The sequence below is a fragment of the Gopherus flavomarginatus genome, chromosome 4 (assembly GCF_025201925.1).
Source record: "Gopherus flavomarginatus isolate rGopFla2 chromosome 4, rGopFla2.mat.asm, whole genome shotgun sequence".
Lineage (NCBI taxonomy): Eukaryota > Metazoa > Chordata > Testudines > Testudinidae > Gopherus > Gopherus flavomarginatus.
The window spans coordinates 208,891,273-208,963,361 of record NC_066620.1 but is presented as its reverse complement, the minus strand read 5'-3'; the positions used below and the strand labels follow the sequence as shown (position 1 = coordinate 208,963,361).

Genomic DNA, 72,089 nt, shown 5'->3' with positions numbered 1-72,089 from the left:
ATTGTTGTATGATTATCAGGCCATATTGCATCACAGTGAGTTATCCAACCAGTTGAGGGGGAAATGGTACTATGAACAAAGTTGTTCTAATACTGGGTTTCTAAACTCATGGGTCGTGACCCACAAATGGGTTCCCAGCCTGTGTGAAAGGGTCACGGTGGAGTCGGACTCCCATGTCAGGTGCACACGCATACACTGGACACAAGGCAGCATTCCCACACCAGGTGGCAGCACCTGCATGCATGGGGGTTGGACTTGCTGCAGCAAACACCAGGTTGCATCTAGCATTTTGCACTCTGGCCTGGCGTTGCTGTCATGAACCCACCTCTGCCCATGCGCGCCACCCCCTGGCTTTGCTGCGACGTGCACATGCAATGAGTCATGGCCACCCCATGTATGCCAGACAGGCCCAGACTCAGGTCAGCTCCGCAGACTCACAACTTTCTGCCGCTCACTCTTGGAGTTAAGGGGCTGTGGTGCAGGGAGCTCTCCTCCTCCCCAAAGTGGACCCAAGCAGTAGGTGAAGAGGATGAACTGATGGATGGGCACAGATGCCATCAGTGCCGGTCCGCGGTGGAGATAGGTCAGGTCAGTGCTTGGAAGAGAGATCTGGAGAAAGGGCAGGAGGGTGGCAGCAGAAGGGAGATGCCCTTTGTCCTTAATAATTAGCGAGGTGTCCGATGGCACTGTGACTCCAATCCAGAGGCTGGGGTGCCAATGAGAGATGAGGCAGCTGGCCACAGGTAGCGCTTGGCGTGGGTCAGAGGGTGAGTGGGGGCATCTACATGGTCACTGCAGCCCCCGGGATGGAGAAGGGACCGGATCCTATTTGGAGTAGAGGGATCCCTGTCCCATAATCTGGAAAGGGGGGGCCCCCTCCAGGAAAGGACTGTGCCATGGTTGGGGAGCTGGAGCAGGTCGCTCTGGAGCAGGGAGCTGCCATCCCCTCAAGATCTGGTCCACGCTAAGGCAGTAACCCTTTCCTGGCCACAGCCCATGCTGATCATCGTCCCTGCCTGGATCGGGCCTTTCTCTGGGAAATGCCAGACCCAGGGGAGGGAAGTGTGAGGGAATGGCATTGTGCCTACATCTTCCCAGACCAACAGAACTAATTCGAGGTTAGCCATCAGTGCCATTGCAGATTAGGCTGCTGTTTGGAATATCAAAAGGGGTCCTTTCCACCCCAGCAGAACCCCTGCTTCTCTCTTTGATTTCAGAATCAGAACATCAGGATTCTGTGCTGCGACCCCGCGCTGGCCAAACCTGTGGTTCTTGTGGCAGACGCTCTGTAATAAAGTCATTTGAACAGCAACATGCCAACATGTCACTGTCATTTTACAGTAGAGAGGATGGCGGGTACATTAGTCAGAGAAGTAAGCCTTGAAGTCAGTGACATGGAGACATTTTTAAACTGTCGTGTTGCAAGTGGCAGTGGTGGTGGGGATCCTGCACAAGGTGAGAAAGAAAGTGATCGCAGTACGACCCTGCTTACTGGTTTTCATGTCTTGAGGACTGAAAGGGCAAACTCAGTGAGTTCACTGCAGTGAATTGTTAGCTAACAATGGAGGATTATTAGAAGTACAGATAGCTGGGTTTGCCATGACTGAAAGAACCGCATGGTGAATTGCCTGCTGGGTGTCAAGATTGTGGATCTCTCAAGACATCTGGACAGATTAATGTACAGTGCTGGGGCAGAGCCGGTGGCTGTGGTACATGTAGGTACCAATGACATAGGGAAGGATAGGAGAGAGGTTCTAGAGGCCAAATATAGACTGCTGGGTAAGAGATTGAAGACCTCCATGGGAGCATTCTCTGCAATGCTTTTAGATCCACACGTAGTACCATTTAGACAGGCAGAACAGCAGAGTTTCAATGCGTGGATGGGATGATGGTGCAGGGAGGAGGGTTTTAGGTTTATTAGGAATGGAGGAATTAATGTCTTGGGAAAGGAGGAGCCTACACAGGAAGGCTGGATTCCACTTAAACCAAAATGGAACCAGATTGCTGGTTCATAAAATTAAAAAGGTCATAGAAGAGCTTTTAAACTAAGAGCTGGGAGAAAGCCAATAGGTGCAGAGGAGCACATGGTTTGCACAGAGACATCCCTTAGGAAAGGAGGTACTAATGGGGATTCCCTATATCCTAGAAAAGTGGAAAGGCTAGAAGTTGATAATGTACAGGTATGAGCTGAAGAGAAACAGCCAAATGAAAAAGAGTCCCATTCAATTACATCATATTTAGACAACTAAATATTGACAAATGTTATAAATGCATTAGCAGTAAATACTAAGATGAGTGGACTTGAGTGTCTGGCATTAAATGAGGATATTGATATAAAAGCCATGATGGAATGACAATAATCAGTGGGACATGGTAATAGCAGGATACAAAATATATAGAAATTAGAGAGTAGGTCGTGCTGGTGGGGAAGTGGAACCGTACTTGAAAGAAAGCAGAGTCAAATATACTAGAACTCTTAAATGAATCAAACTGTACCACAGAATCTTTATAGATAGAAATTCCATGCTTGAATAATAAGAGGATAGCAGTAGGAATATACTACCGACCACCTTACAAGATGGCGACAGCGATTGTGAAATGCTCAGGGAGATTAGAGAGGCTACAAAAATAGAAAATTCAGTAATAATGGGGGCTTTCAATTATCCCCATATTAACTGGTTCATGTCACATAAGACTGGGATGCAAAGGTAAAATTTCTAGACACCGTTAATGACTGCTTCTTGGAGCAGCTAATCCTGGAACCCACAAGGGGAGAGGCAAGTCCTGAGTTAGTCCAAAGTGGCACACAGGGTCTGAAAGAAGAGTTGAATATAACTGAATTGCTTGGTAATTGCAACCATAACGTAATTAAATTTAAACATCCTTGTTGGAGAGAAAATGCCAAAGAAGTCCACCACAGTAGCATTCAACTTCAGAAAGGGGAACAATAAAAAATGAGGAAACTAGTTAAATGGAAATTAAAAGGAATTCACAAAAGAAATGCCTGCAAGATGCTTGGAAACTTTTTAAAAACACCATAATATAGGCTCATATTAAATGTATACCCTAAATAAAAAAAATGTAGTAAGAGGATCAGAAAAATGCCACCATAATTAAACAACAAAGTAAGAGGTGGTTAGAGGCAAAAAGGCATCCTTTTAAAAATTGAAAGTCAAATCCTACCGAGGAAAAGTGAAAGGAGAATAAACTCTAGCCAGCCAAGTGTAAAAGAATAATTAGGTAGTTCAAACAAGAATTGGAACAGCAACTAGTGAAAGACAAAACTGAAAAACTAAACACCAATTTTTTTTAAGTACATCAGAAGCAGGAAGCCTGCCAACAAACCAGTAGGGCTACTGGGTGATGGCAGTGCTAAAGGAACATCAAGGTAGACAAGGAAGTTGCAGAGAAGCTAAATGAATTCTTTGCATTAGTCTCACTGCAGAGAATATGAGGGAGATTCCCACACCTGAGCCGTTCTTTTAGGTGACAAATCTGAGGAACTGTCCCAGACTGAGGTGTTGATAGAGGAGGTTTTGGAACAAATTGATAAATTAAAAAATAAAAAGGCACCAGGAACAGATGGTATTCACCCAAGAGGTCTCACGAAACTCAAATCTGAAATTGCACAACTACTAATTGTGGTATGTAACCTCTCACTTCAATCAGCCTCTGTACCTGATGACTGGAGGAGAGCTCATGTAACACTGATTTTTTAAAAAGGCTCCAGAGGTGATGCTGGCCTACAGGCTTGTAAGCCTAATTTCAGTACCAGGCAAATTGTATGAAAGAATAGAATTATCAGACACGTAGATTAACACGATATGTTGGGGAAGAGTCAACATGGTTTTTGTAAAGGGAAATCATGCCTCACCAATCTACTAGAATTCTTTGAGGAGGGGTCAACAAGCATGTGGACAAGGGTGATCCAGTGGATATAGTGTACCTGGATTTTCAGAAAGCCTTTAACAAGGTCCCTCACCAAAGGCTGTTAAGGAAAGTAAGCATTAATAGGATAAGATGAACAATCTTCTCATGGATCAGTAACTGGTTAAATGATAGGAAACAAACAGTAGCGTCGGTTTTCAGAATGGAGAGAAGTAAATAGCGGTGTCCCCCAGGGGTCGGTACCAGTACAAGTGCTGTTCAATGTATTCATAAATGATCTGGAAAAAGGGGTAAACAGTGAGGTGGCAAAATTTGCTTATGATACAAAATTACTCAAGATAGTTAAGTCCAAAGCAGAGTGCAAAGAGTTACAAAGTGACCTCATAAAACTGGGTGACTGGGCAACAAAATAGCAGATGAAATTCAATGTTGACAAGTGCAAAGTAATGTACATGCAAAACACAATCCCAGCTATCCATATAAAATGATGGGTTCTAAATTAGTTCTTACCTCTCAAGAAAGAGATCTTGGGGTCATTGTGGATAGTTCTCTGAAAACATTCACTCAATGTGCATTGGCAGTCAAAAAAGAAAACAGAATGTTAGGAACCATTAGGAATGGGATAGATAATAAGACAGAAAATATCATAATGCCACTATATAAACTGATGATACACACACACCTTGAATACTGCCTGCAGTTCTGGTCACCCCATCTCAAAGAACTGGAAAAGTTACAGAGAAGGGCAACAAAAATCATTAGGGGTATGGAACAACTTCCATATGAGAGGAGATCAAAACGAACGCAACTGTTCAGTTTGGAATAGATGAGTAAGGGGGGTTATGATAGAGATCTATAAAATGGTGTGGGAAAAGTGAGTAAGGAAGTTTTATTTATCCCATCATGTAACAAGAACCAGGGGTCACACAATTAAATTAACAGGCAGCAGGTTTAAAATAAACACAAGGAAGTACTTTTTCACACTACGCACAGTCAGCTGGTGGAACTTGTTGCCAAGGGATGTTGTGAAGGCAAAAACTATAATTGGTTTTTTAAAAATAATTAGATAAATTAGTGGAGGATAGGTTCATCAAAGTCTATTAGCCAAGATGGTCAGGAATGCAACCCCATGCTCTGGGTGTCCATAGCCTCTGTTTGCCCGAAGCCGGGAGTGAATGATGGGATAGATCACTCTTTGATTGCCTGTTCTGTTCATTCCTTCTGTGGCACCCAGCACTGGCCATTGTAGGAAGAGAGGATACTGGACTTGGTTGACCATTGGTCTGACTCAGTGTGACTGTTCTTATGGTCAACTTTGGGGGGAAATGATGATGCCAGAGGAATGGGTACACTAGAAGGATTGAGCTTCACCATTTTGGTGACCACTCCCATCATCCTGTGGGACCACAGGAGCTACTGAGATACCATGGGTCTTTCATTGTTCTAATCCCTGACAGGACTGGGCCTGAGAGACAGACCCCAAGGACTTTGCTACCTGTAGCAGCTTTGGTTAGCTTCTGAGCAACCTCTGCAATGTGAGGCATGGGTTCCTGCTGTCCTCCCTTCCCTGAGGGGTGTGTCTGTCTTGTTTTGTCTGAAAGGATGCAGGATTTAGGTTTAACAACAACAGTGGCAGCTCTAGTCCATCTCAGCTGTTTCTCTTTTCCTCAAAAAACACATGTAACCCTTCTGCCAATAGCATCAGCAGCAGCAAGGCCCGGGTCCTTTCTTTTAGGGGATTGTCTGCAGTTTGCTTACTTTTGGCTCAATTTCTCCCTGTCCCCCTCCCCCCAACTCTAGGGGGCAAATCAGTATCCAGTCGCAAACACATTGAAAGGGGGTTTAAATCAAAGAAGGTGGGGAAAGCCAGGGGAAGGGACAAGGTGAACTTAAGCAAACTTTGCAATTGAACTTTGTAGAACCTACCCTGAGGGTGCTTGAGTCACAGTCCCAAATAACTGCACGCTGATTGGTTGATGCAGTTTTGCTGTCTCTCAGCCACGCCTACTCACAGTTTGTGGGTTCCCAACTTCCCCATTCAGTATGTAGCTCCAGATGCCCCATGGAACAGGGTCCTTCTTTCTTAGGCAGCTATGGGGCTCTCCCACGTGTCCTTCTCTAATGTTTTCAGCAGCTAGAACAGGGAGGCCTCACAGAGTCTTTAAGCTGATATAGACAGATGTCGTGGACTCATCTGCTTCCACCATAGCTCATTCCACTGCTCTCGGCCTGCTGCTTCATTCGGCCTGCTACTCTCTTGCAGGGTAGTGGATCCAACTGCTCCTTTGCTCTGCCTCCTGGTCCTATGACAGAAGGTGCTGCTGGACTCTGGCTTCTGCTTGCTCCTGGCTAAATAACAAGAATTGCTGCTGAAATCTGTCCACACAAAGCAGCTACAGGTCTCAACTCAGCTCTTTCAGGAACATGGAGATCCATGGTCTAAGAGACCTACCAGAGTCCTTTCCACCCAGAGAAGTATTCCTGGTCACAAAACAAGAAGATGCAATCTCATTCCTTTTGGGGGGAAGGGTCTTGTCAGAGTCTCTTACCCAACCTTGGCACATATCAATAGCCATCAGGGTGACCCTGTCCTCAGTCATTGTCTAGGTGGTGCCCAACAGAGTAATCTTCAAAATATTGGCCCCTACACAAAACTTAGCCAAATTATACCCCAATGTCCCCAAACTATCCACAGATAATATGTACATGAGGTACTGTGTTTCTCAGTGGAATCCCTTTACTCTCTGGCAGAGAGCTCACTCGGTTACCTCCCTTTTCGCATAGACTTCAGCCCCAGGGGCTTACAGATGGCAGCTTCCATCCTTGATACCATCTAAGGATGGGGGCGTTTCTTATAAAAACACACTACAGCTAAAAGGGAAGGGAATAAGGGATATTGTTCAAATGAAAACTTGACTGTACACTTTACATCTTACCTACTTTAATTGTTTTGCTTTCTTTTTTGTATCTTTAATACAAAATTAGAAGATTTTCCATGGTGTATTTGACAGAGGACTAAGGCGGCCAAAGTTTCTGATTTCCAAACCATATTTTACTGTTTAGTGTTGTACAGGGACAGTCATGTTAACACCCTGGACTCTGTCTCTTAGTGCCTTAATGCGGAGAAAATACTGGGGACAAAAAACGCTATTTAACCTAATGGAGGTTTTTTTTAAGGGCTGGTTCATTTTTGAACATTTGAGGATGATGGTCTGCTCTGATAAAACAGGTCAGCTTTTAGACTATGAACTGGGATGGACACACAGAAGAAAAGTGGATTAAAAATGAGTGAGGGCTGGAGAAAATGCTGTATAGGAAGAGACTTAAGGAGGTCAATCTGTTCCACATAGCAAAAGGAGGATTGAAAGCTGAGTTGATGACAGTACTGTGACAAAGTACTGTTCTTAACTCCATGGGTTCTGCATTTTCTGGCAGATTTTCCTAGCCTCAGAAGCTCACTGTGACCCTCCAAGTAGCCCTTCTCTCTCTACAGGCAAGGGTCACAGCCTACTGAGACATTTTCATCATAAGCCAGCAAGGGAGGTGAGAAGAAGCAACCCTCCCTTGCATAGTCTCTGTTAAGTATCAGAGGGGTAGCCGCATTAGTCTGGATCTGCAAAAGCAGCAAAGAGTCCTGTGGCACCTTATAGACTAACAGATGTATTGGAGCATGAGCTTTCGTGGGTGAATACCCACTTCGTCGGATGCATGTAGTGGAAATTTCCAGAGTCAAATATAAAAAAAAAAAAGGAGATATACCTTTCTCCTAGAACTGGAAGGGACCTCAAAAGGTCATTGAGTCCAGCCCCCTGCCTTCACTAGCAGGACCAGATACTGATTTTTGCTGCAGATCCTTGAGTGGCCCCCTCAAGGATTGAACTCACAACCCTGGGTTTAGCAGGCTAACGTTCAACCCACTGAGCTCTCTCTCACCCCTTGCTTGTACATAAATATGCAAGCAAGAATCAGGCTAGTGATAACGAGGTTAGTTCAATCAGGGAGGATGATGCCCTCTTCTAGCAGCTGAGGTGTGAACACCAAGGGAAGAGAAACTGCTTTTGTAGTTGGCTAGCCATTCACAGTCTTTATTTAATCCTGAGCTGATGGGGTCAAATTTTGAAATGAACTGAAGCTCAGCAGCTTCTCTTTGAAGTCTGGTCCTGAAGTATTTTTGCTTCAGGATGGCCACCTTTAAATCTGCTGTTGTGTGTCCAGTTCCCTATGTAAAAGGATAAATGGACACAAATCAGATATTAGGAATGGCAATATACAAAAACCTGAAGGAGAACACATCAACCTCCCTAGACACACAATAGCAGATTTAAAGGTAGCCATCCTTCAGCAAAAAAACTTCAGGACCAGACTTCAAAGAGAAACTGCTGAGCTTCAGTTCATTTCAAAATTTAACACCCACACCTCACTGACTAACTGGGAGGCTTTTAACTAGTTCCAGCCATCCCTTGACTGCCTTCAGGTGTCTCAATCAATCTAGCTATCTCCACTGCCTTCTAGAAGGATCTTAATTGGCCCCAGGTATCTTGATTAACCCAGAGCAACTGCCATTTGGTTACCATGGTACCAGAAATTTGTTTAGCCTGGGGTTAGCATACCTGTTCCTCTCTACTTTACTGTAGACCTCTGGCCTTGCCCCATCACAGTACCTAAGTGCCTTTATGGGGAGAAAATACAAGGTAAAAAAGGGCTCTTCAATCTAGAAGAGAAAAACATAACAAGAATAAGTGGTGGAAAACTAAAGACAGAAGAATACAAGTTAAAAATAGGACAATTTTTAACTCAGAGTGAATAACCCCTGGCATAAGCTACCAAGGAACGTGGTAGATTCCCCATCTTGGGATGTTTTCAGATCAAGACCAGATGCCTTTCCGGAAAACAACTCAGTCGTATATTCCTCAGCAGATCTGGTTCTTCTTCATGTGATCTTATTTCATAACCTTTGTGTTCATAAATCATAGCTTTTTAAGGCCAGAACAGACTTTTATTTGATCTAGTCTGCCTTTTTATATAACACAGCCAAAGAATCTCACCCAATTTCCTCTGTCCTCAGACTGTTCCTCAGTCTAACAAGTTCCATTGGGCGAAAGCAGCTCTTCCAGGGAGGTATCCAGTCTTGATTTGAAGACATCACCAGATAGAGAATCTGCTTCCCTTGGTCATTTGTTCCAATGGCTAAACTAAACCCCTGTGAAATCACAATGGAGTGAATCACATTTTGGTTACAGCATTAGGAATGATATTGTGAGGTGAGTCTGTGCAGCTGATGGGGTTGGAGGATGTGACTCAATATCTCTACCCTGGTTCAGGCAGGCAGGGAAGAATTCCATCTTTCTAGAGGTTGCTCTGGGTACTTTGGCTTCCCCGCCCAGGTAGCAACGAGATGTGTTGTGGGAGAGAACACGGTCTCGTGCCATCAGAAACACCTCAAGGAAGAGTGAACTGGGTAAGTGGAGGAGATGTCATCTGAGTAGCTAAGACTCTGATTGAGGGGAAACCAAGCTACAAAACCTAGGGCAGGATGTACATCCCATTGGGATAATCCACATTCTGGGTGCTATACTGCGCACATCGCTGGTGTCAGTGATCCTTACCGGTGTCAGTCGTCCCACTGACTTCAATAGGGCTACTTGTGGAAATAATCATGATGCCTATGATTCTGCTGGGGAGGATCAGACCCTTCTGTAGCACTCCAGCACGCAGGGAGGGGTGTGCATGCTGCACCCTCCTAGCACAGCTTGTTCCTCGTCACCTACTAACTTGCTACCCTGGTTGTTTGCTCTGGGCTCCTGTTTCTCTCACCCTTAAATATGGAGATCTTAAGCTCTGTGGGGAAGCGGGCTGCGTTTCACTGTGTGTTTGTGCAGCAGTGAGAACAATGCATCCATATCTCAGTCGGGGCCTCTCAGTGCTGTGGTAATACCGCTGCAAGAAAAGAGTGAGAGAAACACACAGAACACATGGAGGCAACAAGACATCTTCTTGCTTAATAGGAAAGGAAAGTTCACACACCATGACAGATCCTTCTGGTGACCCCACAGGTCCTGTACTGGCATGTTGGGTGTGTAGAAATCCATAGATTCATAGATTCATAGACTCCAGGACTGGAAGGGACCTCAAGAGGTCATCGAGTCCAGTCCCCTGCCCTCATGGCAGGACCAAATACTGTCTAGACCATCCCTGATAGACATTTAGCTAACCTACTCTTAAATATCGCCAGAGATGGAGATTCCACAACCTCCCTAGGCAATTTATTCCAGTGTTTAACTACCCTGACAGTTAGGAACTTTTTCCTGATGTCCAACTTAAATCTCCCTTGCTGCAGTTTAAGCCTATTGCTTCTTCTTCTATCATTAGAGGCTAAGGTGAACAAGTTTTCTCCCTCCTTCTGATGACACCCTTTTAGATACCTGAAAACTGCTATCATGTCCCCTCTCAGTCTTCTCTTTTTCAAACTAAACAAACCCAATTCTTTCAGCCTTCCTTCATAGGTCATGTTCTCAAGACCTTCAGTCATTCTTGTTGCTCTTCTCTGGACCCTCTCCAATTTCTCCACATCTTTCTTGAAATGCGGTGCGCAGAACTGGACACAATACTCCAGTTGAGGCCTAACCAGCTCAGAGTAGAGCGGAAGAATGACTTCTCGTGTCTTGTTTACAACATATCTGTTAATGCATCCCAGGATCACGTTTGCTTTTTTTGCAACAGTATCACACTGTTGACTCATATTTAGCTTGTGGTCCACTATGACCCCTAGATCTCTTTCTGCCATACTCCTTCCTAGGCAGTCTCTTCCCATTCTGTATGTGTGAAACTGATTGTTCCTTCCTAAGTGGAGCACTTTGCATTTGTCTTTATTGAACTTCATCTGGTTTACCTCAGACCATTTCTCCAATTTGTCCAGATCATTTTGAATTTTGACCCTGTCCTCCAAAGCAGTTGCAATCCCTCCAGTTTGGTATCATCTGCAAACTTAATAAGCGTACTTTCTATGCCAACATCTAAGTCATTGATGAAGATATTGAACAGAGCCGGTCCCAAAACAGACACGTGCGGAACCCCACTTGTTATACCTTTCCATGCACAGGGACAGGATGCCTAAGCTGGCCCTTCAAGGGGTGGAAGGAAAGAATGAAACAACTAAACTGTGATTCACTCCATTGTGATTTCACAGGGCTTTGGTTAACTATTGGAACAAAAGACTGAGGGAAGCAGATTCTCTATCTGGTGATATCTTCAAATCAAGACTGGATACCTCCCTGGAAGAGCTGCTTTCACTCAATGGAACTTGTTAGACTGAATACAAAAGAAATTGGGTGAGATTCTTTGGCCGTGTTAAATAGAAAGACAGACTAGATGAAATAATGGTTTGTTCTGGCCTTTTAAAAACTATGAATTTACGAGCACAACAGGCATGAAACAGGAAGACATGAAGAAGAACCAGATCTGCTGAGGAATATACGATTGAGTTGTGTCTTCCAGAAAGGCATCCAGTCTTGATCTGAAAACATCCCAAGATGGAGAATCCACCACTTCCCTTGGTAGCTTGTTCCAGGGGTTATTTACTCTCTGTATTCAAAATTATCTTATTTTGAACTTGAATTCTTCTGTCTTTAGCTTCCCATCACTCGTCCTTGTTATTCTTTTCTCCCCTAGATTAAAAAGCCCAGTAGAACCTGGTGTTTTCCTCCCATAAAGGCATTTAGACACTTTCCTCGGGTCTCAATCTGCTTTTGGATAAGATAAACAGATTGAGCTCCTTAAGTTTCTCCCTGTAGGGCATTTTCTCCAGCCTTCACTCATTTTTAACTCACTTTTCTTCTGTGAGTCCATCCCAGTCTGATCAGTTTCAGTTTTATCAAACAAGAATGCCACCATCCCCAAATATTCAAAAATCGTGAGTTAGACCTTAAAAACCCTGAGACTGGCTTAAAACATAACAAAATGCTAGAAATAATGCATTTTGGGGCTCTTGCTCTTCTGTGTGGTGAGTTTTAGGGATCACGTTTTTGAAATTCTCGCCACACCCAGGAAGGCTAGAAACTTACCTTTATTATTGTTTTAAATGAAGGCTGAGAGTCTCACATATTCCAGTTGTTACTTCCATTGGGCCTGAGCCATTGGCCAGTACTTGGAGCCCTGATGAGTTGTTTCTGTTAGGAGGAGAAATTGATGGTAGGAGTCAGGTCTAGTCTTTGTTGCAATCCTGTTTATTTATAAAGAATGTGCTCAAAGCCCTGTTCCATTGAACACAGTAGAAACACCGGTGGTGTTTTTGCTCACAATTTCTAAGTCTGCCTCTCCAGCCAGTCCTGTGCCCAAGGAGCTCTGTGCCAATGCTCCCTCTCAGGGCCACTCACAGGTGCTTCTCTCACTGTCTGGGTGGCTTCTTGCCTCTCTCACACACCTGCCACCAGTCAATCTCCTAACCTTTGGCTTTGCAACCAGTCCTAGATAATCCCCTGAGACCACCATGTGACATAACTCTGCTCAGCTTTTGTCGTGTCTCCCAGTGCCTTGGGCAGTAGCCTTCTAGTCTTTCCATCTATGTATATAAAGGGGCATAATTGCTCCTTCCATTAGGCTGAAAATGGAACACACCTGGAGACTTTTTAACCAGGTCTGTGATTGATGGCAGCCATGAACACCTTCTAGCATAATGATATCAATCCAGGGGCTTTAACAAAATCACCAAATATCGTGAGAGCTGTAATCAATAGCAAGGGTTGGCAGCTGTGAGACGAGCATTCTGAATCATTAGAACTAATTACATCTGAGAACTGTCTTCAGTTCAATTTCAGTCATTCTCTTCAGTCTGGCAGAAGCCTTGAAGAATTCTTGTTCGTCTTATGTTACCATCTAGGAACCCTAATCAGGGTCCAATATGCTAAGACATATGAGTAAAGCACAAATTAGAAAAGCAGTTACAGCCCTTGCCCCAGAGAAATCACTATCTCTACAATTATGATGCAATGAAAGAGGAGGATAAACAGACGGGCACGTTGATGTCAATTAGCATATCTAGAGCATCTATGGATGGATTCATTATGGCTGGAATTCTTCTGTCTGACACATCGTCCATGCACCAAAAGTAGAGGTTCAGATTTATAACAGAGAGACAATTATGGTATCTCCACACCTGGTTGGGAAATAGATTTCTTGTTGAGAAAAAGTTTTTTCTTCACAATATTTTTCAAAAGTTTTTACACTTTTCTCAATAATGAGAACAGAACTTCTTTGGGTTTTGGAAACTTTGACCAAGAACAAGAGCCTTGTTTTGCCAAAGCTGCTCAGTTTTCTCCAAATTCTCATAATTTGAGGGTTGAAAGCAGCATAATTTTTTTCTCTTCTCATTTTTTTTACCAAGTTAAACCTAAAAAAATTAAGTGAAAATGGATATTTCTCAAAGACATTTTTATTTCCACAAAGCAGCCATTTTCCATCAGAACAACTAGCCCTAGATGTCTCCTGTGTGGGCAGGAGAAGAGGACAAAAGTAAAGTCTGCAGAAGGCTGCTATTCCCCGTTCCCACATGATCATATTCTGTTTGGGCTCATCCATTTCCCTGTAGCCCAACTCCAAAGAGTTGACCATTACCATCCTTGTCCTTACAGCCACAATTTAAGTGGTTGTTCTGTTAATAGAAACAAGCTTGCAATTTCTCAAATTCCCTCCAACCACAGGTAACTGGATGTGAAGGTGGATGAATCCTGCCTGCAAATCTGGCTTCCAGGGTAAATGTCACATGGGAAGAACCAATGGACAATCAGTATTGAATAGGTGGAATGTGTGTGTTGTGAGCTGAAACAATGGGTCAACTTGACATTAATGGGTGATAAGTTGCAAACAATGTGAAACTGAAGATCAATTAATTTATGTTCCTCCCTGCACCCTGCTCTGTACTAGGAAACTTTCTATAAATACAAGGACTGCTCTGCTTCATCATTTAAAGACCCTCTTTGTTCCCCTTCTCTCTAGGCTTGCTGAGATCCCAGAAGACTCAAGCTATGAAGATCCTCTCTACCTTGTGTTTGTTGTTCTCTTAGTGGTCTCCATGGCTACTAAAGGTAAGAGAAAAGCGTAACAGATGGCAAACATGGATCCTGATGGGAATGAGGACAAAATAATGATGTATTCCACATTCTATAATATCAGTGGTGATACCCACAGGAGAGTCTGCTCCCTCAGTATTAAACTTGACTAAGCATTGGTACACCTCGCTGAATATAGCACGGTCATTTTACTTTGATCTGGAAATGAAAGGCCCGTTTGTCCAATCACACCGGCTTTATGCAGTTTTAGCTCCATTGAATTCAATGCAATTAGTCTTGGTTTAAGGAAAAGGAAACTCTGGCCCCAAATATCTGCCTACCTTTAGTTCTCGCCCCAGGGACCATCTCAATGACAAATCAGAAAAAGGAGCCAAGAGACATAAACAGTTTCAGATTCTGCTTTCTGGACAAATCCTGACCATAATCAGGATCTGGGAGAAGCGCAAAAGAGGGACCTTATCTCCTGTCTATGAATGGGACTGAATTAAGACTGCTGGGCTCCTTTGAAAACCTTCCCAAGAAGAACACCAAGAAAGGAAGGGAACTCCAGATATGACAGGCTTTGTGGGGAGCTGCTAGGATGAATCTCCCTGCAGTAGAAGGGAAGCTGTTATAAACATCTCTGAGTAACTGCCCTCTCCCCTATCTGGATACACCGATCCCAGGCAAGATAATGGAGAGGCTGATACAGGACTCAAAAAATAAAGAATTAAGGGAGGGTAATGTAATTAGTGCCAATCACTATAGGTTTATGGAAAATAGATCCCATGAAACTAACCTGATTTTTTTCTTTTTATTTAGATTTTAAATTTGGTTTATAAAGGTAATAGCATTGATGTAATATACTCTGACATCTGTAAGGCATTTGATTTGGTATAGCATGGCATTTTAGTTAAAAAAAACTTGAACGATATAAAATTAAAATGGCATGCATTAAATGGATTAAAAGCTGGCTAACTGATAGATCTCAAAAGGTAATTGTAAATGAAGACTCATCATTGAATGGGTGTATTTCTAGTGGGCTTTTGCAATGATTGGTTCTTGACCCAACACTATTTAACATTGTTATTAATGACCTGAAAGAAAACATAAAATCATAAGAACATAACATAAGAACATAAGAACGGCCGTACCGGGTCAGACCAAAGGTCCATCTAGCCCTCTGTCTACCAACAGTGGCCAATGCCAGGTGCCCCAGAGGGAGTGAACCTAACAGGCAATGATCAAGTGATCTCTCTCCTGCCATCCATCTCCATCCTCTGGTGAACAGAGGCTAGGGACACCATTCTTTACTCTTCCTGGCTAATAGCCATTTATGGACTTAGCCACCATGAATTCATCCAGTTCCCTTTTAAACATTGTTATAGTCCAAGCCTTCACAACCTCCTCAGGTAAGGAGTTCCACAAGTTGACTGTGCATTGTGTGAAGAAGAACTTCCTTTTATTTGTTTTAAACCTGCTACTTATTAATTTCATTTGGTGACCCCTAGTTCTTGTATTATGGGAATAAGTAAATAACTTTTCCTTATCCACTTTCTCCACATCACTCATGATTTTATATACCTCTATCATATCCCCCCTTAGTCTCCTCTTTTCCAAACTGAAGAGGCCTAGCCTCTTTAATCTTTCCTCATATGGAACCTTCTCCAAACCTCTAATCATTTTAGTTGCCCTTTTCTGAACCTTTTCTAGTGCTAGAATATCTTTTTTGAGGTGAGGAGACCACATCTGTACACAGTATTCGAGATATAGGCGTACCATGGATTTATATAAGGGCAATAATGTATTCTCAGTCTTATTCACTGATAAAATTTACAGATGACACAAATTGTGGGAGTGGTAAATAACTAAGAATACAGATAACTAATACAGAGCTATCTGGAACGCTTGGTAAGATGGGCACAAGCAGGGCCGGTGCAACCATTTAGATGACCTAGGTGGTCGCCTAGGGCGCTGGCATTTGGGGGGCGCCATTTTCTTCGGCAGCGACTGTGGCGGCTGTATCTTCGGCTGCCCTGGTCGTCGCCAACATTTAGCGGAGGGAGCTGGGGCAGGGTAGTGCAGGGAGGGCCTCCTGCAGCAAGTAAGTGGGGGGCCACACGCATGGGAACTCCCCACCCCAGCTCACCCCTGCCCCACCTCCTCCCCAAGCACGCTGTGGCCCCTTCACTTCTCTCACCCCCCAGGCTTGCGGCGCCTAAGCTGATTGGCACCGCAAGTCTGGGAGGCGGGAGAAGTGAAGCAGCTACGGCGTTCTCAGAGTGCTCATGGGTGGAGCAGTGGTGAGCTGGGGCAGGGCGGGGGGTGCCTCAGGGCAGAGGGTGGGGAGCTGCCGCAAGGGGGGGCACCTCAGGACGGAGGGGGGGAGCTGCCATGGGCATGGGCCGCCTTAGAGCAGAGGGGGCTGCGTTGGCTGGTGGGGTGCCTCAGTGCTCGGGGGGAGGGCGCAAGGTGGAAGTTTCGCCTAGAGCGTGAAACATACTTGCACCAGCCCTGGGCACAAGCAAATAATGTGTGTTTTAATATGTCTGAATATAAACGTATACATCCAGGAACAAAGTATGTACTTACATGACGGGGGATTCTGTCCTGGGAAGCAGTGACTCTGGAAAAGATTTGGGGGTCATGATGGATAATCAGGTGAACATGAACTCCCAGTTTGACACGGTGGCCAAAACCGCTAATACAATTCCTGGATCCATAAACAGGGGAATCTCCTGCCAGAGAGGAGGGGTTATTTTACCTCTTTATTTGGCAATGGTGCAACTGCTGCTGGAATACTGTGTCTAGTTCTGGTGTTCACAATTCAAGAAGGATGTTAATAAAGGATTAGAAACATATTTTATAGTAATAAACTCAAAGAATTCAATCTATTTAGCTTAATAAAGAGAAGGTTAAGGGAACAAATACATAGTAGTGGATTCTCCAGTGAAGCAGAGAAAGGTATAACATGCTCCAAAGGCAGCAGGTTGAAGCTAGATAAATTCAGAATGGAACTAAGGCAAAGATTTTTGTCAGTGAGGGTCATTAACCATTGGAGCAACTTACCAAGGGTCACAGTGGATTCTCTATCACCAACAATCATCAAATCATGATGGGATATTTTTTTCTAAATGCTCTGCTTTAGGAATTATTGTGGAGAAGTTATCTGGCCTGGGTTATACAGGAGATCAGACTAGATATCACAATGGTACCTTCTGGCGTTGGAGTCTAGAAATCAAGAGATTTTCGTTCCTCACTACTAAACAGGACTGAGTATTGATGCTCCTCACTGAAAATAGCCATGTTAATTGACTCTTATTTGGGAACTTAAGGCCTGATTGTCCAATCACACCAGCTTTATATGGGTATATTTCCATATAGAACAATGCAGTTACAGCTGATTTAAGTGAGGAGACATGGGCCTCAAATTATCTACCTCCCTTTACTTCTCGCCCAGAGATAACCTGAACAACAAATCAGAAAGATTTGCCAAGAAACAAACATGTTCAGATTCTGCTCTTCAGTCTGATCCTGCCCATTTTCTGGGGCTGAAAGGAGAGCAAGGGTGGGTCCTTATCTCCTGTATCTGAATGATCTGAGTTGAGGCAACTGGCCTCCTTTGAGAACCATCCCAAGAGGAGTGCCAGGGAGGAAGGGGAATTCCAGAGATAAGAGGATTTATTGAGAGCTGCAAGGAGGAAACCTTCTTCAGCCTTTATGACCACCTCTGAATTACTGTCCTCCCCCGTCTGGACGCTTTATAGTTACATTGGCTTCTTCTGCTTACTGGGGCACAGATAGGGATCTAGCTCACAGCGTATTAAATGAGCTAGTCCAGCCACAACCTCAGCTGGTTCATTGGATCCTGCACTTATAGAGGTGGGGAGAGACAAGTGGCAATGGCCATGTGGAGTAGCACCTCCTTTCCAAGGTCAGAAGCTTCCCTGTGCGAGGAGACCTGGGACAGAATGACATCTACCCCGAAATTACCTCCCATGAACATTCAGCAAGGAAAACCAAATTTAAGCCACCTGCTGCTCAGCTGTGACCTTCGAACCAATGGCCTGCACTGAGGGTGGTGTAGGGCTGCATTGGCCCAAGGGGAACACTAGGGGGTGCTGTGCCTCAGGTAGTGAGATCGAACGCCCAGGCACTCAAGGTTTAGTTTGCCCATGGCTACACACCTTCCGTAGCTGACAAATTCTGATGGTCGAAATGAGGTGAGAGCCTGAGGCTACTCCACCCCCCCGTCTCCCAGCCTATTCAATCCAACAAGTTTTGTGGTCTGCATGTGTGCAATGCTCTGCTTATCCACAGGGCCTTACTACATAACTACACTTTCTTTCCCTCATGCAGGGTCTGGGGCAGCTCGGGACACACCGTACTGTGTGAAAAATGGTGGAGAGTGCAAATTGTCGTGTACCTTTCCCAAAAACAGAATTGGATGCTGCCATGACGGGGCTTGGGTATGCTGTAAACAGTAGAAACCAGCAAAAGTCCTGAAAAACCCAAGAGGAGATGAGTAGAATCAACAGAACAAGCTGTTCTACTCCTGGGTCTTCAGTCCACTTATTACACAAGTGGACGAGGCATGGCCTTTGCTGTGTCCTGTGTGCTGCTTTGATTCTTGTCGAGTAGTAGATTTCTCCTGCTCTGGAGTCAGTCCTTCCTCCATTACTCACCCAGCTCTTCTCCACTTGGGCCTAATCCTAAATTGGGTCTCACTCACCCTCCAGGTGTAACTGGGTCACTAATTGCTCTCTAGCTCCAGTTAACTCTTTCTCTGCCAGTGTGGGTGGATGGGGCAACACTCCCGTTGTTGCCAACTCTTGTGATTTTTTTTTCCTAATTAAGAGCCTTTCAGCAGGGACTGAGTCCAGTCTGATGATGATGCCAGATGCTCCAGCCCTCACATGAATTTAAGCCCAGCTTGTGAGGAAAACCCCTCTCTCATTGGCTGCCTGCCCCACTGCCCTGCCTCCTGGAGCAGAATAACCAGTCAGAGCTGCTATAAGAAGAGATCTTTCTGCCCCTCTTCTCAGTAGTGTGACCTCGATCTCACAGGATGAGAAAGGGGGAGGAGGGAGCTATCGAGCAGGGGGGGCAAAACTGATGGGGGTTGGGGCCTTAGAGGGTGCTAAACTGAGGCGGAGGCTGTGCAGACAGGATTGATTTGGATGTCTGGGAGCAGAATTAATTACTGGGCGGGGGACAGGTAGATGTGGGGTGAGAGCTTCTGCAGCAGGGGCCAGAATAGCCTAACCCAGTAAATTTGGGAGAATGGGCAGCTCTGTCACACACCCACACTCAAGATGGGCCCGGGGAGTTCAAAAATCAAAAGGCAGAGGCAGCCCAAAACACCTTTCTAAACACATCTGGTTATTTGGGGGGAGTCAAACTCTTGATTATCGAGGATCTTACTCAGGATTTTTGATCTCTTGATGTTAGCCATTCTGCATCCCCTCTCATGCAGGTATCGTTAAACCAACAAACTCTCAAGTGCAGACAAACCCATCATTATTTTACACGTTGTTCATTATACCTACACCTGACAGTGTTTTGTTGAACTGGGAACTAACTTGCTACTTGTCACATTCCCTCTGAGCCGGATCTGAGGGAGGGAGAATTTCACCCCATCTTGTCCAGCTGCTGGGGCGGAGCAGATTGTGCATATTTCATGGGAGAAACATAATGGCAATGTGGAAGGGCCAAAAAAAAAAAAAAAAAAAAGGAGAGAGAGACATGAATGCTGAATAATCAGGGCGTGCATATTACTGAGAGTGGATCCAGTGGGTCAGAGTGACCTGAAAGGGGATTGAGAAGCCAGCAACCTGTATTTGGGGGGTGACTAATTCATGCTCCTCCCCTTGTGCTCTGCTCTCTGGTAGGGGACTTTCTATAAATACAGGGACTTCTCACATATGCCATTCAAACAATTGCACACTCAATCTATCTCGGTGCCTCTGACGGGCCAGCCACACCTTTGGCCATGGAGATCCTTTACATTCTGTTTGCGGTTCTCTTCTTGGTCTCCCTGGTGACCGCAGGTAAGACTGAAACACGTAGGGGACTGTGTTATGCTTATTAGAAGCACACAGGATCTTTTTCAGGGGGAAAGGCAATACACCGCATTTACTGAAGATACAACCATTAGCATATGCATTCACACACACACACTCACACTGTCCCACCAGTCAATGTTATAGTTACCAGTCCAGAGTCCGGATCAATCTAGTGGCAGCTAGGTTGATCACAGGTAGGTAGGAGCCGGGTTCCGTTGGGCACGACACGATGCTCCAGGGAAGTCTTGGCAGGTTGAACCCAAAGTTTCATGGCAAGGCACCCTGTTTGTATAGTCATTTTCCTTCATTGAGTTTTGCACCATCATGCTGTAATTAATTGTTGTTTGATGAGTGCTTGGTTTTTTATTATTTTTTTTAATGTTGTTCTTTTATTAAGTCTCTCAGGGAGTTACCCCATTCTGGTTTTGATCACAACTATCTCGTTCCCTTTGATAGGTCCCTGTCTCATTTTTAGTGTCGTCAATCTGCCCACCTCTGACATTTCAAGAGGGGCATGTTGCAGCTTCCTGGCGCCCTTGCATCTGGTTCTGGTTTCTCCCTAGACCATCTGGTTCAGTGATGGCCCTTCCACTTCTCTCTTAACACACATTCCTCATTCCCACACAAAACAGAATTGATTTACACAGAACATTTTGAACAGGAACATCAAATTGCAATGCAAAAGCAAAACAATCATGGTGTTCTTCTACTTGTTTTAAAATGCTAAGCCTACAACACACTGGTGACCCACAAAGGTCTGTTACTGCCTTGAAATCAGTCCAGACACAAAGAAATTCTGGCTGATGCATCTCTACCAATGGCACGTTAGGCCATCCTTTCTGCTACTACAAAAGGGTGGCTGGCAGGATATGGTCAGATCGTACACCAATACATTTAATACATGCTACATTATTAGTTTGTTATTCTTTATTTTTTATTTTAAATTATACAAAATACAAACATAAAATCTACCAGTACATGTCCCCCTTTTAATTCCTCAAGAACAATTCCTGAATGGGTCATATTTTATACAATTGTTTTATAGCAATATACTGAGAGACAATTTGAGCTTGTGGTTATAATTTAACAAACATTCTTTTCGTTCGGTAGTACATACAACACATTTCTAGCAAGCAAACATAGGACAATATTAGCACAACTAATAATGGGGGAAACATAATAGACAATATGCCTTTAGGGGTCAGGGACCAGCTTGTAAAAATATCGTTCCAATGATAGGCGGTCAGGTTTTTTTCAGATTTAGTAATTTTAGCATGTTTTTATTTGCATGTAATATTCGAATGACATGCTTCCCTGTGTTCCTTTGTATTTGCTGTAAAAACTGAGTCACCTTTGTTTCTGACAACAAGTGATCAGTTAGATTGTGCCAATCCAGGCTCAGGGAAACAGACAAATTAACCAGGGTGGTGGTTATAGTGCTTTGTGCTTTTTTTAATTTTTGATAAATAGTACATGTGATTGCTAGCAGATAATACCTGGGCATTACATCTCCATTCATTCACTGGGGGTTGACTGATACTTGCATTTTTTTAAAATACTGTTTCCCAGGATATAACATATACACATTGTTTGTTGTACAAAACACGTATCACATTTTTCAGTTCGTCCCATACATGTTCCCAATGATGTGTCCTTGCTGCATGGTTCTGTGGTTACAGGTAAGCACACCCATTTCTGAGGGTTCCACTTCATACACCCTCGAGTGTCCAATAATTTCTCCTTTTTCCCAGCCCACTGACCCATAACCTGGGGAAGACAAAAGGATCCCATGCTCAATTTTGGGAGCGGGCTCACTTTTCAGATTTCTGTCTCCACAGACTGTTGGTGAGCAATTTTAACAATAATTTTACCTAATAACAAATCAGGCTTAACCATGCTGGAAACATGCTGCATTTATTTATATTTGTAGGTAAAGAACAAGGACCTCTTCCGTTATTTTAAAAGATGCGTTGATACCCAAACATTCCCAGATATTACCCCAAACATTTCACGTTCAAGTGCTGCTAAACTAAGAATTTGCATGTTAGGGAATAAAGCTGCCTATGGCTAAGGCAGTTTTATTCCCTAATTCTATTTGTTGTTATATAGCAGCCAGGAGATAGTGTTTAGCCACCTCCACATATTCCATGTTGCTTTTAGGTTTCCCAGATCTATTTGTACCAAGTTCACAGTTGTATTTGCCTGGTTGTGAATGAGATTATCTTGCAGTTGTGACAAGGAACTTAACTTATTTTTAAATACCTTCAGGTCTATGATATTTATAATTCCTGCTTTAAAACCAATCCCTCCTAATATGGTGTTTGCTACCTGAGGATGTTTCCCTGTTAACAGACTGGAGTTCCTTGACCTCTGCCCTTTTGCAATATTGGTTTTTGTAAATACAGTTCCAATGCTTATTATTATTTTGTTTTGCTTAATGCAGTATTTTTAACACAATACACAACAATGCTAGCAACAAAACAAACAACACAAGACAAAACATAAAACACAAAACACAATTTTTGTAGATTCATGGCATTTTGGGTTGCTTTTCAGCTGGTACCAGCATTTCCTGATTATTTGAAAGACAAAAAGGACATGTTTCTACCTCTTTTGGGGTGGCAGATTATTGCTTACAATATCCCTTTTTTTTACAAATACCCCTGCTGATTGCAGGCAAAACAGAGGAATTACCCCCATACTTTCCTGTGTTTTTGTTTTATAGGCAGGCCAGGTTTCAATGGCTTCTACTTTTTAAGGGTTTAGGGTGAATTATTCCACTGTTCAGTTATTAAATTTATGAGATGATGTACCTCAGGTTTTTTTTTTATACAGCAGACCAAGTTTGTAATGTTTTTTTTTGCTATGCTAAGCTTTAAGTTTATTCACAGGTAATAGCTGAGAAGCATTGTATGACCTTAAAGGGTCTTTTAAAAAATTATACACACTATACATTTTATTATACCATGTTTTTTTATTTAGACAATTTGTTTTTGAGGCCGGTGTGTTCAATGTTCTTGAAATTTTTGCACAAGCTTTTTAATGTAATTATATTTTGGGTGTTTTGGTGAATTAAAAGGTAGGGGTATCATGCATATAAGGAGACTCCTTTTGTACCTGTCTTCAGATTTTAGCACTGCACATGCACACAAAAAAAGTACCGGTGTATATATATTTTTTCTGCTTAGGGTTAACCTGTCCTTCTTTTATTTTTAGGTTTGATTTCTTTGTGCTGCCATTTATGGGCAGTTTTCTCCTTCCACTATCAGTTAGGTAATTTGCATTAACACAGATGCTTTCTGGCTTGTTTTTGGATCCGAAGCCATTAGTAGCTCAGAGACTCTGTCTTAAAAGGGACACAATTAACTTTCACCAGAGTTTTGATTTCTTTTTACTTTTAATTTTTTCTTTCAAAACACACAGCAATCTGAAAAAGAAAACACAACCTATTGTGGCTCCCTTTGGAGCCCAAATAGGATTTTAATTAAGGAGTATGGTATGTTTTTGCATTTCTTTTACCCCTCCTACAATATACACTGCACATGTTCTGGGGAAAATGCACCTTTTTTTCATCTTTTAACTTCTATAATATTAGCCATATTAATTTTTACATAAGGTGGAACTGTTTTGGTTTTTCTTGTGCTTACAGAGCTTTTATGTACCCTGATTAAAGTGACAATTTGATTACCTTAAGGTTCAGTGTTCCTAAGGTTTCTTTCTGTTTTGTTTTGTGCACCTCACCCCTGCAGTTGCTCCAGAAGGACACTGGGTTTTTTTTTAATTAATTTGTTTTTTGTACTACAGCTTTTATTTGCTATTTTGTTACCAAAAACCAAATCCAGAATCTCTTTCCTTTCTCCTGGGTTTGACTGCTCTGCTGCAGACACGACTTTGGCTTTTAAAAAGATATTGATCTTTATAAATCATTGAGGTACCTTACGGGTTAAATGCTAAATTCCCAAAGCCAAACAACACTAGTTCCCTGTGTCCGGCAAAAAGTCTGTCAGTTTTGCAACTTTGAATGAAAGATTCAAATGGATTTTAGTGGTATTATTTAAAAACAAAACCAAACCAATTTATTTTAAACCTACAAAACAAGAGTTTTACAAACCAGGAGTATTGGTTTAGGTCCTAAACACCCCACATATTTACACAATATATTTATACACACAGATACATACATACTTTTTTGCTTAACATCCCTTACACTGCTTTAATTTTTACACAGCTGTACATAGATACATTGATATACATTTGGGGGCAGTTAAATTCCAGTAGACACCTTTTATATTTGTAAGCAGAGTCAGGATAAGCTCTACCCTGACATCTGGTGGAAAGAATGTCAGAGAGTTTATTTGCATAGACACGCCTACCCTATCCCAGATTGCTGAGCGGTGGGACTGCTTGGTGACAAATGACTCACCCTCAGTTGGGTGGTACTTGCTAGACAAGGGTCATGGGTTCCAAAACCCAGTGAAGTAGAGAGGCTGGGGACAGGTATCTGTGCCTGGTGGTGCAGGCTCCTTGTGGAGCCAGAAGCACCAGTTGCACCCCCTCCTCTCTCCACTGTGGAATGTCAGAGTTGACTTTTATTATTCCCTCAAGAATCTAAATACAGGTTACTGAGCTGAACTCACTTTGGGCTAATGGTGCACTAGCACTGGGGCTCCCCCACTAAGAGCTGAGATCACTAAGAGTTGAAATCACAAAAAAGCTGAAATGACTTAGCTGAGAGCACTGAGCATTGTGCTAGCTAGTGGGGGAGCCTGAAGATATGCTGTGGAACAGAGCAGCTGGCGGAGTGGAGCAGTTGCGGGGACGGCTGGAGCGGATCACGGGACAGTTGGTGGCAGCAGAGCGGCTGGCAGAGCGGAGTAGCTGTGGGACGGGTGGAGCGGCCCACAGAGTGAGCGGAGCCGAGCAGTTTTGCAGAGCAGCTCATGGAGCAGAGCAGCTGGTGGAGTGGAGCAGTTCCTGAGGACGGCTGGAGGAGCAGAGTGGAGCGGCTGGTGAAGCGGAGCAGTTCGTGGAGAAGGCGGAAGCAGAACCCACGGAGAGGCAGGGCAGTTGGCCCTGGACCACGTAAGGTGCCCCTTTCTACCCAGGCTGGGGGGAGGGACCTCTACAGATAGACTCTCGAACTCTGGGGTGGCATTGACCAGAGACTTTTGGGTTGTTGGACTTTGGGGTGATTGGACTTAAAACCCTAAGCGGAAAAAGGACAGTGCCAAACGTACTTGGAGGTGGGTTTTTGTTTATGGTTTGTGTTATAACCCTGTTTGTGGTGTTTCTCCAATGGGATGCCGCATTGATTCCTTCCTTTATTAAAAAAGATTTTGCTACACTCAGACTCCGTGCTTGCGAGAGGGGAAGTATTGCCTCCTAGAGGCGCCCAGGGGGGTGTGGTATGTGAGTGTCCCAGGTCACTGGGTGGGGGCTCGAGCCGGTTATGCATTGTGTTACTGAAACGGAACCCCTGGATACTGAACCCGGCCCTTGTTGCTGCCAACTAGAGGGGCAGAAGGGTTACATATTCTTTTAGCAAATTTGATTAAATTGTCCATAGTCAAATTATGTAAATTAGATTTTTTTTTTTTGCCTGGATTATTTACAGACATTCCTTTGGGAAAAGGGCCCATTTTCCCTCCAGAATGGCTGCAAAGAAACCAAGAATTCTCTTTTAATAACACTTTTCCTTTGGAACATTTTTACAGCATTCAACTGCTTAATTCCCTCCAGCCTCTGCAGAGTTAACGTCTCACTTTCTTTCCTTAAATCACTTGCTTATTTTCCAAAAAGACACCTTCGTTAGTTCAGATATCACCATTTGTTGCCTGCCTGCTTGTCTGGGCCTGATCTTGCTTTCCTCACTGAACCGTTCCTTCTCATGGGCACAGGCTTTGTTTCACTACCAATTTAGCAAGGAGGGTGAGCTCCTTAACTAGCCCTCACCCCTCCTGGTCCCTTTCCTTAAACTTTTTTTTTAATTGTGAAATCACCACAATATCACTCACAAAAAATACTACACTGCCCAAACTCCTATATCCTTCAGAGTTTGGTTTAACAGAGCAAGATTTGTTTAAAAGGAGTAATTTCCTGTATCAATGGCATTTTTTCCTGCTCTTTTTGAGCTTTGTTCTTAGGGGACTCTTTTATTTTTATAACTTTTCTATGCCCATGCTCATGCTGGGACTTACACACCACAAAAAGTCTATACCCACTAAAAACTGCCTGACAGAGCAGGAGGGGGGAATGCTAAGCCCCCTAACTTTTGGGCTCAATCCTGCTACAACCGAGGATATATTCACCTAGGCAATTTTTCCCCTCAGACGGGTCGGAGCGAGGACTCTAATCCCCCCTCTATTGCCCCTCACTTCTACAACCAGGGGTGTACACACCTGAATGATCGATCACTTTATATGGCTGGAATACCTTTTAGCAATATTTAGCAGTACGTTTAACAATCACAATGCATGCTTTTCCCTTTTTGCAATTCTTCACCAAAAATTATATGCTTATAAGAAGCACACGGGATCTTTTTCAGGGGAAAAGGCAATACGCTGCATTTATTGAGGATACAACAAATGCATATACATTCTCTCTCTCTCTCTCTCTCTCTCTCTCTCTCTCTCTCTTTCACACACGCACACACACACACACATTGTCCTGCCAGTCGATGTTACAGTTACCAGCCCAGAGTCTGGATCAGTCTAGTGGCTAGCTAGGTTGATCGTGGGTCGGTAGGAGCCGGGTTCTGTCGGTTGTGACACGGTGCTCCAGGGAAGTCTTGGCCAGACGACCCCAGAGTTTCATGTACATTATTATTTTATTATTCTTTATTTTTTAATTTAAATTATACAAAATACAAACATAAAATCCTACTACTACAACTGTAAACCACAACACTAGTGAGTATTAGGAAACTACACTGATGAGGGGTACAGTTCCAGTCCCCAGTATTGGAATGAGATAGGAAATTTGGAGCATTAGGTTCCAGACATTGGGATTTGAAGGAGAATGTAAATTTGGGGCCACGGTTACTGTACTCAAGGTCTGTTATTGATGGCTTGGGAGCAGCGGCTCACACGGTGAGTCAGTCTGCCCTCCTGCTAAGTGCCAGAAGAATGAGTAATTGGTAATGGGAGAGGGTGGGTGATTCCCTTCTGCAGCACCTGGCGCATGAGTGAGAATAGAAAACCCATCCTGCTGTTTCGTTTCTGCTATACGTAGGTATCAAACACCTCTAAATCAAATCCCAGCAAGCCAGGATTTTTGTGTTTAAATCTATCTTTGTTACTCATTTTATATGTGTTAGCTGGCTCCACCATTACAGGGCCTCACAAACTTTAATTCATTGAGTCTTAGGTCCCCCCCCTCCCCACCCAGGAGATAGGGAAGTGCTGTTGCTCCCATTGTACAGCTAGGCTTCTAAAGCACAGAGAGGCTAAGTGACTTGTCCAAGACCACCCAGGAAACATGTGGCAGTGCAGGGACTTTGAACTTGGGTCTCATGAGGTCCAGGTTAGCACCCTAAGTGCTGTACCATTCTTTGGCAATTAGATACTCTTCAACATAGAATATGAGGGTTGAAAGGCACCTCAGGCAGGAGGTCATCTAGTCCAACCTGCTGCTCAAAGCAGAACCAACCCCCAGACAAATTTTTGCCCCACATCTCTGAACTCTTTCCCTTTTGTAGGACACCGGCGGTTTCCAGATACCCAATCTTGCATCAGACGTGATGGTTACTGTAAAGCAAAATGCACAAAGATCGATAGCCGGGTTGAAGTGGAGCTGGGGACCTGCAAGAATGGAAGGCAGAAATGCTGCCGACCTAAGCGTCTGGTAAGGCAGTTGTACTTATTTCTCTCAGTTATGGACCTCATCTGGTGTCCATCAAGCAGAATTGGAGGCTGTGGGACAGATCCTCAGCTGGTATAAATCGGCATAGCTCCACTGACTTCAGTGGATCCGTGCCAACATAGATCAGTCGAGGATCTGATTCAGTGTAACCTTTAGGAGGACAATAATGCTCACCAACCCAAAAATAATTCCCAATGTATATGCAGGAATGTGAGCATCGGGGAGTTCTATCTCCTGTAATTTCTTGCACGATAAGGGTCTGTTCAAATCCTCGCTGAGAAAAATCACTGTACCCACGGGGAGAGAAATGAATTGATACTATAGGATAATGGCTTCCACTCATTTCAGGTCCCCTCTTCCTTCCCATCCAGATCCCACATCCTCAGCTGGTGTAAATCAGCATAACTCCATTGACTTCAATGGAACTACACCCCTCGCTTGATAAGCTGGGCCCCTTCAAACAAAATGTATTTTAATACAGCCACATGCAAGGTCACGTATCTAGCAACAAACAACACAGGCCACAGCTACAGAACAGGGGACTGTATCCTGGAAAGCAGTGACCCTAAAGGATTTAGGGCATGGCAGACAAACAACTCAACATCAGCTCCCACTGCAACGCTGTGGCAAAAAGGATAATGCTGTCCTTGGCTGTATACACGGGGAAGTAACGTGTAGGAGCAGGCAGGTGATGTTACCTCCACACTGATGAGACTGCGTGCAGTTCTGGTGTCCAGAATGAAATGTGAGCAGGGGCTGAATGAGCTCTCCCCTGACATCTAGTGATGAAGAGGGGGAAGGGCTTCAGGAGCAGACCGTACTCGCATTGACACACCTACTCTGCTGAGGTTTTCAGCTGTGTTGCCAAAGTGACCAGGCTTGGCTGGTTTGGGGTTATAATTCACTTTGGTATCGAATGCAGGGGGAATGAAATGTTGTTAGCCTTCTTCTATGAGTAAAGGGCAGCAGAACTGTACTTAGCCTGCCCTGATTGGAGGGGTCACCCTAAACTGAACCTCACTTGCTAACCAAGGGGTACAGATGCCAAATCCCACTGTCTGTCACAAGGGATGGGGGCAAGTGTTTCTACTGAGTGGAAGAGAAGAGAAGAGAAGAGAAGAGAAGAGAAGAGAAGAGAAGAGAAGAGAAGAGAAGAGAAGAGAAGAGTCGAGTCGAGTCGAGTCGAGTCGAGTCCTAGGTGCTATTTAGCTTTTTACCTTACTTTTTAAAGAGAGAATTGATTAGGCTCTATTGAGAGTCCTTGTTTCTGTTCAGTGGTTATTAAAGCTGAAATTGCTGTTGTAGAGGTCTAGAGGCTAAACCTTAGATCTGCGGTGGGGGCGATATTGTAGTGAAAGCCATGCAAAGGCTGAGGTTGTAATGAGGGTCCCCATGACCCAGTGAAATCATTAAGAACTGGGCTAAGAGGAGGAACCTCAGAACCCAGCATTGCAGTGATAGTGGGGACCGGCCAGCAGCAGCAGTGGGGTGTGGTGGAGGGAGAGGAGAGTGGTGTGTTACAAAGACATTTGTTCTGCGGATTTTCACGCCACAAGGTGGGAAACTGAGGTGAAGGACACTGCCCAGTGTACTCTGGGGTGGGTGTTTACTTATGGTTTAAATGCTTTTGAATCATTGTTGCAGTATGTTTCCACATTAATGCTGAGTTCCATCTCCCTTTTAATAACCGTTTCCTTTTGTTATACCCAGACTCAGTGCTTGTGAGAGGGGAAGTATTGCCTCTTAGAGGTGCCCTGGGGTCATGTTTAGTTTTCCCGGATTACTAGGGGGGAGCCAACCTGGTTCTGTGTCATATTGTTAAGCGGCACCCCTAGATATTCAACCCAGCCCTTGTTGCACCTGGCAAAAGGGTTACAGAAAAACTGAAGAAGGTGTAGAGAAGAGCAACAGAAACAATTCAAGGGCTTTAGGAAATGCTTTTCTGTGAGGGCTGGTCCACACTACGGGGGGGAAATCGATCTGAGATACGCAACTTCAGCTACATGAATAACGTAGCTGAAGTCGAATATCTAAGATCGGATTACTCACCCGTCCACACCGCGCGGGATCGATGTTCGCGGCTCTCCCTGTCGATTCCAGAACTCCGTTGGGGTTGATGGAGTTCCGGAATCGATATAAGCACGCTCGGGGATCGATATATCGCGTCTAGATTAGACGCGATATATCGATCCCCGAGCAATCGATTTTAACCTGCCGATACGGCGGGTAGTCTGGACGTGGCCTCAGAGATGTAGAGAGCTCAATCTGTTTAGCTTATCAGAAAGAGGCTGGATGACAGTGGCTGGATGACAATGTATAACTACCTTCACAGGGAGAAGATACCAGATACTAAAGGGCTCTTCAATCTAGCAGAGAAAGGCAGAACAAGAACTAACAGTTGGCAGTTTACAGCCAAATTCAAACTGGAACTAAGATACAAGCGGGCGATTAACAACTGGAACAAACTACCAAGGGAAGTGGTGGATTCTCCATGTCTGGGACTCTTCAGATCAGGACGGGAGGCCTTTTTGGATGTTATGCTTTAGCCCAACACAAGTTAGTGGGCTCAATACAGGGGTAACTGGGTTGAATGTAATGGCCTTTGTTATGCAAGAGATCAGACCAGATGAGTTAATGGCCCCTGCTGGCCTTAAAATCTATGAATCTATGATGCTGTGAGGCATTTTTACAAGCTGAGGAGCTGGTCCCAGATATGAAAATATCAGGTTCATGGGGCCTTAACTATCCAACTCATAGGCTGCTGCCTCTGCCAGCACTGTGTAGGTGCCTTCCCCACAGCCATCCCCCTTATTAGGTTTAAATTGCACTATGGCTTCCTGGATCATATGTCCTGCCACGCAGACTCAAATGACTCCACCTGTCCCGCAACAATGTATTGAGGCCACTGTCTGTTCTAAGCAGACATGGATTTGGGGTGCTTCAGTGAGTGGGTGCCCTTCAGGTGTGCCAGACTGGACACTCAAGAACTCAGCCTTCTCCCTCAATACCCTCGATCAATCACTTGGGAAAGTTGTAGAGACGCAGCCTGTATTTAGTACCCACATTTCCTACTGACTACCAGGGTAGTGGAGTTTCTCAGCAATTCTGAGGCCCATAATCCATAACTATTTCAGTGAACCCCATTTCTTCCAGCACGTTGACAACCCTGGCCATGACTGACAATACAACACTTGACAATGAACCACCAGCTCTACTTTTCTGGCATTACACAACTGAAGAATAGGATAAAAAAATGCACCCTCTGCTTACCTTCTACGGTCAGAAGGGCCCCTTATAATCATCTAATCTGGCCTCCTGCATAACCCAGGCCAGAGAAGATCACCCAGTAATTTGTGAATCAAACCTGTAACCTCTGATTGAGCTGCTGCATAAGCGTCTGAAAGGCATTCAGTCTTGACTTTAGGAACAGGGTATTTATTCGAATGTCTCCCTCTCCCCCAACCCTTCATACGCTGTTTGCCTTCTTGGAGTGTGTGGTCTTCAAGGCAGAGATGTAGTTCTTGTTGGTACAGCACCTAGGACAAAAAGTGCTCAATCTTGACTGAGCACTCTGGGCACCAATATAACATAAATATTAAATATGAACATCCACCTATTTTTGAGTGATCCAACCACAGCAAAGTATTTATGCTAATAAAAAGAACTGGAGACGATGGGCATATTTAATTTTGGATACGCTTTGCCCTGTTGAGTCTCACTGGGGAGAAGCCCAGAGGACGACCTAAGTTTTGCATTAATGTTTAGAACTTCCCTTTGTCTCTTGGACATAATTCTTTGGGAGTCTCTCGGATTGATAGCGGCCAAAGCAGTAGCCCATACTTATAACATCTCCCTTACAGAGGAGGACAGAAGAAGAAGAGATGTTTCTACTTATGCTGTCAATCGTCACTCACTGATACTTAGACCCTAAAAAACTACCTCAGGTCTCGCTAACCCAGGACCTGCTCCAATATGTACTTTGCACTCTTCTTAATTCATTAGACCCACAGCTGACATCTTCATGTTTGCAACTAATTTGCAAGTTGTCAAATTCTTTCTGAGCTGGATAGGAAGAAGGGAGAATTCCCTGCATACGCCTGCATGCTGGAGCTGGATGAACTGTGCAAATGGCACATGAAAGGGCTAATAATACAGTGGGAGGGCCAGTGACACAACGAGATGAAGTACACGGGAGCTGAGTATTGTCGTGAGCAGATGCACTGGGGCCGAGTGACAACAAAGGCTGTGTGAACAGCAAGCAGTGTGCACAGCTCAGTTAATGTATGTTCCTCCCCATATCCTGCGCTGTCTCAGGAAACGCTATATAAATGCAAAAACAATGAGGAAGAGAGTGCTAAAGAGGCCAATGTAGCTAGCACTACAAAAGTAATTTTCCCTCTATTGATATTCACCCTTTCTTGTCAGCTGTTGGGAATATGCCACTCCCATCTTAACTGAGTAGGCCTTGCTAGCACTGACGCCCCACTTGGTAAGGCAACTCCCATCTTTTCATGTGTTGTAATATATATACTGCTTACTGTATTTTTCACTCCATCCATCTGATGAAGTGGGTTCTAGCCCACGAAAGCTTATGCCCAAATAAATGTGTTAGTCTCTATGGTGCCACCAGGACTCCTCGTTGTTTTTGCTGATACAGACCAACATGGCCACCCCTCTGAAACCTGTACAGATGCAGAATCTTATCATCTTTATCACATAATGATCTCACTCTGACTCTGTTTCTTAGCTCTCCAACTACACTGGGATCCTAGCCAACCTTCAGCCATGAGGCTCCTCTACACTTTGCTGTTGTCTTCTTAGACTCCGTGGCTACTCCAGGTAAGAGGTGACACTGTAAATAGGGATACTGGCGGTGTCAGGAACAGAATTATCAGTCTCATTAGGGGCTGAATTTGTATCGCCAGACTGGATTTAGGGGGCTTTTCAGCACTGTTCATTAAATGTCACTCAGGTTATGGGATTCCAGCATAAGGAAGATTCCCACTTTTACATTCTGAGACCTGTGAAGTGAGTTGTGAACATCAGAGCGATCACTAAGGGATGTAGAGCAAGGAGGTATGAGTCTGTGTAATCAGGAAATCAAGACAGTCTTGCATTCAGTCCCAAGCATGGTGTATTGTGTCTTTATTTTCTCTGCAAGACTCACCAAGTCCCCAAACACCATCACTCAGATAGCTAACTACTAAAGCAGTAAGCAGGACACCCTGCACTGCATAGGTTGGCTCTGTGTGGGCTCTGATTTTGAGACAAAAGTCTGTTGTCTCCTAGTCAATCTTTCCGTCGTTATACAACTGCCTGAATTCAACACCAAAATAAGAACTATCTCATGGGTGGTAGAGTTTAGGATGTCTTACTCTGTTCCCAAACAATGACAGAGATGAGTGTGCTCCACACACAAATGGGGTAGGGGGAGGCATGGTTACTCATTTTAGATAATTGCTTCACACTCATAGGTTACACTAGTGGTTATTATATTTCAAAAGCAGCAGGCACCTATGGCAAATTATTCTTGCTGCTGGGGCTTTTTACTGCTTCCTCTTGCCCACCTCACCAATTACAGTGGTTACAGAGCACAACTCCTAGCTTGGTTCAGGCTTTGGGCCCAGGCTTAGGCCTGCCAGCTGCAAGGTGAGCCCCAGCCAAGTAAGCAGAGGCCTGGATATTGGGGCTACCCCAATTTTCCCCCACATTTACAAACATCTACAAAATAGTGGACAAAAAAGAATAGGATAACATAGTTTATTTCGTATCAGAGGGGTAGCTGTGTTAGTCTGAATCTGTAAAAAGCAGCAAAGAGTCCTGTGGCCCCTTATAGACTAACAGATGTATTGGAGCATGAGCTTTCGTGGGTGAATACCCACTTCATCTCACATAGCGTGCGAAGAAATCTATCAGTAACTGGCTAAGAGACAGGAAACAAAGAGCATAGGAATAAATGTTCCACTTTCAATAAAGAAAAAAGGCTAACAGTGCAGGGCCCAGAGGTTCTGTTAGAGGAGTGCTGTTTTAATGGTCCATGAATAAATTTAGGTTAGACCCATTGGAGTCTTGCTCTTTCACTTGAAACCTTCAGTAAAGTTTTGACATTCCAGCTAACTACTGTGCACCTCTTGGATACTCAGTGGGAGGGATCCGGGTGGATGGAGCCTGCCAAGACCTCTTGGGATAGATCCTCACCTGCTGCAAATTGTCACAGCTCCATCGACCTTAATGGAGGTATGATAACTTACACCAGCTGAGGATCTGCTTATGTAACCCTGGAAAGTTATAAAAGACCTCCCCTCTTGTAGAGCTACCAGCCTTCACGAAGGAAAGCAGGTCAGTGTCATAGTGGGTGAGGTCAGGCAGGCAAGTGCCTTTTTCTCCCCTATTGAGATGGGATTCATATTTGGGTTGGAAAATGAGCTGACTTCAGTGTCCTCATTTTTTATAGTGATACTTACGGCCGTCAAAAGCAAATCTGGGCTATTGTAGATGTCCTGGGGCAAATTTGCACCCAGCTTTAACCAAGTCTCCGTTTATGCACCTGTAGTTTTGTTGCTGCTCTCAGACAGCTAGGCCAGTGCACCTGCAAATCTGATAGTTGTCCAAATGACCTCCCCTGCTAGTACTGACAATTGTGAATATGCAGCTACACCCACAGTAACTTGCCCTTACGATAAGCATGTAACCAGAGACCAAGGTCTGAAAACCTTGTTCCCAGCGTACCAACAATGAATGAGCAACTTCTCTTGTGTGCATGTTTCTGGGTTGATCTGTTACGAAAATTCCTGTTTGCTTGTGGTTTTGTGCCTACACCAATAACCTCAAACTGTTTCTCTTGTGCAGGAGATGAGCACCCGTGAATACACACGTCACTGCAGCCATCCTGGTAATGACTGTAAATAGGCCCATACTCGGTGTGAATTCATTGTTGAAACTTCTGAGAGGAAGAGATGTTGTTTGGATATGCAGTCTGGCCCTAATCAGAGCTGAAGAAGGAAAAAGAAGATGGCTGCGATCATAAAAATAGCTGTTTCTCTCTTTTTTTCAATCTAGTGGCCAGTCCTCTTTTTAAAGACCCTCTTTGGTCCCTACATGTTCTAGGTGTTTTGATCTTTTCCAAAGAAAAGCATAAGATTGGGAGTAAGAATTTCTGGGTTTCTGATAGGTTAACAAGAACTGCTATTCTGGATCGGACCACTGCTCCATCTCCTCAGTATCCTATTACTGACATCAGCTTCGTTGCGAGCTACACCCTAGTGGGTGCCAGTGGTATAACTCTCCCTTCGGGGAAGGTTCCTCTTTAGCTCTCAGTTCGAAGTTTGCTTCTGTGCTGGAGCATGAGGGTTTACATCCCCTTTAATCTTTAAAAAAAATCTTACCTAATGTAAATGTTGGATAGCTTAATTATCCATATCAATATGAAGATCCACCGAGGATATAAATTGTTACAGTCCCCAGCTACAGAGCATTAGCAGCTTATGCTTTTTGCTCTGGAGCTCCTTGTTCAGTCCCCAGTGTGTCGACCAACATTGTGGACATCACATAAATGAGGACTTGTCTGGGATTTGAATCACTGTGGGCCTCAGACACGCAGGACAAGCTTCCTTTGAGCAGAGAAAGCATGTAACCCACTGGGAAGTGTGTGTTACAGGTCATTACCTTGCATTGTAGGCATCAAACTTCATGTGCTCTTGCGTTGCCCATTCATCCAGCTTGGTTAGGTCTCTCCAAAGTTCTTCACTACCTCTCTGGTCTCGACTAAATTAAATCTGTAATTTCAAAATGTTGCCACCAAGCCCCCATCTACATATCAGTAGTAAACATGTTAAACACCTACCCTGATATAGAACCTTGAAGCATGCGGCTGTTAATCTTTTGCCAAGATGAAATTCATCCGACTCTTTCATTTATGTGCATTAGCCAACTTATCAGCCATGACAATACTTTGCCTCTCGGACCCTTACTCCTTAGTTCCTTTTGTAGCTTCTTGTAAAGGACTTTGTCAAAGGCCTTTTGAAAGGCTAAAATAGCCAGCTCATTCACCTTTATACCCTATTTTATTAACACTGTACAAAGAATTCTAAAATTACTGAGCATGATTTTCCTTTGCCGAAGCAGTCCTGGTTAGATCCTTGTATATCACGGTCTTCTAGGTCGGCAATTCTCAGACGGTGGGTTAGGACCCCAAAGTGAATCACAAGCAGGGCCGGCTCCAGGAACCAGCACAGGAAGCAGGTGCTTGGGGTGGCCAATGGAAAGGGGCAGCACATCCGGGTCTTCGGCAGCAATTCGACAGCGGGTTCCTCAGTCCCTCTCGGAGGGAAGGACCAGCCGCCGAATTGCTGCCGAAGAATGAAGTGGCACGGTAGAGTCCCCACCGAAGTGCCGCCGATCGTGGCTTTATCTTTTTTTTCTTTTTCTTTTCTTCGCCTCTTGGGATGGCAAAAAAGCTGAAGCCAGCTCTGCTCACAACCACGTTTTAATGGGGTCACCAGGGCTGGCATTATACTTGCTGGGGTCTGGGACTGAGACTCGAGCTTCACTGCCTGGGGCTGAAGCCCAGGGCTTTGGCCCGAAGCCCTGGGGCTTTGGCCCCCCTGCCTGGGGCAGAGGGGCTCAGGCAAGCTCAGGCTTTAACCCCCTCCTTTCTGGGGTCATGTAGTGATTTTTGTTGTCAGAAGGAGGTCACAGTGCAATGAAGTTTGAGAACCGTTGAACTAGATGTTTCATAATCCTATTTTTAATTATCATCGCAAGCAATTTAGGAGGTACAGAAGTAAAGTTTACTAGTCTCCAATTTCCCTACAACATACCCCCTAGTTCTCCAGAAAGGAAGGTAAATCGAATGAGATTGCACATTTGTGGTGGCAGCTCAGCCACTTCATTCTTAACCTCCTTCAGGAATCTTGGACATATCCACCTGGGCCTGGAAATCTGTTGCTGCTTATTGGATTTCTTTCAAAACCTCCCTTTTATCCAGCTCAACCTCTGACAGTATCTTATTACGAGAAGAGAGTAGGGTTCGGTAGTTACCTCCCCAACATCTTCTGCGGTGAACAAAACTGAGCCAAAGTAATAATGTAATGTCACTTTAATGTCTTTATCCTCCCTGAAATGTCCCTTTCCACCCCGGCAGCCCAGTGGCGCTACGCATTCTCTTGCAGGCACCAGCTTCTGATCTGCATATTTGGCTAATTGCTCTTCAGATTTCCTCCTAGTGGTTTGAATTTCCATCTTCCTTTTTACTAGTTAAAATTCATGCTCCTGTCTGTATAGCTTTTCCTGGGCTGGGTTTCCGTCTTTCTAAAGGGCACCCTTTGGCGCCAGTAGCCTTTGGAACCACACTATTCAACCCCCTTGCCTCTCTACCTGCCTCTCCTGTGCATGCCTTCTGGGATGCCGTTTAGGTATGGTTGCTCCATGAGGAGTCGAAAAATTTTAATTCCTTTCTGTGTGAATTGAGAGATTTTTTGTGTAGTACAAATAGAATTATTGCTACTCTGTAGAATTTGACAGATTCCAGGGGAGGGGTGAAAGTTAAGAAAATGTTGCCAAGTAATTATGTGTATTTTACCTGTTGGGAAAGGAAAATAGAAACGTATGCTGGTGTAACTAAGCAGAATTTTGTCCACTGAAGACAGAGCTGGCTTTAGGGGCAGGCGACCACCTGGGGTGCCAGGCTTGGGGGGGGGGGAGGTCAGGCTCGAGGTGCTGTTTTGTTGTTAGCAACAAAAGGGGAAACAGAATGTTTGAAGTAAAATGTTTTAGGTATTCCATATGTGGATTCATTTTTCACTAACCTCCTAGAATGTTCTGGACCTTTGTAGAATCTCATGGAACCTTCCAGACTTTCTGAGAATTACATTTTCCTCGAACCTCCTAGAATCTTGTCAGCCATGCCCTCACACGTATATGTGCAATCACCTATTGTAACACTATTTTAATACTGGTGGTGCACAGTACAATTTCTTCATGTTATTACATTTCAGTTATTCTTAAAATTCACAAGTTTCTATAAGCTAATAGGAAATGCATTTTTTATTTGCTTATACAGGGCACAAATAAATACAGATTTACAGATCCTAGTGTAACCTACACACCTTCTGGGTGTGGTGTTTGTGTCCCATCTAGTGGCACCGAGAGCACTTAGAGAAAGAGATAAAATGAGTCTGCTCTACAGCCTTAACGAACAGCCAGTTGGCTTTTAGCTCATACAGTAAAGGCTCATGCACTAAGCTCTAGAGGTTGTCCTCTGCCGACCAGTCTCTGTCAGCATTACACTAGCATTCAAATGTATGATTTTATACAATAGGAATAAATTATGCATGCAAACTGTGCATCAGTCGTGAAATGGGCTACAAATGCTTCTTGCGTGGGGCGCCATTTGATCTAGGGCCAGCCCTGACTGTAGATGAGCTGACGGGTGAGCAATATCACACGTATACTTCTATGCACTGACTATTATCAACATTTCTGTCTTCCTTCATTTTGCTCACACATAAACAACAGTGGGAACTCCCAGGACGTGATGACAGTGCTGAAAGGGAAGTTGGCTCTTGCAATTGGCTGGTGCGATGCCGTCAGACTCCCTCACTCAAGTGAGGGTGGAAGGAAGGACATGAGAAGGCTGGGGATCAACAGGAACCAGTGCTGTTGTGTTTGTTTGCTTAATGGGAAGCTCTGCCTCTGTGCTCCATAAGACGTGAGGCCTTTATCCATTCTGTTTCTTCCAGTCTTCTTTAGGAGACTGGTGTCCTATAGCAGAGATTTAAGTCTGCATCAAGACATCTTTTAACCCTCTACAGAGATCATAACCCCTATTTCTCCATTTACCAATGGGGACACTGGGGCACAAAGGAGTGAAGGGTCTTACCCCACCTCAAACAGAGTTAGTGCCAGACTCACCCCCCAGCTCATCTTCTTCAGCCCCTCCCCCTTCCCTTCAGCTCCCCTTTGCCCCCTCCCCCATGAGCGCCTCCCCCTTCAGTCAATCTGACCCCTGAGCTCCTCCCTCCTTCCCCTTCAGCCCCTCCCCCACTAGCCCCTCCTCCCTTGGTTCCTCCCCCATGAGCCCCTCCCCCTTCAGTCAATCTGACCCCTGAGCTCCTCCCTCCTTCCCCTTCAGCCCCTCCCCCATTAGCCCCTCCCCCTTCAGTCAATCTGACCCCTGAGCTCCTCCCCCCTCCCCCTTCAGCCCCTCCCCCATTAGCTCCTCCTCCCTTGGCTCCTCCCCCATGAGCCCCTCCCCCTTTGGCCCCTCCCATGAGTTCCTCCACCTTCGGCCCCGCCCCCTCCCCTTCAGCCCATCCCGCTGCTGAGCTCCACCCCTTCAGCTCCGCCCACCTTCCCCTTCAGCCCCGCCCCCTTTGCCTCGCCAATGAGTTTCTCCCTCTTCAGCCCCTTCCCCTCCCTTTCAGCCAATCCCAACCCTCAGCTCCACCCCTCCAGCTCCTCTCTCGGGCCTCAGTTCCCGTCCCCAAGTACCTGCTGTTTCTCCCTCCCGCCGTCATTCCCCCAGCCCCTCTCTCCTGCCATTGCTCGGCACCCCGCCCGCACAGACTCCCGATCCCGCCACTTCCCCGGCCCCCGCCCTCCTCCCGTGGGTTTATAGCAGCCCTCGCGCACTGAAATACGGCAGGGCGGGTTCGAATGCGGAACGGATGTGCTAGGGTGGATGGGGCGCACCGTAGCCTTTCCGGTTGGAACTACTTCCGGTAGGGGCAGAGGCTCGGCCAAGCGGGTGTCTGAATCTCTTCCGCCCTCACGTGTGGGAGGTGGCCGGGGATTGGTCCTGCGAAGCACGTGCCCCTCTCAGTCTGTGTCCCACCATCCGGGGAATGGGCCAAGCGGACCGGGCTTCCTGCGGTTGTTGTTACTGCTGCGGAGCCGGCCGGCCAGGAAGGGGCTGAGGGGCCGCGGCCAGGCCAGGCTCCCCGTTCCCAGGGCGGGGCTGTCGCGTCCCGCAGGGGGCCTCGCCTGTTGGGAGCAGCTTCCCCCCGCGGACAGGCCCCCCGAGCAGCTGGGATTGTGACTCCCCTCCCCCTAGCGTGTTAGAACTGGGGTCACCTCCTCCCGGGAGCAGGGGTCGTGCTTGCCCCTCCCCCCACCGCCGAGCTGCCCTGGGAGCTGGGACCGTAGCACATTGTGACACCCTCACCTCCCCCCTCCCACACCCGTGGGCTCCTGTTCCCCCTCCCTCCACAGAGAGGTGGGATTGTGACACCCCCCAACCCCCCCCACCTCCTCCCTGGAGGCCCCCTCAGGAGTGAGGCGCGTGACTCCCTCACTCCTAAGGTGGGAGCTGGGAATCACCCTTACAGTTATGACCCTCCCCAACCCTTTGACTCCCTGGTAGCTGCTAGCACCAGCCATAGTGGAAGATCCCTGGGATTGTGTGGATCCCCCTTTTTGGCCCCAACAGGAGGTACTGGTGCTGCTGAGTTGGGCTTGCTTCCCCCCCAGCTGGTTAGTTGACAGGGTTATTCCCAGGCCTGTACCAACCCCAGAGAAACATGGAGTTTGCAGAGCTAATCAAGACACCGCGAGCAGATAATGTCATCCTGCACCGTCCCTTCTACCCAGCAGTGGAAGGGACACTATGCTTGACTGGCCACCACCTCATCCTCTCATCTCGGCGCCAGGACAATGCTGAGGAGCTGTGGCTGCTGCACTCAAACATTGACTCCATTGAAAAAAGGTATTTTATTCCCTTCTTTGCCCCATCCAATTTCTCCTCTTTGTAAGGGATGGGCGGGAGCACTGTGAAGAATTAGGTGGCGGGAATCTCAGGATTTAGCTCTAGGTCTGAAGGAGGGTGCAGTCCAATGATTAAAATAGAGGACTGAGGATCAGGATAGCTGGTTTCTAGTCCTTTTTGGGACATTGGTTGAATTACTTCACTTTTGTCTTGGTTTCCCTCTTCTGTAGAATGAGGGTGATAATTTCCTACCTTCCTGGGATGACTGACTTGTGCAAACTGCATGAATGGAAGGGGCTACAGTTTAATAGTATTTAGCTTTTGTACAGTGCTTTCCATCTGTGGATCTCAAAGCACTTTAAAAAGGCTGGAAGTATTAGGCGAAATGATTTGCCCCAGATGCACAGCAAGGCCAATGGCAGAGCCAGGAATAGAACCCATATCTTTGGAGACCCTGTGCAGTACTCTTTGCATGAGGCCGCGCTGCCATATATGGACAAGTGCAATGGTACTATACCTACAGCTCCCTGATCATGTGGCTTGATAAAATTGAGGAATGTTGGCTACTGTATTTCAATATAGACTCTCTCACTGAGCCATTCCATCCCATTCCACCTGATCCATTTAGAGAATCTCTCAAATATCCTTGTTCTCTGCTGGAGAGGGAAGAAAAAAATAGATTACAACATATGCCCTTCTGTAGGGCTTGGTAAATAGTCCCAGCCGTGCATTGCTTTAGTTCATATGTAGTGATGACCCTAAGATAAACCAATGTGGCATTGAGCAGGCTTACAGAATTTCATTCTCCCACCTTGCTGATGTGAATCTCTCTTTGATGAGCAAGTAAAATACAGTATTTTGTATCATGATAAGGATGGGTGAGTGGATGTTTGTACTCGGGCTGGTAGTTTTTCATAATCATTTTGTGACATTAGCTCCAAAGCTTCTGCTTTTTTGTGTGTGTGTTGGCTTTGTGCCATTCTTGAGCAGCTCTCTTTAAGTATACGGCCTATTCATCTCATTGTGGAGAAGAGATGTAGTTAATGACACTGATGATGTCAGTATGCTTCAGGAAATTCAGAGAGAGGAAAAACAGCCCCACTAGTGTATTAACTGTTACTACAGGAAGTTATGAAATAGCAGTACAGGAGGGCATGTAAATACATGTATTGGATCATCACTGAAACTGTACAGCTGTCCATTCATTTATCTCAATGCTTGCAGTTCTTCAGTGCTGGAGAAAGTCATGACTACTCAGTGAAGAAAATTTTTTTTTTTTAGCTGAAATAGTGGTTTAGCAGAAATAATTCTGAAACCAAATTACAGGCCCACTGAATTTTGTCGTTTGGTTACAATTCAGGTTTTATATAGTGATGTGATGTTGGCCAAAAAGCTATTACTCATCCCATACAGACAGCTGTGCAATTACAGCTATACTGCCTGTGCTGCTTGCCATGGCCTGCATTTCATCAAGGACTGCTTTGTGCTGTCAACAAATTGCACCCACCGTGAACTGTGAGGATAAAACATAAAGGAATGCCAAAACAGAACTGACCTGGTTTGAATATCAGTCTGACTGTATTATAGTTCATATTTCTGTACCATGTTTCTTCTAAAAATCAATCATCTTTGTAAACATAGCTTGGGAAGCATTCCATAAGTAATCTCTGAGGAAGATATCCACTATATGCCCATTTTACAGATGAAACTGAGGAATAGAAGTGAAGTGAGGTGGTCAAAGTCACACCCAGCTGGGTAGAACTAGTAGTAGAGCCCCCAGAGTTGTGATTCCCAGTTTCTCACTAACCCATACTACCAAATCTACCCAGACCACTTATGTTGAGTCTCACATATATAACTCTCTCTACTCTGATATGGTACAACCCTAGTTCAGTCTAAACATGGCCACAACTGAACTCCTTGTCTGTCTAGCTAAACCCTTTCAGCTTCTGCTAACACCCTGGTGCTTTGAGATATTTAAATATTTATCTCCTTGCCCTTAGTTTCCTACTCACTTCCTTCCATCCTTTGTATTTTTAACAGCAACTGGTGGTTTTTGGGTTTTTTTGGCTTGTTAACATGAAGGAAACAAACCCTCTATTTATTCAAAACATACGCTTCTTTCTGCTGCATAAGGAACACCTGAGGCATTTTTAATAAGTACCTTTATCTGCATGTTTTTACATTAAATATTAAGGGCTTGTGTACATCTTATTTCTGGAAGACTTTGAGGACTGGAGAACCTAGTACAGTTATGACTTTGTAGATGTCAAGAAAGTGAAACCTATTTAATTGAGGGGGGGGGAGTAGGTTTTTAGTAGACTGAAACATTTTTGTCTTTTTAGTTAACTTTTATTAACTCAAATGTATTAAAAAAAATCTGTTTGATTCAACACTTTTTTGTGCATTCAGTTAGTGGATTGTAGAGCAGAGAGCTCCCTGTCTGCACCCTGTAGCAAAATCTGCAGATATCATACCTGAAATACCCGAGGGGTGGAGGTTGTTTTCTAAACATTAGAAAACAGGAAGAAAGCATTTAACCCTCTGTCCCTCTCAACATGTACATACTCCTGCACCACCAGAAGCCAAAAAAAAAACAAAAACGCACACCCATTTTTTTTCCAGGCCATCTTTAAATATTTACTTTCTCTTTTATAGAAGTGAACTGGGAAGAGATTCTTACCCTAAAGCATTAGCAAGTAACAGTTACAAAAGAACATATCTTGCTGAAAGATTTGAATAGCAGGTATTTTCTAAAAGAATGCATAGCAGATAAAGCTCCAACAAGTAGTAATTTATTCTGCACGTATGCGCTCCTGGAAGACACATGTATATTTATCTAGGAATTTGGACTTCCATAGAGGCTATTTCTCTTCATAGTTCAACATACTGTATCTTTCACTGCAGGTTTGTTGGCTCGTTAGGCACCATCATTATAAAATGCAAAGATCTGCGGATTATTCAACTGGATATACCTGGAATGGAGGAGTGTTTGAACATTGCTAGCTCTATTGAGGTAAGAGCTTTTAATATTTATTCATAGTAATAAATGACACTTCCATAGCACTTATATTTTCAAAGCATTGTTCAGACCTTAACTATGAACAGCTATTCAAAGTAATTGAAGAAGGGGCTAGCAGAATATCGGTTTATAGAAGGGTAAAAACTAAGCTTTAATTTTAAGTTACTGAGAAAGATCCTGATAGTCATGTTTGTCAGATGATTGAAGCAGCCCAGGGGAGGGAATTCTTATTAAGGAACTTGTATGGGCCCCAAATCAATCACATAACTGAACCCAGTGGACGTTATAGTAATACAGTAAATCCTTATTGCCAGTAAGGGTACATCTACAGTACCCGCCGGATCGGTGGGTAGCAATCGATCTATCGGGGATCGATTTATTGTGTGTAGTGTAGATGCGATAAATCGATCCCCGATCGCTCTCCTGTCGACTGCTGAACTCCAGCTCCATCAGACGCAGAAGCAAAGTTGACAGGGGAGCGGTGTCCGTCAATCCTGTGCCACAAGGATGCAAAGTAAGTGATTCTAAGTCAATCTAAGATACGTCGACTTCAGCTACACTATTGTCGTAGCTGAAGTTGCATATCTTAGATCGATTTCCCCCTCCTCCCCCATGTAGACCAGGCTTCAGACTGTTTTAGGAGGCGAACAAAGAGTGTAAAACTACTCATTTGGGGTTGGAAGAGTAATGGATTATTGTATGATGTATGTTTGGGTTTTTGCACACTACTAACAAAAATATAATTCCCCCTTTTTCATTAAACCTCTGACCACAGCGTTTGGTTTTTCCCAAAACAAAGCAGAACTGTGCTCGTACATGAAAATAAGAAAGTGAAGCTGACTATTCTAGATTTTGTGTTTGTTGGTTTTTTTGTGTCTAAGCTAAATAACAGACAAAGAATAAGTAGCATAACTAAATGCTTTTACTAAGACGAGTGAATGTTATTTAAAATGAGTTCCCTTGACTGTGTTCCTGTTTAATGAGTCTCTTGTTTCCACACTTCTGTTGTGCCATTTTGCAAATGCAACCCTTAGGAGTAACATTGCATGGGAAATACCCACAGAAAGCAAGTAAGCATCACAAGTGTGCTAGATACATCTGTCTTGGAGTGCTTTTGTGTGTCCCACTGACTTTGTGTTAGGTAAATTATACTGCCGTTAAATTACACTGTGCTTAAATTATAGCAATTAACGTGACATACAGTGCATTTTCAGGGCTAATTATATACATTTAGTTTATATTCTCAAGCTATGCCTTGTCTTCTAGTTCCAGTAACTGGATCTGCAGAACAGTATCAGATGAACCAGAGAATTATAGAAATGTAGGACTGGAAGGGACACCCGTAGGTCATCTAGTCCAGTCCCCTGCACTGAGGCAAGACTAAGTATTATCTAGACCAGGGGTCAGCAGCCTTCAACTCATGGCCCATCAGGGTAATCCACTGGTGAGACGTGAGACATTTTGTTTACTTTGACTGTCCGCAGGCACGCTCCCCCCCCACCTCCCGCAGCTCCCAGTGGCCACGGTTTGCCATTCCCGGCCAATGGGAGCTGCAGGAAAGACGTCCCTCTAACCTGTTTTTGAAAACATCCAGTGATGGAGAATCCACAACCTCCCTCTGTATTTTGTTTCAGTGCTTAACTACCCTTACAGTTAGACATTAGGAAAAACTTCCCAATTTAAATCTCCCTTGCTGCAATTTAAGCCCATTACTTCTTATCCTATCCTCCCTAGTTAAGGAAAACAGTTTATCACCCTGTTCTTTATAACATCCTTTTACTTTCCTGAAGACTATGATGTCGTCGTCCTCAATCTTCTCTTCTCCATACTAAACAAACCCAGTTCTTTCAATCTTTCCTCATAGATCATGTTTTCTAGACCTTTAATCATTTTTGTTGCTCTTCTCTGGACTTTCTCCAGTTTGTCCACTTCTTTCCAAGAGTGTGGTGCTCAGAACTGAACACAATACTCCAGTTAAGGCCTTGTCAGTGTTGAGTAGAGCAGAAGAATTACTACTTGAGTCTTGCTTATAACGCTCATGCTAATACATCCCAGAATGATGTTTGCTTTTTTTGCAATGGTGTTGCATTTTTGACTCATACTAGTTTGTGATCCACTATAACCCCCAGATCCTTTTCTGCTGCACTCCTTCCTACTCAGTCATTCCCCATTTTGTATTTGTGCAATTGATTATTCCTTCCTAAGTGTATTACTTGGCATTTGTCCTTATTGAATTTCATCCTGAATTTCAGATCGTTTCTCCAGTTTGCCAATATCATTCTGAATTCTAATCCTATTCCCCAAAGCACTTGCAACCCCTCCAGCTTGATATTGTCTTCAGACTATAAGTGTCCTCTCTGAGCCATTATCCAAATAATTTATGAAGATGGTGAATAGAACTGGAACCAGGACAGGTCACGCTCCCCCTGCGTGACCCCACTCAATATGCCCTTCCAACTTAATTGTGAACCATTGATAACTACTCTCTGAATATACTTTTCCAACCAGTTGTGTACCCAGTTTGTGGTTTGTCTAGGTTATATTTCTCTAGTTTGTTTCAGAGGGTCTTATGAGACTGTATCAGAAGCCTTAATAAAGTAGAGACATATCCCATGTCCTGCTTTCCCCATCCACAAAGCTTATTACCCTGTAAAAGAAGAGTATTAGGTTGCTTTGACATAATTTGTTCTTGACAACTTTGTATTGAGTCTTTCTTATCACCTTATTTTCTTCTTGGTGCTTACAAATTGATTTTGTTTTTTCCATTATCTTTTGAAGTACTGAAGTTAAGCTGACTGGTCTGTAATTCCCTGTTTTGTCTTTATTCCCCTCTTTATAGATAGGTACAATATTTGCCCTTTTCCAGTCACCTAGCAACTCTGCAGTGACTAGTTCTCAAAGATAATCACTAATAGCTTGGAGATCTCTTCAGCCAGTTCGTATTTCATCAAGCCCTGCCAACTTCAAGACATCTACCTAATATAAGTAATTCTTAACTTGTTCATTCCCTATTTTAGCCTCTGGTCCTACCTTATTTCCACAGATGTTCACTATGTTAGTTGTCCAATCACCGCTAACATTTTTTGGTGAGAACTGAAACAAAAAAGGCATTTAACACTTCAGCCATTGCTGTTGTTGTCTTTCCCTCTTCGCTGAATAATGGACCTACCCTGTCTTTGGTCTTTGTCTTGCTTCTCATGTAATTGTAAAATGTTTTCTTGTTACTCATCATGTCCACAGCTAATTTAATCTTTTTTTTTTTTTTTTGCCTTGGCCTTTCTTATTTTGTCTCTACATTCTTGTAGTAGGTTTTTTTTTGTTTTTGTTTTTTATTCATCCATTGTAAGTTGATCTAGTTTCCACTTTTTGTATGACACTTTTTTGAGATTCAGCTCATTGAAGATCTCCTCGTTAAGCTAGGGTGGTCTCTTATCATACTTCCTATCATTCCTATGCATTGGGCTAGATTGCTCTTGCACCGTTAATAGTGTCCCTTTAAAAAACTGCCAGCTCTCCTGAATTCTTTTTTCCCCTTAGATTTGCTGCTACCAATTCTCTGAGTTAGCTTCAAGTCCATTGTCTTTAGTGTGCTCTTTACCCTCCTACCATTCCGTATAACCAGGAACTCATTATTTCATGATCACTTTCACCCAAGCTGCCATCTATCTTCAAATTCTCAACCCAGCTCCTCCCTTTTAGTCAGAATCAAATCTAGAATAGCCTCTCCACTTTCTGTAATAAAAAACGGTCTCCAGAGCATTCCAAAAACTTGTTGGATAATGTGTGTCCTGCTGTATTATATTCCCAACAGATGTCCATGTAGTTGACCACCAAGTCCTGTGCTTTGGATGATTTTGTTAGTTGTTTTAAAAAATCCTCATAAAATTTTTTTGCACTTTCTGTGTTTAAAAGGCCTCAGCAAACCCTACTTTATTTTTGCTCATTTGATTGTACTGCCCTGTAAAATAAAGATGGGAACCATGGCAGTTTAGTAGGTGGTTCCGAATTGGTAATAGGATATGGAACCTTTCACCACTAGGACACTAGTTAGTCCGGCCTAGTATTGGACAATTGTTACCATCTGGCTGTTCAGTGCCCTGTGAAATCAGCTGATGATCTCAGGCCACTCCATACAGAGGTCTATATCCATCCCACAATTTACTTCCTTGTCCGTTCAATCTTTTGCTTCCCTGGTAAGATAATTGTCTCCTTAGCCTCCAAGATAATATGCTATGATGAGGCTGGAGATACATTGGTGGTGGCCTGTGTTAGAGAACCTTGCGCTGCTATGCCTGTTCTGCAGAAACCCTTATAAAAAAAAAAAGTACTACAATAATAGTTATAGCTATAGAGTTTTGGACTAGCTACTGTAAAATACCATGACTCTTGTGTAAGGGTAAATAAAAGACGTGTGTCTAGATCCAGATGTCCTGCACAAACTTTGAATCAAATTGTATTGTCAAAACTAAAAGATGGGAACATCATACAGACATTTTTGCCATGAAAGGTCACCTGAGTGAACAAACTGACGCTTCATTTTTTTTCCACAGGCATTGTCCACCCTGGATTCTGTCACTCTAATGTATCCCTTCTTTTACCGGCCCATGTTTGAAGTTGTCGAAGATGGCTGGCACTCCTTCCTGCCTGAGCGAGAGTTTGAACTTCTCAGTTCAGTAGTAAGTTGGATATCAGGAATTTTTGTAGCCATACAGAGAAGGTCAAACAATCGCTTGGGACTTGATCCTGCCGAATGTATTTGTGCATGTAGTCTGAGCTGTTTCATGCAGCACTCTAGAACGAAGCTATTAGTGAAACCAGCTATATATCGCATGTGGATGGAAAATGAAAACTGTTCATGGGCCAAAAATAACCTGTGTGCTATTGGGCTGGCTGTTTGGCACCCATTCTTTACCGTGTGCTAGTGGGTTTTTAAGTATTTGCTTAAAGGTGACCTGCAAAGTTACATGGGGAGTGGGAGGAGGAGTTTCTTTTTTTAAATATAGAGGAAGCCTGGATGACTTTTAAAAGATTGCTTTTTTGACCTTGGCAATAAATTGAATCAAGTTCTCCTGGGTTTGGAGAATTGAAATGTAGGAGTTTTTCCAGCTCTTAATTGAAGGGACTGGAATGTTAGTCTCTAAAGATCTTTCTCTTGCCGCAGTTCAGGAATTTGAGTGAAATGAGTGGGAATAAACACAAAGTTCTAAACCAGGGGTGGCCAAACTTACTGACCCTTTGAGCTACGTACAACAATCTTCAGAAGTTCAAGAGCCAGGGCTCGGGGCTTCAGCCCTGCAGGAGTTTCCTGCCATGGCTTTGGGCTTCAGCTACATTCCTGCTGAAGCCCTGGCAAGCAAGACCTGTGGAGCTGAAGCCCCAAGATCCCCTGCCCTGCTGGACAGAAACCCTACCCTACCACCCTGCTGCAAGGCAGAGGTTCCAGGCTCCCTCCCCCAAGTCTGGCAGGTGGAGGGTGGGCTCCCTGAGCCACACTTTAATTGTAAAATAGCCACATGTGGCTTGCAAGCCACAGTTTGACCATCCCTGTTCTAAACAGTCTAAAGCCTTGTTTGCAATGGGGAAATTTACCCCCCTACCCCCTCCCAAAAATAAATCCCACCTGTACTACCACCAGGTCATCTGAACCACTGCTAACATTGACGACATCTGTAGTGTAAACAAGGCTCTTGTGGATGGATCAATTTGTAGTTAAAAACTTTTAGTTTAACTGACACAGTGGTTAAAAAAAGTCTGACTAGAGGAGCCATGGGGTTCCCACCGGTGCTAATGCTAAGTCAGCGGGACCTCCACCAGGCCAGAATATTCCAGACTTCAAAGTTGCAGTAACCAAGCAGAGTCTCCACAGTGCTTCATGTGCCATATACCACATCCATTAGTACATCATCAGAACAAAAAAGTAACCTTTGCTGTTTCCTGTATATGACTGATAATAGAGCGCGTAGTTTTGTTTGCTGTGGTCGTTAGAAAACTAAAGCAATCCAGAGTCACTGTGGCAGGGAGAGGCAGCAGGATGCTAGTATGGATGTGGGCGGCACCACTTAGGTGTGTAGAAAGCTGCGTAGGGTATATAGCAGGGGTCGGCAACCTTTCAGAAGTGCTGTGCTGGGTCTTCATTTATTCACTCTAATTTAAGGTTTCATGTGCCCACAATACATTTTAGCATTTTTAGAAGGTCTCTTTCTATAAGTCTATAATGTATAACTAAACTATTGTTGTATGTAAGGTAAATAAGATTTTTAAAATGTTTAAGAAGCTTCATTTAAAATTAAATAAAATGCAGAGCCCCCAGACCAGTGGCCAGGACCCAGGCAGTGTGAGTGCCACTGAAAATCAGCTCGTGTGCTGATCATAGGTTGCTTACCCCTGGTATATAGCCTAGGAGTTCAGGCATGTAGGGCAATCTGCTCTTCCCACCTACACCATGCCTTACTGTTTACACTGCTGTTTTTACCCATGCTAGTTAAACATGCAGTGTCTGTTCTCATCTACACCCAACGGTAGTGTGCAAACTTATCATTAGTGGCTCCCTTGGCTTTCTGTGCACTTTCCAATTCGCTGCTTTATGGTGCTGGGTTTCATTTGGAACCATTGATTACTGAATGAAAACATGAACTCTGAACAAAAAAGATCAATTGACATCTCGTATTCCAAACTTTTACACTCAACTTGCTGTTGTAGAAGTGGTGGTATGCTACTTGTTCCAAACAACCTAGATTTATTTATCGTGTCCCTAGCCTCTGTCAGAGGGTGGAGATGGATGGCAGGAGAGAGATCACTTGAGCATTACCTACTAGGTTTGCTCCCTTTGGGACACCTGGCCTTGGTCACTTTTGGTAGACAGGATACTGGGCTGGATGGATCTTTGGTCTGACCGAGTGTGGCCATTCTTACTTACTTTTCAAGAACAGCAGTTGAAATGACTGTTGGCTAAATATTTCTTATTCCTTCAACTTTTTCAGTCAGCAGGAGGGAGCAAGCTAATAGCTGCTTTAACATTTTAGTCCCAGGGCTGAATGAGTTTCAGATCCAAGGAGGCATCTTCCTATTTCTAGTTGCATTATCAAGCTAGAACTGTTCTGCCTTTATCCCTAGTTAAGTATAACTAGGGCCCTACCAAATTCTCGGCTGTAAAAAATGTGTCGGGGACGGTGAAATCTAGTCTTTTGTGTACATTTACCCTTTACTATGTAGATTTCATGGGGGAGTCCAGCGTTTCTCAAATTGGGGGTCTCAGCCCAAAATGGGGATGCGGGGCAGGGTCACAAGCTTATTATTGGGGGGATCTCAGCATTGCCACCCTTATTTCTGTCCTGCCTTCAGAGCTGGGTGGCCAGAGAGCAGCAGCTGCTGGCCAAGGGTCCAGCTCTGAAGGCAACAGTGCAGAAGTAAGGGTAGCAATACCACAACCTCCCCTGTGATAACCTAGCGACCACCACACAATCCTCTTTTGGGTCAGGACCCCTACAATTACAAGATCTTAACATTTCAGCTGAAATCATGAAATTTACACTTTTTAATATCCTAAGACCATGAAATTGACCAAAATGGCTCATGAATTTGGTAGGTCTGTAATTATCACTGTTTTTCAGGAACTCTCTAATTCAAACAGAGTATATCTCTGAGCATTGTAATAATTTTACATTTTACTCAATTGTGTATGAGAAACTTAGTTTTACAATACTGAGGTGAAACTACAAAAAAGTTGTTCTGCTTCAGCTTTTTCAGTTGTCGCATAGATTCTGTTGAGCCCCTGGAGTGTGTACCCCATGTGTAACTGTATTCATGTAAAACTGTTTGACAGAATATTACGAATGCAAGATGACAATTTCACACTACACTTCAAGTACAGCACTCCAGAAATTTAGCTCAAGTGTTGCTTAGTCATGCTACGTTGCAACATATTCTTGTTTTGAGTTGTCTTGGATACTGTGGCAAGAATATTTAATGCAAATTTGCTTGAAAGAGGATGGAGCAATTTACAAGTTGCAATCTGCTGTCATTTGCTGATACTATACCATAGACCAGGATTGGCAACCTTTGGCACGCAGCCCATCAGGGAAATCTGGCAGGCCGGGACGGTTTGTTTACCTGCAGCGTCATCAGGTTCGGCCGATCACAGCTCCCACTGTCTGGGGTTCACTGTTCCTCGCCAATGGGAGCTGCGGGAACCGGCGGCCAGTACGTCCTTCAGCCTGCGCTGCTTCCCGCAGCCCCCATTGGCTGAGGATGGCGAACTACAGCCAGTGGGAGCTGCAATTGGCCGAACCGGTGGACGTTGCAGGTAAAGAAATGGTCCCGGCCTGCCAGCGGATTTCCTTGACAGGCCGCATGCCAAAGGTTGCCAATCCCTGCCATTGTATGTGTGTATGTACGTACTAATGATCCTGTCTCGAGCGGGTGATGTACAGGGAAGCAGCACTCTTGCCATGTGTCTGCCGTGCATGACTGTTCTAATAAATCCTCACAACAGCAAATTCTACCCCTAAATGATGGAACTAAGGGTATGTCTGTGCTACTGTGGCATAGCTACAGTACTGCTGTAACACTGCAGTGTAGATGCTTCCTGCATTGGCATAAGGGGGTTTTCCACTGTGTAGTTAATCCACCTGTTTGATAGGTGGTAGCTAGGGCAATGGAAGAATTTTGTCCACAGGGAGGTTGGAGGTGGGTTAGGGCAACCTAACTGCGTTGCACAGGGAGTGATGTAGCTAGGTCGGTCTAATTTTTAGATGCAAAGACATCAGCTATATATTTCATTATGGGAAACAAACAACACTTTCCACTGGCTGAAAACCTGAATGTTTTGTATTGAAAGAGAACTTGAAACATGCAGAGACAAACATGTTTACAGAGAGGAACATGCAAACAAGCAACCTCATTGCAATAAATTAAATAACCTCATGTCTAGTCGGCAGCCAGTATCAAGCGGAATACCCCAGGGGTCGGTCCTGGGGCATGTTTTGTTCTTTATTAATGATCTGGATGATGGGATGAATTGCACCCTTAGCAAGTTCACAGATGACACTAAACTAGGGGGAGAGGTAGATATGCTGGATGGTAGGGATAAGGTCCAGAGTGATCTAGACAAATTGGAGGATTGAGCCAAAAGAATTCTGATGAGGTTCAACAAGGACAAGTCCAGAGACCTGCACTTAGGATGGAAAAATCTCATGCACTGCTACAGACTGGGAACCAAGTGACTAGGCAGCAGTTCTGCAGAAAGGGACCTGGGGATTACAGTGGATGAAAAACTGAATGAGTCAGCAGGGTGTCCTTGTTGCCAAGAAGGCTAATGCATAATGGGCTGCATTAGTAGGAACGCTGCCAGCAGATCACGCGTAATGATTATTTCCCTCTATTCAGCACTGGTGTAGCCACATCTGGAGTACCGCATCCAGTTTTGGGCCCCCCACTACAGAAAGGATGTGAACAAATTGGAGAGTGTCCAGCGGCGGACAAAGAAAATTATTAGAGTGGGGCTTGTGACTTATGAGGAGAGGCTGAGGGAACTGGGATTGTTTAGTTTGCAGAAGAGAAGAGTGAAGTGGGATTTGATAGCAGCCTTCAGCTACCTGAAGGGGGGTTCCAAAGAGGATGGAGCTCATCTGTTCTCAGTGGTGGCAGATGACAAAACAAGGAGCAATGGTCTCAAGTTGCAGTGGGGGAGTTTTAGGTTGGATATTAGGAAAAACTATTTCACGAGGAGGGTGGTGAAGCACTGGAATGGGTTACCTAGGGAGGTGGTGGAATCTCCAGCCTTGGGTTTTTAAGGCAGGAGACACCTCTTCTTGTCAGGATCCTTCCAAAGGCATATCTGGCTGCCAGTCTGCTACTTTTGAAAATAAACTTGGCATTCGTTGTAGTCAAAGCAAATGCCAAGTTAATTTATGTAAATATCCACATGGTGGACTCCAGTGATCCACAAGGGCTTATGTCAATACACAGTAGTTGCCTTTTTGATTGAGATACTCTGCTGGGTTGGGTGGATGCAATACATGCTGTCTGTTTTGCCACCGCAGTGTGTGTGTGTTTTAAAAAAAAAAAAAAAACAAAAAAACTTATTGCGTTTAGGGGCACTTTTAATTGCACCTCCCTAGCCAAATTTTTCATAGTGGAAGACATTCACAGCAGCCCCCAGTATAGGTTTCCCAACCCCATCGGAGTATTTATCGTTTGCTCTACTGAAGCTGGTAACCCCATCCTCCACCCTCATTTCCATAGATTGTCTGGTCGCGGTGGCCTGGCATTCCACTGTCAGGGCAGGCTCCCAGAGAGAGAGGTCTTGCTCATTTGAAAGTTCTGCGGCCACTGGTTCTTATCTCAGGCCTCCAGCATGCCCTTGATCCACCAAGTACTGGATCTGCTCTTGGTCCAAACATGGCGTTCAAAGTGATAAAGGTCCGTAGCGAACAGGCACCTGAGCTGGGCTTGTATGAAGATGCAATGTGAGCCCCTCTAGCTCCTGAGCAGCCAGTGGTTGTAGCATAGACTTCAGTAACTCAGCACTCTAATCAGTGAGGTACACTTAGAGGCCTTTATTCTCTGCCGACTGTATTCTCAGCTGCTGTGTCTGACCCCAGATATCCAGCAGTTTCTGCATTGCCAGTTCTTGCTGAGCAGAGAGCTGCCTCACCCCAGGCTGAATTCAGTATCTTCTCAGTACTTAGGTTCTATCACCAATCTCAGTTTCAGGGAACTGTGCAAAACTGTGGGCTAGGTACTTTGGGAGACCCACAGTGCCCAGGTACAGCAGTGGTTGCAGGGAGTGCTGTGTGTGGAGTCAGCATGCTGGTTTACGTGAGCTTGCGCACATAGCAAACCTTTGAAGGAGAAAACAGTGTTAGAAATGTTCAACTACTGTATTTAATCTCAAGCAGTTCAGTCTTCGAGCATAGATAGACCCTCGATCTCTTTGGCTTGGTCTATATTGGGGAAACTTGCTAAATCTTCCCACAGTTGCTATTGCTGGTGGTAGAGGCACTAGTTGATGCTGTTTGTGTTTCAGTATTATCTAGAGGCCTAGATCAAGGGCTCTTTGCAGACTTGTAATAAAAGTCCTTGTCCCAGAGAGTTCACATGTTTGATAAATGCTGGAATCCCCTTTATATGGGATTAAAGATGACTGCATCTGTAGGTAATTCTACTGCTACGCTCGCTACGAAGAAGCTAATAACACTGATTTAAAAAAAAATAGCAACCATCAGTTTTTGGCAGCACTGGCTTGCCTTGTTAAAGTGTGGTCCTTAGTGCAGCTGCATAGTTTGTGGGAGGGAGGGGGGAATTGTCTCCTGGTTTTGGGTGAGGCACAGGTGACAAACTAAAAATCTAAGTGACCTTATCTGTAGATTTTCAGATGGTATTTTTTAACTTTAACTTAAAATGTCTTGGCTTTCCCACATTTCTTTCTAACAATGCAGCATTCATTTGCGAGTACAACAAACTTTCTCTTGTACCTTTTTCCAGACGAATGAATGGCGGCTGAGCTATGTCAATAAGGAGTTCTCCGTTTGCCCCTCTTACCCACCAGCTGTCACTGTCCCAAAATCAATTGATGATGAGGCCCTTCGGAGAGTTGCAACCTTTCGCCACGGTGGCCGCTTCCCTGTTCTAAGCTATTACCATAAGAAGAATGGGATGGTAAGTCTTGTTTGAGTGCTTTAGGCACTTAAGAGGAGTGGGTTTTCTTGGGCTGGACAAAAATATAAAGGTCTCTTCAGAACTCTTTTGCCCTGTTTATTGAAAAATAACATCTCCTGAAGGCTTTCAGTGCAGCTCATAAGATGTTAACTCACAGTCACTACCCAGCTTATTCTGAGACCGTCTTTTCATAGCCATTTATATTTAAACAAGGGAGCCTGGGCAACTCTAGCTGTTGGAATATAGGACTGCCAGTCTAGACTGGTAGTGACTGAAAGGTTATCTAACATCTGTTCAGTAGTGGATAGGAAATGAGTCATCTCTTAGCAGAGAGATGTCCACCTCATGCCAGTTGTGGAGGTTGCGAGCACTTCTTGGCTGCCTGTGCCAATTGGCTATGGACTGAACGGCCCACAGAAACTGCATGACCCTTTCACCCTGAGACGTGGTCCATCTGAGTCACGACTGAGGCACAGTGTGAGTGAAGCTAGCACTGCCTCTGCTTACACTGCACCTGTTCTGTAAACGAGCAGAGGACTTTGTTCTCCAGGCCTGTCCATGTGGCACCTTTAACGAGCAGTGAATTTTCTCACTCACTCATTCCCCACCCCCTCCACTTTTAAGTAGTTAAAATCTGAGACTCTGGCACCTCTCTGACCCAGCCACTAACTGCTTGTGATTACAAAGAAATGTGCCCAGAAGGTGGGTTGTTATGTGATTCCTTGCATCTAGTACTGCATGCTGTTGGAGGCAAGGCATTGGATTAGATGAACACTGGTCTGATCCAACATAGATACTTCCTGTATTTCTCCTTTGACCCAGGCTTAGAGTTAAATCATCAACTAGTTACATGTTGACAAATCAATCCTAAACCAGTGAAGGAGTTACGTTTCAGTGAAGCAGCCGTGTTAGTCTGTATCCGCAAAAAGAATAGGAGTACTTGTGGCACCTTAGAGACTAACACATTTATTTGAGCATAAGCTTTCGTGAGCTACAGCCCACTTCATCAGATACATGCAGTTGAAAATACAGTAGGAAGATATATACACAGAGAACATGAAACAATGGGTGTTACCATACACACTGTAACAAGATGTTGATCAGGTGGTTCCGCAGTTTCTTTGAGAGTGTCTTTGGCACAGTCTGTCAGCATAGTATGTAGATTGTAATGGGTTTTTTACCTTCAGTCCTTTTGGTGTGATGTCCATCTGTTTGCATTTGGAAAGGAAGATAAATTTGTTAATTTCTAGAGTGCCACAAGTACTCCTGTTCTTTCTGAAGGAGTTAGGTAGCTCATGTTGTTCCCTGTCACTGTGGAGCTTCCATTCTCTTCCCTGCTTGGGCCGGGAGAGAGAGATTTCTTGAGATTTTTGCTCTTAATACTTGTATGTTTCAAGCATTCAAGTTGCAATGCTTGAACTTCTGATGGTAATGCCTTCTGTCATGCATTGCTACACCCTACTCTAGTCTGTGGGCGTCAGTAGATATGTTTGACTCATCATCCTCATGCTTTCAGTTGTCTCTTGTATTAGAGTAAAGGCATAGCTTTATCATCTCTGAAATCTTTCTTCCATGAAACCTTATCTTAAACAAGTGTGGAGCTCTGGTTTATGGGTCTTTCCAGAACCACCAAATAAAAATACTGCTAAGGAACATGTTTGTATTACATAGTTGACTAAAATGTTTTTTAAAACAGTATTGGCTATAGATTAAAAATAAAACCCTCCTTCAAATGTTTGTCCATTAAAGACGTTTCAGCAGGAATCTGGAGTCAGAGGTGGTGAAGGTGGTGGGTAAGGGAATCATAAGCTGAAAGCTGAGGAGGCTGTGTTAGGATCTTTCTCCTGCAAAGTGGCCTGCAGAATAATAATTTTTTAAGAAGCTAGAAATCATTTAATCTAGTGTTCAGACATAAGGACAATGAAAAAGATGGGAAAGAACTGAAGAGTGCAGATACATGCAAGAGGAAAACAAGGGTTTGCAGCTGAAACGGGAAGAAAGGTAGAGACAGATGGGCAGGTTTTTTCAAATAGCAGACTCTACCAAAGAGAGCTCTTTGGCCACTTCAGCAGCCGGACTATCCAGGTAAATGCCAAGAGGATAAGAGAGTGGGAAGGACAGTGAGGAGAGAAGACTGAGCTTGGCTGGTGCAAGTCCATGGAGGAACTAAAGGGGCAATTTTGACTTGGATCCTGAAGTTGCTGGAAGAGGCGTTTGAAGGCTGAGGTGAGCAGTTAACTTCACTGCAGGGACGGGACTGTTAACCAACAGGGTTTCTGCTTTCTTTTAACAATATATGGAACTAAGCTGGCTGAAGCACTAGCAGGTGGATTACTAGCACTGGCAGATGGATTACTCTCTACTCTCTCAAAACTACGATACCCGCACAAGGAAATAAGGAAACAGATCAGCAGAGCCAGATGTATACCCAGAAGCCTCCTACTGCAAGACAAGCCCAGGAAAGAAACCAACAGGACTCCACTGGCCATCACATACAGTCCCCAGCTAAAATCCGTCCAATGCATCATCAGGGATCTACAACCCATCCTGGACAATGATCCCTCACTTTCACAGGCCTTGGGTGGCAGGCCAGTCCTTGCCCACAGACAACCCGCCAACCTGAAGCATATTCTCACTAGTAACTACACACCACATCATAGTAACTCTAACTCAGGAACCAATCCATGCAACAAACCTCGATGCCAACTCTGCCCACATATCTGCACCAGTGACACCATCACAGGACCTAACCAGATCAGCCACACATCACCGGTTCATTCACCTGCACATCCACCACTGTAATATATGCCATCATATGCCAGCAATGCCCCTCTGCTATGTACATCGGCCAAACTGGACAATCCTTATGTAAAAGGAGAAATGAACACAAATCAGATATTAGGAATGGCAATATACAAAAACCTATAGGAGAACACTTCAATCTCCCTGGACACACAGTAGCAGATTTAAAGGTAGCCATCCTGCAGCAAAAAAAAAACTTCAGGACCAGACTTGAAAGAGAAACTGCTGAGCTTCAGTTCATCTGCAAATTTGACCCCATCTGCTCAGGATTAAACAAAGACTGTGAATGGCTAGTCAACTACAAAAGCAGTTTATCCTCTCTTGGTGTTCACACCTCAACTGCTAGAAGAGGGCCTCATCCTCCCTGATTGAACTAACCTCATTATCTCCAGCCTGATTCTTGCTTGCATATATATACCTGCCTCTGAAAATTTCCCCGACATGCATCCGACGAAGTGGGTATTCTCCCACGAAAGCTCATGCTCCAATACGTCTGTTAGTCTATAAGGTGCCACAGGACTCTTTGCTGTCTCTGCAATATGCCACTGATGGGCCCAGACTAGACAATCTAATAGATCTCCCCGTCTCTAACAGCTGATGCTTTGTTTCTTCTCCTAGGTAATGATGCGGAGCAGCCAGCCTCTCACAGGTACTAATGGGAGACGGTGTAAGGAAGATTCAGCACTTATTAATGCCACCTTGAGGGCAGGAAAGCGTGGCTACATCATTGATACCCGTTCCCTGAATGTTGCTCAGCAGGCCAGAGCTAAAGGAGGTGGCTTTGAGCAGGAAGTGCAGTATCCTCAGTGGAGGCGAATTCACAAATCTGTTGAGAGGTAGGTGAAATAAGATGGCCGTCAGGGAATCCCATAGCCGCTTACTGGGTTTTCTTGAACCAGTGTAGCTGCCTCTCTACTAACCCCCAGTGTAGATGTGCTGTGCTGGCGTAAAGTGTTGGCTTCCCTGATTGGAAACACCAGGGGCCAGATTCTCACCTGTGCCTGCGCTCTGCTTTCTGCAGCAGATGGGAGGTAGGTGAGCAATCATCAGGGTGCTAATTATGGTTCCCTTATTCTCAAGGTCAGTGAGACTTAAGACCTCTCAGCTGCTCTGAATCACACCACTGGTATAGGGTTCTTAATGTACCCTGCACCAATGGAGGATAGGCATAACAGAGCAGCACCCCCTCCCCCAACTTACGTTGGGCGTACAGAGATAGCTGGTGCAGGAACTGGCTGCAGTACCTTCACACTAGCAGGGAGTTGCCATATGGCAGGGAAGTATCAGAGGGATATCCGTGTTAGTCTGGATCTGTAAAAGCAGCAAAGTATCCTGTGGCACCTTATAGACTGACAGACATTTTGGAGCATGAGCTTTCGTGGGTGAATATGACGAAGTGGGTATTCACCCACGAAAGCTCATGCTCCAAAACGTCTGTTAGTCTATAAGGTGCCACAGGATTCTTTGCTGCTCCTATGGCAGGGAGATTCCTTGCTGGCCAGTTTTGGCCATAGTCCAGTTCTTTTGTGCCACCTGCACAGTGCGAAGGGCTGATCTCTTAAGAATCTTGGCTTAGAACCTTGACGCTGCATTAATGCATCTCCATTATTGTAGCTACATTAGAGCAAAAAACCAAAACCTCAGGGTAGGCATGACCTTGGAGAACTAGGGGAGTGAAGAGAACCTTTATGAATTGCTGCCATGTTTTTACAGCTATTGTGAGCAGTTGAACTTGATGTTGTTTTTACAGACAGGCTTGAGTGTTGGTGCATTTTACTTTATATGCCCCTTTCTAAACAAAAATTAAAAGGTTCAGGTTCATTTTTCTCTCTCTGCTTATTAATTTCTTGGAACCAAATCTTTTATATCAAATCGTAATATGCTCTCTTCTTCATCACACGCCTGCATCCTCTTACTTTCCCACCACCACATTCATATTCATTCTCTCTCCCCCTCCCCTCCATAGGTATTAAGCCATGTAACATTTAAATGTCCGATGATCAGTAGATCTGTAACTCTAAATGTGCCTTAAGATATCATAGTAGGAAGAGGATCAAAGAGAAATATTTAGTTCAACCTAAAGCACGCTGAGCACTGCAGCTTGCTAAATCTTGCAAATGAAAGTCATAAGATCCTGTAAATATAAAGTATAACGTTTTTTCAGTATATCTTTGTGTGTACATAGTCTGTCTGTCTTAGTGTGGTGGTTGTAGTCTGAAAGTGTCTCCGTAAAAATGAGATGGTGGGGTTCTACATTTGTCTCAATGACCTCAGATCACAACTTCTCAATTTACAAGCAAAGACTTGTTTTTTTACTACTCTGTCTTCTGCAGCACCCATAGTAAAGATTTTGCAGTTGGAACTTGGTTACCAAGTGTGTTGCAGTATGTGCCAGACTGGAATCCAGCTTTTTTCTTCCCAGTATTGATTCAGCCATGTTATCTGGAATAAAAAGTAGCAAAAACTTATTTAGTCAGTGGATATAACAGAAAACACACAGGATGCAGGTAAATTCAGGAAGGTGATGCTATTGCCCTCCCCCTACCCCAAATCGGGACATTTCAGAGCAGAACATGCTTTTTAAGGAGTGGAATTGCTCCAGTCTAAGCACTGGTATTTTCCCATGATACTAAATTGTGACGCATTCACAATAAGAATAGATTTGTTGAACAAGAAAATATCACTTTAATAAAGTCATGCTTCTTACCATAACTTCTCTTGAAGCATTAGTGTTTAAATCTACATGGTCTAATAGCTTCAGTAATGTTGCTTATGGGCTTTGCTTTCCCCAAAGGTATAATATTCTGCAGGAAAGTCTCATCAAACTTGTGGAAGCTTGCAATGATCAATCGCACAACATGGACCGCTGGCTTAGTAAACTGGAAGCCTCCAACTGGCTGACTCACGTTAAAGAGATACTAACTGCGGCTTGTCTGGCTGCTCAGTGCATCGACAGGTAAATCCTCTCTCAGTTCTTGGTTACACTCTGTGATGCTGCTTGTTAAATATTCCATTCGGAGGCAGCTACGGTATTTTACTACAGTATACTTTCTTGCTTATTTCCATGTAAGACACCGTTTTATCACCACCATGAAGGAGCAGTTTGGGCCAGGTCTAGGTTTTATTAGTACAAGCATGAGTGAGGAATCATAACAATTAGGGATGGACAATAGGTCAACTAGTCAAGATTGCTTCCTGAGTCATCTAATGTTTTACCCAGTCTAACCTGTATCGCCAATAAAACTAGAGTTTATGCAACTGAACTACTGTTGTGACAACATATTAGGGACAGCTAAACTTGATCCTGTTTTGACCATGCACGTGCACATTCTTTACTCTATGAACATCCTTTCCATTGAGCTAGTCCAGTACTCAGTCTAATTTTAAATGGCTGAAGCAATGGGGTTTCCATCATTTCCTTTGCAGTCTTTCCGACAGTTTAACATATCTCTGCTTTTTTGATATTCAAGCCAAATTTACTTCATACTCCTTTCTATCAGTGTTAAGGTTTCTTTCCCCACTCTGAACTTTAGGGTACAGATGTGGGGACCTGCATGGACACTTTTAAGCCTAATTACTAGCTTAGCTCTGGTACACTGCCACCACCCAGAATTTTAGTGTCTAGGGCACTCTCTGTTCCCCCAAAACTTCATCACCTCCATGGGTTGCCTTGAGAGACTTTACCAATTCCCCGGTGAACACAAATCCAAACCCCTTAGATTTTAAAACAAGGGGAAATTAACTATCCCCCCTCCTTTCCCCCACCAGTCCCTGGTGAGTTCAGATCCAATCCCCTTGGATCTTAACACAAGGGGAAATTAATCAGGTTCTTAAAAAGAAAGCTTTTAATTAAAGAACGAAAAGGTAAAAATTATTTCTGTAAAATCAGGATGGAAAATGCTTTACAGGGTAATCAGATTCCTATAGACCAGAGGGACCCCCCCTGGCCTTAGGTTCAAAGTTACAGCAAACAGAGGTAAAATCCTTCCAGCAAAAATAAACATTTACAATTGAGAAAACAAACATAAGACTAAGACGCCTTGCCTGGCTAATTACTTACAAGTTTGAAACATGAGAGACTGATTCAGAAAGATTTGGAGAGCCTGGATGTATGTCTGGTCCCTCTTAGTCCCAAGAGCAAACAACAACAACACAAAGAGCACAAACAAAAGATTTCCCTCCACCAAGATTTGAAAGTATCTTGTCCCCCTATTGGTCCTCTGGTCAGGTGTCAGCCAGATTTACTGAACTTCTTAACCTTTTACAGGCAAAAGAGACATTAACCCTTAACTATCTGTTTATGACAATCAGTCTAAGCAATTTTTCTCCTTTCTTTTAAAGGATCATGACTCCTCTAACCTATCACTTAACCAAGCTACATGTATATATGTAGAGTCATTTTTCACCCCCTTAATCAGTTTTTTCCTTTTTATCAAAATTTCCTCTGGTGTATTTATCTAGGTGAGCAGATGTGAATGGAGCAGTCTAGCTGTGGCCTGTTCACAGCTGTACGGGAAGGGGCCTATTTTCTCCCATCTCAGAGGATCTACGTCTCCTCTTTGCAAACAGGAAAAACATACTCTTTGCAAATCTGTGGTCTGAAATGTAATTCGGTTTGGTTAAGAAAATGGCAACCAACCATCAAGACATGGCATTGACACCTGATGGTGCTAGGTTTAGTAAATATCCCGGCAAGGAATTCAAACTGGAACAGGTTCAGAGAAGGGCTATTGGAATGATCAGAGTAATGGAGAGCCTGCCTTACAAGAGGGGACGTAAGGAACTTGGCTTGTTTAGCCTAGCAAAAGAGAGAATGAGGGGAGAGGTGGTTGCTCTCTCTAAATATATCAGAGGAATAAACACCAGGGAGGCGGCACGTTTTTTTTTAAGTTATGTTGGTAAAGAACAAATGGATATAAACTGGTCATCCACAAGTTTAGGCTTTAAATTAGATGAAGGCTTCTAATTGTCAGAGGAGTGAAGCTATGGACCAGGCTTCCAAGGGGATTAGCAGGGGCAAAAAACCTAACTTGCTTCAAGACTGAGCTGGATAAGTTTTATTGAGGAGATGGTATGAAGAGGTTGCCTACAATGGCAGATGACCCATCCAGGATTGCTATTAGCAGATATCTTCAATGGCCGGAGAAGGGGCACTGGATGGGGAGGGCTCTGAATTACTACAGAGAATTCTTTCCCAGGTGGCAAGATACAACTGCCTGACCACATGGTCTAACTGATGGCCATATTTGGGGTTGGGAAGGAATTTTCCCCCAGGTCAGATTGGCAGAGACCCTTGGGGATTTTCATCACTTTCTGCAGCATGGGGCACAGTTCACTTGCTGGTTTGAACTAGAGTAAATGGGGGGTTCTCTGTAACTTGAAGTCTTTAAATCAAGATCTGAGAACTTCAGGAACTCAGCCAGAGGTTACGGGTCTATTACAGGAGTGGGTGGGGGAGGTTCTGTGGCCTCTGATATGCAGGAGGCCTGACTAGATGATCATGATGGTCCCTTCTGGCCTTAAGGTCTGAGTCTATGAGCCTTGGACAATGAAACACAAGGATTGTGCTAAAAACATCAAACCATGGCATTTACTTGCTTCTGCCTTTACTACGGTGAAGGCCAATTACTTCTCCTTTACATTGAGTACAATGGAGCATTTGTAACTCCTAGCAGATGAAAGAAGCAGATTGAGTTTATATGGAGCTGGCATGGACAACCTGGAATTTCTGTGCTCTGAACCCCGTTGGAAGCTAGTTACTACTTTTGAGTAGACAACACACTGAAGTTGTGTAATCCCCTTAAATGGAATGGTGGGAGATGGATCTACATCCTGGGACTAGGATTTTTCAGCTTGGCAAAGAGGAGACTAAGGAGGGGTATGATAGAGGTATATAAAATCATGAGTGGTGTGGAGAAAGTGAATAAGGAAAGTTGTTTACTTGTTCTCATAATAGAAGAATTAGGGGTCACCAAATGAAATTAATGGGCAGCAGGTTTGAAACAAATAAAAGGAAGTTCTTCACACAGGGCACAGTCAACTTGTGGAACTCCTAGCCTGAGGAGGTTGTGAAGGCTAGGACTATAACAGGTTTTAAAAGAGAACTAGATAAATTCATGGAGGTTTAGTCCATTAATGGCTATTAGCCAGGATGGGTAAGGAATAGTGTCCCTAGCCTCTGTTTGTCAAGGGTGGTGATGGACGGTAGGAGAGAGATCACTTGATCATTACCTGTTAGGTGCCCCAGAGGGCTGGATGGACTGGATAGTGGGCTGGATGGACCGCTGGTCTGACCCAGCATGGCCATTCTTATGTTCTCTTGCATGCTTATATCAAGAAAGATGCAAGATCAGAACGATATTGTCCTTGTTTGTCATTCTACAGGAAGCACATGGACATGTTTGTTCCCTTTTGCATTTACTGGAAGAGGGGGGAAGAGAATGGTATGAAGTTGCTCTTAGTCTGGAACTACTGTAAAGCAAACTGAAAAAATATATACATAAAGATTAATTCATTCATAGCTATATCACCCAAGTTCCTTTTGGATACACTATGCTAATTCTAGATGAAAGCATTACCATGGACTCCATCTTTATGCCTCTGCTTTCTACTCCAAACAAGCAGTAATAGCAGCAGAGCAATTCATTGGCATCAGCACTGGCGCTTGCTTGATGGATTGCTCTTATTTACTAACAGTTCATAGCTCAATTTAGGCCTCCGCACATGAACAAATACCACCTACCATTTAGTTTTGTTTTTTTGTTTTTTAAAAAAAGCTAAAAGGGTATTTACACAAGTGAGCCAATCTTGTCATGTTTCAGGAGGGGGAGATGCCATAAGACAATTGTAAATAACGTCACAGGAAGTTTGAAGGAGGAGCTTGGTGTGATGTTTAGGGGCACTTAGCCGGGTGTGGTATCAGAACATAAATATAACAATGCAGGGGGATTGGCTGTTCTGAAAAGTCAGTGGGAGCTGGGAGGAAGAGCATATTGAATCTTAGCTGTATGTAAAGCAGTGGTGCCCAAACTTTTCCTGTCATCGGCCCTCCCCTCCTTACCAGTAATGGAATCTTTCCGTGTTCCCCTCCATTATCGTATGGTTGGCTCAGCAGGAGAGCTTGGGCTGAAGGCGGAGCTGGGGGTTGAACTGGGGATGCAGAAGGAGCTGGGGCTAGAGACAGAGCTGGCCAGTGGACAGAGAGGGAATGAGGGAAGAGCTGGGCTAGAGTCAGAGCAGGGGACGGAGTGGAGCTATAGCTGGAGTGGAGATGGGGTCTGAGCCGGAACTGGGTTGGGGCTGGAGCTTGGGTGGAGGCAAAATGGAGCTACGGCTGGGGGCAGAGCGGGGCTGGGTGATGCTCCCTCCCAGCCCCACGTGGGGTCTGGTCTGGGCCTCGCTGTGTGGGGGGCCCCCCTCTGAAAGTTTTTCTGTGCCACCCTTAGGGAACTGAGCCCCACACTTTGGGGACCACTGATGTAAACCATTACTCTACTTTCACTATAATTTCCTTAGATTTTTCACTTGCTTTGTGGGCTTCTGATTCATCTATACAGAGAGGTGTGTGATAGTCATTATGCTTGGCTCTGAGGCAGAGCTAAGCGATCAACCAGAATATTTCTTGTGCTTTTGTAGGGCAAGCCTTCTATTACATATTACCCCTGTCCATTTGTAGTTCTACTTTGTATTGCTGTAGCTTCTAAATACCCTGATAAGGAGCATCAGGAGTGTTCGATGCTCTACAAACACCCAAGAAGACATGGTCCCCCGTTAAGATTCTGAAGAGGTTTCCAAGTAGCCTGTTCTTCCCAGGAGAGTCCTAGACGCCTAACTGAGCTTCTCAGCCTCCTGATCCCTTTTCTAGTTGAGCTGGGATCAGTCTTTGGATACTGTCTATTTGATACGGTGGATTCTAAGTTGATGGATATAGGAAGACCTCTTCTGTGTGTGTGACAAATATTCTGGATTCCCAGAGCACATAGCCAGAAATTCTACTGAATCCTTAAATGATGTGAAGCATAGATGACACTGTGCTCTGGGGCTGGAAAGAGTATCAATATTTTTTTCCTCACCCTCACAGGGGTGAGTTTGAGTGGGAGAGAAGGAATGGTTGATGGTTGGTAAGCCACCTTATGTTGTCTAAGTCCATGGCAGTTGTGCTGATGTGTACTGAGAAACTGGATTTACCTGCATCTTGCATATATGTGTTCCTATTCTTGCCCTCTTGAATTTTCTCTCAGGGAAGGAGCATCAGTGTTAGTTCACGGGACTGAAGGAACTGATTCTACACTCCAGATAACTTCATTGGCTCAGATCATCTTGGATCCAAGGTGCAGGACAATACGTGGCTTTGAGGCTCTTGTTGAGAGAGAGTGGCTGCAGGTGAGAGATGTCACTAGATTGAGGCACTCACAAGTTGTTGTTCTGTGTGTATTTTGCGATCGAGCCTCAGGCCTCAAACATGTTGGACCCTATTGTGCTGGCCACTGTTGTTGCACGTCTTGATACCTGGGGCACCAGTGTAGCTGTCTCCCATTGGCTTTCTGTCAATGGAGTGTTATGCACAAGCTGTCCTTCCCCGTTGGCTCTGAGAGGGCTCTCTCAATGTGAGGATTTCCGAGCCCCTCTCCCATGTCAAGGATACTGTTGCAGTTGTAAATTTTAACAAATAATTCTGTTCTGCCAGTGTTCTAAGCCAGGCATGGTCAGTAATTTTGTAGTCTGCTAAATTGTCTTCAGTGCATATTCTTGTAATTTGATGAAATGTGACATTACTTGCATACCTCTAGTGTCACTGAAAAGTGCAGTGGCTTTGTCACTGGCAATTCACTATTGTTAGCTTGAAGCCTAATTGCACTTGTTATGTGATGTTAACATGATGCAGTGGGACACGGTATCACAGATAGAAATAGTTTTGCAGAAATCTTTTGCTTATCCTCCTATAACATACCCCTCCTCTTGCTCTGTATATAATCTATTGTTCTTTGTTTCTTGCTTATAGGCTGGTCACCCATTTCGGCTGCGCTGTGCTCAGTCCGCCTACTCCAACAGCAAGCAGAAATGGGAGTCCCCCGTGTTTTTCCTTTTCTTGGACTGCGTGTGGCAGATCCTCCGTCAGTTCCCTTGCTCTTTTGAATTCAATGAACACTTCCTCATCATGCTCTTCGAACACGCCTACGCCTCGCAGTTTGGCACGTTTCTGGGCAACAACGAAAGTGAAAGGTTGGTGAGGAGACTTGTTCGGTGCTCCCAGAAATCAGGCCACGCCTTGGTACAGATGTTCTGTTGGTTGAAAGTGTGTGTGGCCGGTAGCTGTCTCCTAGTTTTGAAAGACCTGGCTGTTTTTAAAACATCCAGGATCTTTCAGTCTTCTTCCTTTAAAATAAATGGAAGTTCTGTCTGAGATACTTATCTGGCCCCTATTACTGTGGTATGCGAGCACCACACAATCTTTAATAGATTTTCCTCACAACACCCTGAGGTAGGCCAGGGCTGTTATCCCTATTTACACATGGAGAGGCTAAGGCCTGCATGCACAAAAGGAATTGAGCATGTGTGTCTGGTTTAGACTCCGCTGCAAAGCACAAAACTCCTCCTGAATCTGTTAAGTCCCTAAACTTACTCAGCACCTGAGTTTTTGCACTAAAAGTTCCCTTGGTGTCTTTGTATCAGTCTCTGGGCATGCGCACTAATGCCTTGCTCTAGAAGTCCAAATGCCTGTTTCCTGTCTAAGCTCCAGAGCAATTCCCAAAGCAGGGGAAGACAGACATTCAGCCTGGTCACATGTGGGGGCTTCATCCGGTCGATGTGCTCAGAAGCTGCCTACTGGACTGGCCCCTCAGGTGTGGGGGTGGGGGGAACAGGACTTCCCTCACAACTTTTAGCCCAGTGGTTTGGATACTCACCTGGGCAGTGGCAGGAAACGCCTGGTTTAAGTCCTCCCTCTCTTTGATGGAGAGAAGGGATTTGAATAAGGATGTCCTACCTCCCACATCAGCGCTTGAAGCATTGGGCTACAGGAAATTCTGATGTGGGGCCCGCTCAAGTCTCCCTTTTGAAGCTGTTGCACTGTGGATAAATAATCACTGGAGCAGGGAGACTGGATCCTGAGTCTCCCACAGGAGTGCTCTAAGCCCCAGGGTGTAGAGTCATTCTCATGCTTGCGCGTGCTGTCTTGCCCCTCTCCCCTTCTTCTCCTCCCACTCCTCCCCTGGGACTCCTTGGAAGAGAAGAACAAGCATGAGAACAACTCTGTAGCACTCATCCAGGATCCAGTCGCGCTGCTCCAGTGAAAAATCACCCAGAGCGCTGGCTTTTGTGGATTGCAGTCGAAGGTGCCTATCTAGCCCCACTCAGTGTATAGGAGTCAGGCACCTAACTCTGGCTTTGTGAATCCCAGTGATTGTACCGTTCACAGCCTGAAAGTTGGGTGCTGTGACACCGAGAATCACAGCGCCTGGCAACTCCTTTGCATCCAGGCCTAAGAGACTTGACAGGCAGCCTATAATAGAGTGGGTAGCTGAGCCCAGCTCTCCCAAGGCCTGGGCTAGTGCCCGAACCACTGGACCATCTCCTCAGTCTGCGAAGTGGAGGATGTAGTCAGTAGCTTTAATTTATATAGCCTCTGGCATGCAAACTGTCCCAAGCCCCTTTACTACGCTAAGTCCTGGTACAGAGCCGCATATGACCACCCAGGATAGGGTCACACACTGTGTAGGTTTTGATTCCCTGTGTCTGTTTGATAGTAAATTGTGAAAGCTCTTGCTTGTTGAATGGCCTCTGTCAGATAGCATGTGCTGCGGTGCGTCCTGCCACAAGAGGGACCCTATACACAGCTCTAGTAGTCACCTCACTTTCACTTATACCAAGAATTGCATTAAGAGGCAGAATCCACAGACCCACCCTCCACTCCTTTTTAGTAGCAAACAGCAAAGAGAGCAAATATGATTGTCAAACTATTGCAAGGGGTCAGGTTGTTCATAAGTGAAGATGGCTGATTTCTACCCTCACTGCTAAATGAGCTCTCTTCTCTGCCCTCTTGTTTTGAATGACATGAAATTGTCCCTGCAGAATGAAATAACTTGGCGTACCAGTATGACCTTTCAGGATCATTTCACTGTCTTGGATCTCTCTTTATTAACAATCTGAGTTATCACAGTCCCTCAGCATTCACAGCATGTGGAAGACTTGCAGATATTTTAGTTCCCAGGGAGCTACCTGATTAACGCAAATGAGAATGTGCAGTTTTGAAGACAAGACAATTCAGTAATAATACTGGTCTGTCCCAGGTGTAAACTGAAGCTGTCACAGAAGACTATGTCCTTGTGGTCTTGGGTGAATCAGCCTGAGGAACTGAGCAAATTCAAGAATCCTCTGTTTGAGGCCAACAGTCTCGTCATCTGGCCTTCTGTCGCGCCACAGAGCCTGCAGCTTTGGGAAGGTAAATCAAGCTTCTTTTGTATTGTGTATTTTTGCGATAACAGAAATTCTCCTAATTGTCCGCTCATCCTACCTTCATGCCTACAACTGGACATCTAAGGGCATGATCCAACTCCCATTGAAATCAATTATTACAAATGACTTCTAACACCTAGTGCCCAGGAGACATGGTGCTGCCTCCTACCACTTCTTAGGCACTACAGGTGCTATGAAAGTTCTTACCCAAGGGCATCGGACTGAGCCTTTTTGGACAGGTAGTGCAACCTAAGTTGTTCCTTACATATTTCCAAGGAGAATGCTCCCTCTCCATTCCTTTTATCCTTCCCACCCACCCAAGCATTCCCAGGACTACAGAGTCATGATTCAGTCCTCTGTCCATACAAACTTCTGAATGTGAATCTCTGATGCCATCGAAGATTTACGTTAGCACCAAACTAAAGTGAGGGGGTGGAATCAGGCCAAGGTGGAGACTGAATATTGACCTGTCAGACTAGGCTACATGGAAAGGCAAAGTCTAGATCTCTCTAACCACTGACTTTTTAAAAAAAGAGGAGTAGGGAACCTATTTTGGTTATTGTCTATCTTTCAAAGCATTGTTTAGGTAAGTCCTTAAGAATTCTGATGTCGTCTGTAGCACTCTGCATTTGTAAAGCACTGTATGAATCTTCACTAACTAGCAGTTTTCCTCCTGGTGACACTGGTCCATTCTGACTTCCCCCTCTCTTTGGGGCCGTAGGTGTCTTTCTCCGTTGGAATAGATCCTCCAAGTTTTTGGACGAAGCCTACGAAGAAATGAATAACATCATAGAGTACAACAAGGAACTTCAGGCAAAAATCAATGCGCTGAGGAGGCAGTTAGCAGAACTGGAAACAGATGACGGGATGCAGGAAAGCTCCTGAGATCTTGCAAGGCTTTGGACACCAGGTCTTTCCTTTCAACTCACCTTTACACTAAAGACTAAACAGAATGTGCATGTGTTGCAAAACCCTCTGGTGCAATTGCTCCTCAACCCTTCACTGCCGAAACCCTCACTTTACATGATCTACATCTCTTCCGTTTGGGATGGGTCTCTTGTTTTTTGTTTACAGGGGAAGTGCACTGTTCAGCATAGTGTTCTCGCTTGACCATTGCTGTCTTTAATAAATTGTGTACAGTTTCTGCATAAGCTTTGTCTCTTACCTCTGTCAAAGTTTGTACAGACTAGGATGGGTCAGGAGATGGATGTGTTAAGTTTAAGTTGGGGACCATTTTTTTGACCTCTAAACATTGATTTGTAAGAGTATTAAATATTTTTCTGAGTGCTCAGTGAAGGCATTTTTGTCTAAGGTGCCTTTTTTGAGATTAGTTAAAGCTGTGTTGTTTTCAGTGATGCTTATTTTTGGTTGGTTCTGATGTTGGGTTTCATACATTCTGTGTTCCTTTTATCCAGAAAGGCGATGAGGATGCGTAAGTGGTTTAAACTGCCTCCAGTTTCTGGCAGTTACATGAAACCTCCTGTACACTTGACAAATAAGCATGTGGTGATTGAATTAAGGAACCGGAATTGACTTGGTGGGGCTACTTGAAACAGAAGCCAGGTGGGAAGTTTGTATGCAGTATAGAACTCGTAAGGATTGTTCTGCCAGGCTCTCTGCCTTGACTTTTCAGTTGCATTGTCTCTGTGTGTCATGAACAAGTAAACTCTTCATATCCCAACAAACAGGGCAAATAGCTAGCAGAAGCATTCATTTGTTAGTGATTAAACTACTAACTAGCGCACACTGCCTTTTTTGGGAGCTCTGATTGCACTGGCCTTTTTTTAAAGGTTTTAACTGATTCATTGTGATGCTAAGGTGCAAAAATCCCCATGGGTACTTTTAAAAACACCCACTTTTGCTGCAGATGTATTTTTGTCTTGCATTCTTCTGCTAGGCCTTTTATCTGCTTTGGCAAAAGTTGGAATTGAATGTGATCCAGCAACGTCTTAGAAATGTGTTATCGATTAAAATGTATAGCTGCTAAAAACTGCTTGCAGTGTCCGATTCTCCATGTTAAAAATGTTTGATTTCTCTGGCTACTTTCTGCATTTCTGTGGTTAGTCTGTGCTTTCATCAACATTTTTTCACTTTTCCCACCTTTTTAAAGGGATGGCCAAGGCTTGGTCTTGTGTATTATTTAACTTACCTAGACAGTTCCACTTAGAATCAAGTGGTTTGGTGTTTGTCTGTAGAACAATTGTTTTCTCTTAAGGGAGGTGGAGGGCTGTCTCTTCAACCCACAAGGATCCTCTCCCCCTCTCCCTGGCTTAGCACCTCTAGAAGGGAGTAGAGCCTGGTACGTGGACTCTGCTGACTGAACACGTTCTTGTTGGGATGTAGGAGACTAGCTGAGGATGCTCCTAGAATTCCCTCAAGTCATTCCCAGGAGACACTGTCGTATATGGCGATCAGAACGGGTGGATCTCAGATCCAGCCCCTAGCAAAGGAATAGCTGCAGTCTGCTTTGTGCGCCATGTCGTAGCCTTTACTACAGGAAGTAATGTGCATTGCTCACTGCAGAACCCAGGAGCATTTAAGTATCAGCCGCAAGGAAAGCTATTTTCTGTCAGATTGGCCATGGGGATGACAGT

The 72,089-nt window shown here is 44.3% G+C and overlaps 1 protein-coding gene across 1 annotated transcript; it reads left to right on the top strand.

Moving 5' to 3' along the window:
- Positions 1-39,877: 39,877 nt before the first annotated feature.
- Positions 39,878-70,646, top strand: MTMR9 (myotubularin related protein 9). Its single transcript, XM_050948835.1, has 10 exons — positions 39,878-40,559; positions 43,467-43,575; positions 48,132-48,257; positions 55,066-55,239; positions 58,660-58,877; positions 60,836-60,997; positions 66,282-66,423; positions 67,043-67,263; positions 69,330-69,481; positions 70,217-70,646. The coding sequence occupies exons 1-10, from the start codon at positions 40,375-40,377 to the stop codon at positions 70,378-70,380; spliced, it is 1,653 nt and encodes a 550-aa protein (XP_050804792.1). The 5' UTR covers positions 39,878-40,374; the 3' UTR covers positions 70,381-70,646.
- The last annotated feature ends 1,443 nt before the right edge of the window (positions 70,647-72,089 follow it).

What these genes read in the sequence shown, in the direction of transcription:
- MTMR9 (XM_050948835.1), top strand. Translation starts at nt 40,375, where the DNA reads ATGGAGTTTGCAGAGCTAATCAAGACACCGCGAGCAGATAATGTCATC. An exon ending in ATTCACAAATCTGTTGAGAG is followed by an intron (nt 58,878 to 60,835) that starts GTAGGTGAAATA and finishes CTTTCCCCAAAG; the next exon opens with GTATAATATTCTGCAGGAAA. An exon ending in GAGCCTGCAGCTTTGGGAAG is followed by an intron (nt 69,482 to 70,216) that starts GTAAATCAAGCT and finishes TTGGGGCCGTAG; the next exon opens with GTGTCTTTCTCCGTTGGAAT.